The 72,089-nt window shown below is 36.0% G+C and overlaps 2 protein-coding genes across 3 annotated transcripts; both read right to left on the reverse strand.

Annotated features, from left to right (window-relative positions):
• Nucleotides 1-2,572: 2,572 nt before the first annotated feature.
• LOC131163097 (probable amino-acid acetyltransferase NAGS2, chloroplastic) lies at nucleotides 2,573-47,484 on the reverse strand. Of its 2 annotated transcripts, none has more exons than XM_058119823.1 (10): nucleotides 46,716-47,484; nucleotides 36,498-36,585; nucleotides 21,063-21,271; nucleotides 20,833-20,984; nucleotides 16,750-17,173; nucleotides 5,794-5,891; nucleotides 4,657-4,768; nucleotides 4,332-4,491; nucleotides 3,138-3,210; nucleotides 2,573-2,989 (listed from the first exon to the last, which is right to left on the reverse strand). In XM_058119823.1, the coding sequence occupies exons 1-10, from the start codon at nucleotides 47,130-47,132 to the stop codon at nucleotides 2,854-2,856; spliced, it is 1,869 nt and encodes a 622-aa protein (XP_057975806.1). In that variant the 5' UTR covers nucleotides 47,133-47,484; the 3' UTR covers nucleotides 2,573-2,853. The 2 variants fall into 2 exon arrangements, with proteins under 2 accessions (XP_057975806.1, XP_057975815.1); XM_058119832.1 differs by lacking the exon at nucleotides 46,716-47,484 and adding an exon at nucleotides 36,807-38,058.
• Nucleotides 47,485-54,325: 6,841 nt separating this feature from the next.
• On the reverse strand, nucleotides 54,326-62,421 carry LOC131164969 (uncharacterized). Its single transcript, XM_058122543.1, has 10 exons — nucleotides 62,226-62,421; nucleotides 58,482-58,698; nucleotides 57,933-58,090; nucleotides 57,675-57,820; nucleotides 57,203-57,265; nucleotides 57,014-57,106; nucleotides 55,892-56,053; nucleotides 55,629-55,735; nucleotides 55,090-55,262; nucleotides 54,326-54,987 (listed from the first exon to the last, which is right to left on the reverse strand). The coding sequence occupies exons 1-10, from the start codon at nucleotides 62,329-62,331 to the stop codon at nucleotides 54,722-54,724; spliced, it is 1,491 nt and encodes a 496-aa protein (XP_057978526.1). The 5' UTR covers nucleotides 62,332-62,421; the 3' UTR covers nucleotides 54,326-54,721.
• Nucleotides 62,422-72,089: the final 9,668 nt, after the last annotated feature.

Here is a 72,089-nt window from a genome sequence, read left to right on the forward strand (position 1 = left end):
GGACTAATGAGTTGGTGTTTTAGTTGTGTTCTATAGGAGCAAAACCATTAAAGTTGAAAAAAATTGAGAAAAGAAGTTGAAAATTTGAGACAAAAATTTGAAAATTTAATTTGATTTATTTGAAGAGTTTTTTTTTCTCTTTTGTATTGTACTTTGTAAAATCATAAGAAAATATAAAACGCAACACTATTGGATCAAAACTAGCAAAAGGAGAACAAAAGGAAGACCGAACTTCAATGTTGTGCTAGGTGTCGCAACTTCCAAGAGAAGGGTTCGGAATGCGAGGAATAATCATATTGAAAATTCGATGGAGTTGCCACTAACATGTTATTTACCTAAGTATGATTAGTTCACCTAATTACTACCCATTGATTGGTCTCTAGATTAATCCTAAGCCAAGGAACCAGTAATTTTTAGTCTGCTTTTACCAGAATTGGGATTGAGAGTTCAGTTATGCGAGGGGAAGGTATCAGCACCCCCTACACTCCCGTTTTACGAACGATACCTAATTAATCATAAATTATCCCTAAATTGTATCTAATGAACTCCTTTAAAATAAGAAAATAAATAAATAAATGAATAAACAAGTAAATGAAAATAAATAATTAGACAAATAAAAAGTTAAAAAGGAAAATGAGAATCAAAGTGCAAATTTAGGAATGTCCAACAAGAACTCCAAATGAGGGGATCTTGTTAGATAAACCCCCCCCCCCCCTTCAAAACTAATATAGATGAGGTTTTAAACATTTTTTTACCCTTTGCCAAATCGTTTGGACACGCACACACAAAAATTAAATGAAGTCATCAAATTTGAGCAAAAGAGTCTTTAAAGCATTCTTAATATTTTTTCCAAAATTTTATAGATTTTTTTTTTGAAAATTTTCTAACATTTCTCTAGAATTTTCTGAGATTTTAAAAGACTTTTCCTCATTTATTTGGTATTTTTATTTTTTTTTATTTTTAAAATTTTAATCAAAATAACTCAAATATTTTTTCACTATTTTTTTTTATTTTTAAAGTATTTTTCCTGATTTTTTTTTTTTTTTTGATTTTTTAAAATTATTTTTCTAATTTTTTCAAAAATTAAAATCAATTAAAAACCAAAGTAAAAAATAAAATAAATAAGACCAGTGGTTCAGAAATCAAACCGATTCAACCGGTCTGAAACATCTTTTTATTATTTTTTAAACTTTTCAATTCTTATTTTACATATGCAAGCATGAAATTCGAATCTTATAACTTAATCTCCTATAGGTTTGCTTAGATACATGCCACTAACCAAAAAACTAAAAGAACCTAAAATCTTGAAAACACACTCGGACTCAGTGGTGTTGAGTTTCATTTAATATTATATCCTTAAGTCTTGAACGTCTCCTTTAACGTCAACAAGATGGTTCGGTTCTCCGAGATGTTAGTCTGCTTCCAACCTAAAGGTCCCTATCTGAACTATCTTCTCCAAGAATGCATCGCTTAGTGGTACCTCTTCCAAGCTTTCTGCAATCTGAAAATTGGTATTTGGTAAGGGCGAGAGCTCCTCCGCAGCTAATGTTCCTTTGGGGCAGGCTTCCCCTTAAATACCATGAATAGCATCACAAGGCCATAATCAACGACTCCCCCAACTCTTATCAGCGGTCGGGAACTGCATGACCAGGTGGCGAATAAAGCTTATGGCTCTAACCTAGTTCAGGAACAATCTACACAAGATAATCGGACAGCACATTTCCACTGCATCTCCAACAAAGCCTACCAAAGATGCCCTCACTGATTTTAATCAATCGGGAGCTATTTTCATATCCTAATAAAGGACATCAACAAGCTCCAATTATCGAAGAGAATCCTCTTCACCTCAAAATTAGCACTGGTGACTGAGATTTCAAAGGCATCATCCTAGGGTCGTTATTGGTCTCCTTGCTCATCATTAAATTGCATGCTTTTCTTATACCCTCATATTGCATGCATACTTCCCTCCGAAAAGCATTAAAAAAATTCTCTACTATGTGAAGCGCATAAAAATACTTACCTCCTAAAATATTCAATATTCGTTGGCATCCAATGTGACAACATTACTTTTAATTAAAAATAAAGAAGTAAATAAAATAAATAAATCTAAAGTTAAATATCCAAACGTCCCCAAATGCAGTTAGAAGATCTGTTCAAGCTTATAAAATATACAAATCTACGCTTAACTAACATGAGGTTGGAAATCCAAGTACCATAAAAAGGATAGAAATGTAAGTTAGCACTACTGGTTTATCGGGGCTATGGCAACGTGCATGGAATGAGACATAAATGTTACCTACCGTTGTGTAGCCTAAAGGAGTAAACCCCAAACCCCAAAATATACATTAAAAAAATGAGTCAGCCACAGGGATGGAGCATCCAACCCACTGGCTTTTATTTTTTCTGTTTGGTTATTACCAGCCAAATTATGTCCATGAGGTGCTCAAGTCTGCTGTGATTTTCAGTTTTTTTTTTTTTGGGTAGATGAGCCACGATGAGAGCTTTTTATCATTCTAAATTATTTCAAACTATATTCTCCCAACCAAATCATTAAAATGAAAGCATTATAGGATTTACTAACCTTAAGCTGCATATAACAAAGATGAAATTCCGAACATCACTTTCTAATGCACTTTATTATTCATTGCCCCTCACACCACTTGGCAGTAAGCAAAATGGCACATTAATTTAGATACATATGGAAAATTCAGATTGTCATAATCACCTCACTGCACTGCAGAAGTAAAAAGACCTGCATTTCGTGGCGAGAAACTGCATAAATTAGATCTCTTGTGCCACTCGGATAATTAAAAAGAATCCTGGGGGAGAGCTGTTATGGAAGGTAAACAGCAATCAAAATTTTATGCCGCTCATGTCAGGTTGCAAGAACTTCATATAATACTTTGACCTACGAGATAGATTTATCCTTTTCCTCCTAGCCTCTGGAATGGATTCAATGGAACACTCTGAGAAGCCACGCCTCACAAACCTGAAGATTGTAAAGCGCACGTCACGTTTGCTGTGTTGGATGAACCTAAAATTCACCCAAAAAAGTTCTGGACTTCCACATGCAAGTCACAGATTGTTCAACATAACACACAGTAGCCCTTGCACATAATTCCAAGGTCAAAACATACCAGTCCGCTGTACGGGTTGTAAGCAGGAAAAGCATCTCCAAACCAAGGGATGAAGCCTTCTTCTCAATGTAATCTGCAGATTTTTTTAATTTGGGCAACCAAATGGTTAGCGATACAGGGTTTAGCCAGTAATATGACCAGCAAATATACGACCATAGCATGCAACAAGAGAAGCATATTAACAAGCTGCTGACTGAAACAAGGGAATAAGATAAGAAAACATCTCCGGGGAAAAAAGCTGCTTGACTTGTGCAGGATGAGCTTGATGGCATATAAGCAACCCCACAAATGCAGTAAAAAAATGTCTGCAATACCTTCCATGAACAGAAGTTTCAATAAAAATTGCAGATCAAAAAGATGTATATGTGGCGTCACAATATTAACGAATTCTTATGTATCAGAAATATTAGTCTCATGTTAAAGATAATTGAACCACAACGAATGTATCCACATCTATTGACTCTGAATCATGCCATAAAATTAATATGGAACTCCAAAACAGTCAACCTACTATGAGCAAGGGATTGTCTGCTTGATTCATTTGCTCATATAAGTCTAATTTTTCTTACAACACAGAAAAACAGGCAAAAAATACGATGCAACTTTTAACTGCAATCAAAATAACAATGTCATTTACATTTAATAGGAACCAACCTTCAAAAATAAATTCACGTCAATAATCAAGGAAAATGAAATTACCTCATTTTAATCCAAAACTAAGCAACATAGTAAAAGCCACAAACAGGAGAATCAGCTGGTCATTACCTTTCTGGCATTGACAAATGGCAACATGCGATCATGCATACACAGTTTATTACCATTGAATATTTGGAAATATTCAGTGTCATATACTCATGAATGTTGCTTGGCTATTGATTTTCTATAGAAGTGCAACTAGAACTACGGATTACAGAAAATTAAAACAGCATTTTAATCTAGGTTATGAAATTTTTTTATCTTAAATATAGCAGCACATGCTGTGTTGTAAATTACAAATGCAAATGCAACACCAGAGCAAAAAGCCCCTAAACCATATCTAGTGACCGAGCAATAATTGATGTACAAACCCTACCACGTATCTAGAAGTATGGGTTTAACACACTTACCATTGGATTAAGACTCACCCCCAATCTATAATGTAAATTACTCATTTTTATTCTTTTTCCAGAATCCTAAAATAACTTAACATCATACCAAGTAATTTATCCCCCTGTCCTTGTCCACGGCATTCAGGAGAAACAGCAATAGCAGCAACCTCTCCACATTTCTCCTCAAAGAAAGCAAAAAGCGCGGCACAGGCAATAATTTGACCTTCTCTCTCCACAACAATGAATGCATCCAATGCTCCAAGCATCTAAGAACATTTTCCAAAAAATAAAAAAAGTGAGACAAAAATATTTCATTATATTCAACTCAAAAAAATAAAAATATCCCATTCTCAAAGTCAAGAATGCAACAGCAATAATGGTTGTACATATTGATCATTGAACTCAGACAAAGATGACAGCAAAAAGCAAACCTCTTCATCCGTCCTACGAACTAATTTGCCAGACTCTTCTAAAGGTTGTATAATTTGTTTGATTCCAGGGAGATCTGTTGCTCTAGCCATCCGTGTGCCTTCATAAACATCACTACAAAGAGTAGAACAGGAATTTAGTGCACAAGGTACTTGTGCAAAGGGGAAAAAAATACCAAAGGACAGTTTTATGAAATTTGAGCCAGGACTGACAACACCAAAGTAGTACCCTAATACTCACAATAAGCTGCATATATACAGTTTTGCCATTCCAACCCAGGAAATGGCTACGATGACTCATGAATCACATCACCAATCAAGAAAGAACAGAAGGATCTCTGAAAGTCTTGCTCATTGATCCCACTATTTCGTGAAATTCAAAAAATTCTAAAACATTAACTGCAAAATATTATTTTTCAGATGAATATCTCTGGAGATTATACTACATAACTGAATTTCACCCAGTCCCAACCCCGTCCCATGTCCAGCTCCTCCACCCCCAAACCCAACTCCAAAAAAGGAGGAACAGAGAGAGAGAGAGAGAGAGAGAGAGAGAGAGAGAGAGAGAGAGAGAGGACAAGAAAAAAGATAGAAGGAAAACATAATAATAAACCTTTCCAATGCAAACCTAAAACCTAACTAAAGTGAAAAACAGGCATTACAGCACACGGTGGCTGTTTATTGTTTCCCTATTGTTAGAAACTTTTATTGATATAGAAAAATTATGTATTGGCATCCATTATAATGAGTTAATTCACGATTCAAATAAATAAAATAATAAGTAGTATTTTAAAATATAAAAAAAAAACTGGTGGGCAGTTTCAAGGGCAATAGTTCAACTTCCCCTAGACTTAGTCACGAAAATTTAAACTGCTTCCTACATTTTTGATAGTTTTCTGAACGTTAATACAAAATCGTAGACTGACATATAAAACAATGAAGTAGATGAGAACAAAGGTATTGAAAAATAAATGATGAAAATATTGAATTAAAAAAACAGTAAATATTTCCATGAAAAACATTGGCAAACTAAGCATGGAGAGGAATAGTGCCTGCCAAAACAGCTAGCAGATATTCTGCACCATTTCCTCAAAACTCTGAAGGCAAGTTTTATGAACAGAAATTTTAAAAATTGCATACCTAGCCACCATTGTTCCTGTCCCATCTCTTTGAAACAGTTCCAATAATAATACTCCACCAACAGTGCCATCTAATAAATGAACTCTCTGAACGCCTCCCTGAAAAGAAAGAAGAATATTATTGACAGGGTGCCATACATTCAATGTAAATGGAAATTGTGCAGATCCACTCCAAACACATCATTTGAGTTAATTTACTAAAAGCAAAATATTTAATTTGATTTGTGCCAGAGGTGGTGCCATTTCAGAACTCCCCATAATTATTGTAACAAACTTTTAACATAGGACAATTCAAATGTGCTAACCAAAAAACATGATTGAAACAATGCATTAAGAAAAGGTAAAAAAATCCCAAAAAGCCAAGGAAAAGAGAAATATAACCTGCTTATACTTTCATCAGCCCACATACGGGAAACTACTTGGCATTCCTAAACAATTTACTTAGGAAATGATAGCAAAGTCCCCTAATCATCTCACGAACACCACCAATACTGCTACAAAGGATTACAACACGCTGTCCCATTCAAAAGTACTCTTTTCTGCAGTCTCAAATTTTGATATCTACATGCACCTGTGATCTAGAACAGCAACAGACAGAAACAGAAATAGGGAATTGAGGGGAAGGAGAAGAAGGAGAAGAAGAAGAGGAAAGAGTGGAGAAGAAGAGGAGCTGCTGCAGGCAGAACAGGGGTTATTCGCAGCAGAGCAGAGAACAGAAATATCAGAAACAGAACGCAAAGAGAGAGAAGGGTAGAAGAAAAAGGAAGAAGAAAGGATGAAGATGTGAGGAGAGAGAGAGAGAAAAGATTTGAGTGAGGGGGGAGAGAGTGACAGCTGTGAGAGAAAAACACCTTGAGATTCAATTAATCATCAAAATCAACTCATCCTTACATCATAAGCCTATATTTGTAGGCTACAAAGGTTACATTTGGTAAGCCAGAATGTCTATTCCTAGGAATAGAGTACTTATAATGGAAAATTTTATATACATAGGCTATTACCATAAAACAAAGAAGAACAAACTTTATTTTTTGAATCCATAATATTTAATAGAGGAGTAGCTTCCTAAAGTTTACCTTGGGAATGTTTATTTCCATCCTATTCCATGTTGGAAGGAATAAAACAAACTTTTGCATGGGTGACTTCTTTTAAAATGATTTCATCCCTAAACAATTTTGATTACACTTCCATTGTATTTCATCATATTCCTAGGAATAGGCATTCTGCAAACCAAACGTACCAAAAACCTAAAGATAAAACTATTAAAATTACAAAATAACCCCAAAAAATCAAAAATTACAAAACCACAAAGTAATTAAAAATTACTAAAATAAACAAATACCCAAACTAATTTTAAAATCTTCAGATGAAATCTGGTCTCTCATAGTAACCAGTTGTCGCTCATTCATTGAGTTTGGAGTGGCCAATTGTAGTTCAGAAATTGAGTCAGTGACAAGCATTTACCACTTCTTTATGAAAAACTCATCTTGAATTTTGCTGCAAGTCTTAGCATCTCAGTCTACTGATAAGTCAAGGTGAATTTCTGGCCCAGTGGTAACATCAACTAAAACAAGTGTACAATCTTATATTGGAAAGAACCATTCCTGAAAGGAATCAATTAAAGGGTTTGGTAATTGTGCACTAATAATATGCAAATCGTTAACGTAATCATGATATTCAACTACTCAATAACTCATAAAGGATTTGAAATACTGGCATAATTATCTTTGACAAATTGGATCATCTCCTGAACATTTTGGACAAGTTTATGGTCATCTTCTAACCACTTAGAACTTGCTCCAGGTAGATGAAACTCACTAACATGAGTGTCAATAATCCTATGATTGGAAGCTTGGAGAAACCTCTCAAATTCCAAAGCTATGTGATAAACTTCAGACAGAGAGATAGGAGTCTTTGAGCTTAACCAAGAAATTTGACTTTTAATTTCTTGTATTAACCCTTTTTTTAACACAGCGACAGTCTATGTGATTTCATTTAGATCACACCTAAACATAAGATCCCTATATTTAGCAGCAATAGGCTCTCCAAAATGCTGTGTCCCTTTCAAGCTTTGACCCCTATTCTTTCTCCAATCCATTAAGTCTAGATTTAGCAAAGTGGATGCACTGGTGGTGCGAAAATCTTTCTTCAAATGGACGAGCATGTAATGGTAAGGGGAGAAAAGAGAAACAAAATATGGATTTGACTCCAAGGAGCAAGGTAATGATTTTTTCCTATGAAAGTGAAGGCAGGAAAGACATTGGACCTAGAGCAAATTCACAAATTTACCAATTGGATAAGAAACATTAAATTAATTTTCAAGGAAGCAAAAGGGCATACCAATGTCCATGTAACCTTACCAAGTTCCTACAGCAATGCTTTCAACTCTAGGTCTTCTTTTTCTGTAATTTCAAAAGAGGCACACCCAATTTCATGCAAAAAAACAGTCAATTTCTCACAGCAAACTCCAAAATATCACAGCGAAACCTGATGTGATGCCGGCAGGACCAATTTCTCTTCTCAGTTCTGCAATTATTTGCAGCAAACATACAATTCCCACTGAGCAGATGTTGGGTTATTGGTAATAAAATGGCCTGGGAGTTCGCAGTCTCTCTCACAAAAATACCTGAAATTGAAAATGGCTTAGGGCTGTGATGAGGATTATAAGATGAGATGCTCGAGCTAGGAGTGTGAGTTAAACTTACTCACGAGCCACTTGAACTCAACTCGCCTCCTAACTCGACTCGACTCGACTCGATTCTACTCGAGTTCGAGTTGAGTTTGAGTCACTCGAGTATTTTAACGAACCGAGTTCGAGCTCAATAATAGTACTTGAGTCAAGTTTCAAGCCTAATCGAGCTTATCAATTTTATTTTTTTATATTATATGTATCATATAATATATATTTTATTAATATATTTAACATTATATATACATTATATATATTTATATATGTATTTAATATTAATTTATAATCGAGTCGAACTTAATCGAGTCAGGCTTAAATTTTATGAACTTATAGTCGAGTCGAGTTCAAGTTTAACAATTATGAAATCGATTGAGTTTGATTCAAGTTTCAAGCTCAATATTTTCGAGTCAAGTCGAGTTTGAATATTTTACTGTGTTGACTCCACTCGACTTGAATACACCCCTAGCTAGAGCAATGGGAAAAAGCAACTAAGCGTCTGCAAACAATGAAGGGTTTCAGAGCTTCTGACAACAAAGTTTTCTGGAGGAGGCTCAGGCAATGAGAGAATCTGTATAGGTCCAAGAGATTTCTAGCAGAGGTCTGACAAAGTTCCTTTTCCTGCAACAAGCTGCAGCAGAACTCTCTTTGTTTTTTCTGCCTGAAACTCTCTGAATTATTAGAACTGACTGCAACAACCTTTTTCTTTCCTTTTTCCTGGAACTTTCAGCAGCCTTTTTCTGTATCCTGAGTTTCTGTGTTTCTCTGCAGCAACAAGGAGTTCTCTTTTTTTGAAAGTCAAGAGTGCCTCAGCTGTTCTGCAAGTGCTGCATAAAGGGGAAAGGGATTAGGTGTTTCTTTTCTAGGAGTTCTTCTAAAAGGCGACTGTGATGGCTGTGGATGGAAGCTAGGATATAATACCAATTGGTGTAGGATAGCAACAAACAGAAACAGAGAGAGAGAGAGAGAGAGAGAGAGAGCTGAGGGGAATAAACAGAGAAAAGAAGAAGAGAAACTACTGCAGGCAGAGAAGAGGGGTTATTGGCAGCGCAGAGAATGGAAAGATCAGAAAAAGAACAAGGAGGGAAAGAGAAGGGAAGAAGGAAAACGAATAAATAGAAAGGAGGAGGAAGACATGAGAAGGAGGGAGAGAGAGAATAGACATGAAGGAGAGGGAGAGAGAGATTGCTGTAACAGAAAACAATACAAGATTTTAATTATCAAAGGCTACTTATTCTTACATCATAAGCCTATATTTGTGGGCAATTAAGAAACCCTAAAGATAAAACTATTAAAAAATACAAAATAACTCCAAACAATCAAAAATTAACAAATAATCCCAAAGTAATTAAAAATAACTAACATAAATCCCGAATTTTTAGATCATCAAACAAAATCTGGTCTCCCAGAATTACACGCAACGATCCTCCATCAACCTGCCTTGCTTGCACCAGTCACATTGGAGGCTGTCAATGTTTTAAGTATTTTCACATAAGGACAAGAACACAAGCAAAGATCACATGGAAATAGATGGTATAATAATAAAATTGGCACAATAAATATATTAAAAAATAGAAGTCAAGAAGAACACACTCATTGCAGCACACGAAGTTAAGGGGAGGTAAGAAGCGAAGGAAAGGTGTTCCCCTCCCCCATCCCACATCAAAAAGAGACTTTTGAGGTGGGAGAGACTGCTCCATGAATAAACTTAATACCCCCACCCTTTTATCTCCATCCTCTGTTAATCAGCCCCAATATCTTTTGGGCTGCTTTAGAGGCCATTTTTGGGCCTTTGTCTCTCAACATTGGGCCAAATATTTTTTGAAAAGAGAAAAGAATTATACTAACAATGAACCAAATACAATCAAGGGAGAAAAAAATGTCCTCCCAAGAACAAAATGAAAAACCATAAGCGTGCTTACAAATCCCTAGCAAGATCGGGCAGCAGCAACCCCTTAAAAACACAAAAGAATGGGCCCATAGAGAGGCTAAGAAGACTACTCTACCCACAACAAAGCCGGGAAGGTTATGCGTCTACTGAAGGTTCTCACATTCCTTTCAATCCATAAGGTCCACAAAATAGCAAACACTGCACTACACCACAGCACTTCTCCCTTCCTAACCTTTCAAAACCCAATCTCCCATGGGCAAACAGTCGGTCACAACTCAAGGTGGAACCCAGACTTCAGCAAAACAAGAAAATAGGCCACTCTAAAGATGAGTAGCAACCCTGCAATGTAGGAGGAGATGAACACTCATTTCAACGGACTCGTAGCATATCATGCACATACTAGGATGGACAGTATTGAGCGGCTTTCTGATCTGTAGCAAATCGTGTGTGTTAATCCCATTCAAATCCACAGTCAAGATAAAGGTTCAAATGTTGGATGGAACTCTAGCCTTCCAAACAATGTGACTCCGAGGAAACAAACTATATGTGGGAGATTATGAAGATGTAGAAAGAAATCATGGAAAAAAGACAATGAACTGCCGTCCAACTTTATCTCATCTCCCATTCTTGACAAAACAAAATGATTCAACGTATTGAGTAGAATGGCACGCTCAACAACCTCTCTTTCATTAAGATCCCTAAAAAGGTGGAAATCTCAAAGACCAACCTCCTCAAAGATAATTTTAAAAAAAAAAGAGGAGTTGACGGGTGCACGGTGAAGGGAAGACAAGTGAAAGAGGGGAAGAAGAATTAGTCAATGATATTTGATTGTATCTTTAATTTTCTTCACTCCTTCCCATGTTAATAAGTAGAATAAAAAATAAAATATAAAAAAAGGGGGAATGTCAGCGCATAGGAGAAAAAGCAATTGACCTTGATCAATAAACCAATAAATACAACGATTCCTCTCCTGCCCATGGATCCTCCAAGAAATGAGCGCTATTGCCATTGCCAACTTTGAAATGGGTGAGGAAATAAAACATTAGCAACTTGAAACACATCTTCCAATGGCTAGCATAAGAAACAAAACCACTTCCTCTAGAGTCCCACAATCATTTAGTCACCATGTGCCATAAGAAATTTACCTTTAAGGGGAAACTCCACAACCATTTTCCAATTAAAGAGATTTTTAGAAGACCACATTCCCCTCCCAACTCTTGCCTCCACCCCTCTTCTTTGTGTCTACTGACAACCTCCAACTAATAACATGATCTCTCCTATTCTCCCCAAGACCCGACCAAAGAAATTCATGCATCATCCTCCCAAGAATCCGAGCCACTCTTCAGCTCATAAGAAATAGAAAGTAGAAAGGAGCATTAAAAATGAGGGTGGAATGGCCCCTTAAAGAAAAGTACACCCTTTTCCACCCCTCCAACCTCCACCCAACCTATTGATCACAGAATCCCAAAAAGCTGCAAAATTAGGATTTCCTCCAAGTCAGGTGCCTAGATAGGTTAGTGGCCATCCCACAATAGTGAAACCCTGGCCTTAAAACACTCCAAACCCTTGCTTCCCACATTGTTGCTGCTACCTCACTCTTCGACAACTTGACCTTCAACCCTAAAATCCTTACTAAAATTTTCAACAAAATAAGAGCCTTCCACAATTTCTCAGCATTGTCCCCAAGAAATATCACAGAGTCGTTGGCAAATTAGAGATGAGACACATCAACCTCCTCCCTGCCAACAGGTAGTCCCTTATCACCCCAGGTCCTACGCATGTGAGAATATACCACTCAGGACGTCCGCTGCAGGGGTGAACAAAAATAGAGACAACAGGTACCCTTGCCTAAGCCCTCAAAAAACCCTAAACCAATCTCTAGGCTGCCCATAGACAATAACAAAAATATGAGTCGAGCTCAGGCACCATGTAATCCACCATATGGATGAACAAAAAATGGTGACAGGGGGTCTCTTGCCTATGCCCTCAAGAAACTCTAAACCACTCTTTAGGCTGCCCATTGACAACAACAGAAATATTCGTTGAGCTCAAGCACCCTCTTACCTGTTCCTCCACAAGTCCCAAAATCCAAATCCTTTCCTACACATCATATAATCCAAAAAACCCCAGTTCACCCTATCATAAGCCTTCTAGAAATCCATCTTGAAGATAAGCCCCCCTACCCCTCCTCACATCCTCTACCACCTCATTGGCCACCAAAACCACATCCAAGATCTATTTATCTTTAATGAAGGCAAACTGAGCCATGGGCACCATCTCTCCCAAAACTCTATTAGCCTCTTAGATAAGACTTTAGACAAAATCTTATAAAGGTTAGTGACCAGGCTGATAGGCCTGAAATCCCTCACCCACAAAGATCTCTCTATCTTTGGGATGAGAGTTGAGAAAGTAAAGCTCACACTGTTACCCACCACCAGAGTCTACGGAATTCTTCAAAAAGGTAAAATAAAAATAAAATAATCCTATTGCAACATCTCCTAATTCCTGGAAGGACAATTATGAACCCATCAAGGCCACACGCTTTCTCCATACACACGTCAAACATTTTTTTTAGAACTTTAACTTCAAAAGGCCTCTTGAGCCAGTTAAGGTAGTACCAATGGGACTCTAATCCAAGACATTCAACCCATAGTAGTCAGAGGCGCGAGGCGATCCAAGGCGCAAAGGGTATTTGAAGCCGAGACGCAAGGCGAAGGCGCGCCTCACGAAGGTGAGGCGCACAATTATTAAAATAGTGTAAAATACCTATTTGGGGTTATTGATATATGAACATATGAATATCTAGTAATATTAGAATTTAAAATGCCAAAACATTCAATAACAAAATTGAAAATTTAATAAAATTGCCAAGACGATTCAACATAGTTCAACATCAAAAGAAAAGGGTACAATAAAATATAGTTTGCACAGGAGAGACACTGGATTAAAAGATATCCCTAATTAAAGCATTGAAGCAATTCTCCAAAGTACAACTTGCATCCCTCAAGTCATTTCTCTTTTAATTTTTGCATGCGATCAATATTATAATTGATCCAAATTCTCCTAGATAACTTTTAGCAGCAATAATTATAATTGAAGATTTGACTATACAATAATCACAACTTGAATTTGTATTAAAGTGATTCTAATGATTTAAAAAAATACTCATAAAATTTAATATCAAAATTAAGTTTAAATTGTCACATTTGATATATCAAAACTTTCTTGAAAATACTATGGCAGAGTGAATATATATTATTTTAATGAGTGGTACAGAAATTTTGATCATATAAGAATTATTTAAACATTAACCTCTTGAAAATCCCCTTTTTTTTGTGGGGGGGGGGGGTGGTCATTCTTCAGAGCAAGCTGTATCCGAAATCCAATCTTAACATAACGGTAGAAGCTTGAAACCCATTGTGATCCGTTGATTTGAGGGGTTACGTGTCCAAAATCCACCATCACCCTCACGTGACATAAGCAAAATGCAAACAGGCAGCAGTACGCAGGCAGCAGAAAGAAGAAGAAGAAGAAGAAGAAGACGAGCTCGCTGCTAGTTGGATATGTTGAAGGCGACGTGACGAACTCACGGCTGGCTCGAAGGCTCGCAGACGAACTCCCCAAGGCTCCTGCTGGTTCGAAATGTGGAAAAGGAAGTCGCGAAGGGTCGTGACTCGTGCTGGTTTGAAATGTCGAAGAAGAACTCACGGTGATTGTTTGAAGGCTCGAAGACGAGCTTGCGAAGGCTTCTGGCTGGTTCGAAGGCTCGCAGACGAACTCACGCTGCTGGTTCAAAGGCTCGTGTAGGCTCCTGCTGGTTCGAATGTGCAAGACGAAGTCGCGAAAGGGTCGTGGGGCTTCGAAGGGTCGAAGCGGGCTAGGGCTCCTATATGTTCGAGTCAAATAAGGGGTACGGCTCTAGCTATTTCTTTCATTTAACAGACTCAAATTTTTCAAGGCACGCCTTACTGCGCCTGTTGCCCCTCTGCACCTCTTGCAGGTCACCTCGCCTCACATGGTATGAGGTGCTAGCCTCCTCGCCTTTCTGCGCCTCGTGCCTAGGCGCACCTCAGGCACGCTTTTAACTACTATGATTCAGCCTCAGTCTAATCAAGAATTATTCACAAGTAGATGTATCTAAAAATTTGTGATCTCCACCTCAATCTGCATATGGCCCCTAACCCTAGCACCAGAATCTAATTCCAGATCCTCAATAAGATTCTTCCTCCTCCTCCTCCCATTAGCCAGTCTATGGAAGAACCCCATGTTGCAGTCCCCGTCAGTGGCCCACTTCACCCTCAATTTCTAGTGCAGCTCATATCATCCCTTCATACAACACCTCTAGACTGTTGCAAAGCCAAGACCTTCTCGCCCTGCCCTCTTCATCTAACAAACCGTACTCCTCCAGCCTATTAAAATCAGAAATTTCCCCAAAGACATTATTTTTAGCCTCTTTTAGCATTCACAAAACATATTTATTCCACTGATTCAACTTCATCTTATCAATTTTCTCATCAGTTTAAAGCCCTCCCATCCCTGCACCAGATATTCCCTCCAACAAACCCTCTACTCCCTTAGTGGTGTGCATCAACCACATGTTCTTGTATCTAAACAGTGTGGGGCCCCACTGCATCGGATTGGAATCAAGGAGCACTAGGCATTGATCTAAGACAGGTATTGCCATGGTATCCTACATAACATATGGATAGAAATATTAGCTGGGAGCCATTAGGCAATCAGGACAATGAAGACCCATAATTCAATATCAATCAACAATAAACAATCCTTGTTTTGAAGAGAAAGGGAGTACGTGGAGGAGGATGAAGAAAACCAAGAGACACCTCTTCTCCATTACGTTCACAGACAAGGAATTCACTGGCTGTCGAAGTGATGTTTCCTCTTCTTGAAAACCTCTAACGCTTGGGTGAGTATTAGGGCACCTAAGTACCTAAACACGTTATCTTGGTTTGCCTGAGACTCAATGCCCCTGGGAGGTTTAAGCTGATGCAAATAATACCTATCAAAGGGGACTCTGGATGGCCTCTTAAGTAGGCCTGGTCTTCCAGGTTTCAGGCCCAACATAAGAACGGCTCAGTTTAATAAGTTTTCGCAGCCCAAGGCTAAGTTGGGCTCTAAGGAGGTCTTCAAGCCAGTCCAACCCAAACAAAGGGGCGCAGTCAACAGCCCATTTGAGTAACAAAGAAGCGCTGATGTTGAGCACCCCCAAGCTCAATCAAGACACCTCTTCCAAGGCCCAGACAAGCAGGGCAAAGTTAACAAAAGACAAGCAGGACAGAACCACAGGCATTTCGAACACTCCCACAGCCGACAATCAAGATAAGTAAAGCAAAGTCCTAGGAACTCAGGGGATCACACAGGATGAAGATTTGCACTGCCTGATCAGACCCTGAACCGATTGTCAGAAATTTAGAGGGAAAAGTTGAAGATGAAGGCAGACAATCAAATTGTTAGGGCGCAAAGGTAACAGATTGCAGAGTCTGAAGGAGAAATATACTCTTCAGATTTCAATGGGAACAATTCCAAGTTTCTATCCACATATCAACCTGATAATGAGGGCTACTGATTGAGAACTTGCCAAAGAACAGAGGGACGTATGACAAAGATGAACCAATACAAACTGTAGGTGATTTGGAGGCTGTCTTAGAAACTGAATTTGGGACGTCAGTAGGGGCAGCTGAGTCTGACAAAGATAGTAATTCTGTTCAGGGAGACACAAGTCTAGATAGTGTTTTGAATTGATATTTGAGAAGAAAAAGGCCATTTTCCATCAGGAACCCAGCTAGCCATCAAACCACTTTCTGATTTGTCCCTGGTCCCCAGCTCCAACCCAGTTTGAAAGTCAATGCACCTCGACAATGATCTTTCTGGGGCTTACGAGATAAACAAAATTCCTTGATAGTGTTCTCCCTGATTCTAAATATCAAATAATTATTTTCTTTTTGGTAGATCCAACATTTATGTTACTTAAATATTAAAAATAATATAGCTAAGAAATATTTGAAAATGATTAATTAGGTCATAAAACTGATCTAGTTTTGCTAATTATGTGTTTAGACTGAAGTATAGCCCTAGTATTAGGCTTTTTATCAAGGACTACAGCAAAGACAAGACATACAGGTTTTAACTTCTAATTGAAGAAATTTTAAGAAGCCTTCTTCCAATCAAATCTTTCAACAAAAACCAAGCATCGAAAAAAATTGAATAAACCATAAGCTGGAAGAGCCAAAAAGCTTTAGACATTTTTGTTCAGGTCCCATGCCCAGGATTTAAAAAAATAATAATAAATAAACAAAGAGAAAATTGAAAAAAAAAAATGTTAAGGTTGCACAAAGGAAGAATCCATTAAATAATGAACTTACTCTGCAAACAAAAGCTGCAGCAGCCAATTCAGAAAGGTAACCATATGACCGACTCAGCCGCTCTTGACCTCCAATGGCAAACCCCTGTTCGCTAGACCACATTCCATTCCCATCTTCAAAACCAACACCATTATGAAATGTAACACTATGCCTCTCACTAAAACCCTTCCCATTCTGTAAAGAAGGGACAGATCCATTTGTGGTATTCAGTCCAGAAAAAGTGATGTCTTCTTCACTAACAGCCTTCACATAGCTAGCAGCTATGTAACTTTGCTTAGCTCTTTTACGAACCAACAGGTCTGCGTCTGGAAGGGTCAAGAAACGAATAAGGTGTCCATGCTCATCCAAAATTGGGCCATCTATAATGCAAATAAGTTTTTCTGCTCCAATGGCTAATGCACAAGCTGTAGCAACTTCATATGTGCTGCAAAGTTTAAAATCACACTTAATTAGTTATAAGACCTCCAAAAAATTTTGAAAAATACAACAAAGCCTCACATTTATTTATTTGAGCAAGGAACTGCAGGTCCAACTACACATGAAGAGGAATTTGCAAAAAAAATTTAAACAGTGATCTTCTTCCTTGCCAAAGGTAAGAGAAGTACGGGGCACCAACTCCAGAGGAGAAAAGAAAGAATTAATGGGACAGATAATAACTCTAAAGTGAATTCCACAAATCTACTGCCTACCCACAGAACTAAATTTGCATACACCTGTCTGTGATACTAAGGTACCTTCTTTGTTTTCCACCAAAAAAAAAACTGCACCGTTGCAAAAACACACTTCACATGACCTCTTCCCATATGCATCTGGCTTATTGTGTTCTCATCCATATTTAACAGAGAGATGGACCTCAACAGCGACCATTAATGTAAATTCCTTGTGAATGAAAATTTGCTTGTTCCACCTCAACTTGCCACTATTGTAGCCATAGCTCCATCATGCATTGATCGAGTTAATAAGCCTCATCAATACCTCAGCTATCTTTGATTTTATCAATGTTCTAGAAGTATATGAGACCATATGGAATTTGATGCCCGAAATCTTTTTTTTTTTCAAAACAAAAAGTCTCTATAGACTTTTCAAATCATCTCTCTCTCTCACACACACACACACGCACATCCATGCACGCACAATTTAATTTGACATCTCAATTCCTATTATCTTTATTTTTAAAATTTTTTGATAATTTTCATGACTAAAATTTTAAATTCAAATTCAAATACATAAGTTTTAAAGGTATCCAAAGAATAGATTTCTAAAAGCATGCAGTTCAAATTCATAGCTTTTAAATATTACTCAAACAACTTGTAAATGCATGCATTTCAAATTTAAGAATTTGAAACTCATGTAATTCATTGAAGTGACAAAATTAAGCGCTCAAAAGAACTTCTATTAAACACATTACAATTTTTTTATTTGCTAACTTACTTCTTCTTTCATTCCTATTTCTCAATGATGTTGGGTACAAGTGTACAACTGAGGTCAAAGCTTCTGTTTTTTTTTTTTTTTAAGATAAACATTATTACATACTCTTTATTCAGCTTTGACGTTTAGAGTTGGTTGCTGTGTTTTTCATCCTTCCTACTTGTTATATTCTTCCTGCTTTTTGGTCATTTACTACTTTGAGCTATTTTTAAAGAAGTTTTTTTTTTTTTGTCATATTTTTAGATTTTTAAGTTCATGGCAATGCCTTCCTGATGCTTCTACATGTTCAACATGTTTTTTGCAACCTCGCTTCAATTTACAGAACCACGTCTGGGAAGATGAAATTTGGGGATGAACCAGCCAATGAGCCCTCTTCCAGGAATCATGTTGGCTCCAGGAAGCATGTACAAATTCATAGCAACAAAAAAAAAAATAACTATCAAGATATCGATGGGCACCAAAACAACAAATCCTCATCGTAGACCAGCTTCGCTGCAGCTTTTTGCGATCACAGGAGCAAGTGGTACTTTGATGGGATGGGACAAGGATGCTCTGCTCTTGTAGCAGAAGCATAGGTTTTTGCAAAAGGTTGGGGTCTGCTCAACAACTCCAGGCCCTTGGATGAGGATTAATTGAGTGAAAGGGTTTCTGATTTGAAATTAATAAGTTCAAGCCTTCAAGGGTAATTTCAAACACATGTATTTGATTTGTTGAAATACATGATTTTTACAAATCCAATTTCACTCTTTAAAAAATAAATTCAAACAGTGTTTTTTGCACTTATACTCCCCAAATTCAAGAAGTACACAACTCCAAATTCACGTTCCAAACAAAATACAAACAAATATAATAAAACAGAGCAAGTGGAAAATCCAATTCCAGTTTAACTACTTCAAACAAGAAGATGGAGCATCAAAAACTACAAGCTTTGTAGGAATGATGAAGAAGCACAAGAAAATGCAAATGGCATGAAATAACCAAGTCAACACTTATAAAATTAAAACTAATAGATGACTCTCCAAACAAGGGAAAGAACAGCTGAACACCCTACCCCTGTTGCTAAACCCTATAAACAGCCTAGCAATCAATATATTTTTCCTATGATGGTAAATAAACTCATTTATCACATCAAGTATCCATTACTGTATGTTCTGTGATATATCATATTGTGCTGTGTAAGATAGACTTAAAACTTGTCAAACTAACTGAAAAATAAGTAACAAAATATATGCAAAAAATATTTAATACTTGTAAACTTAAACGAATGCCAAGTTATGTTGCCCATAACAAACAAAGGGCGAATTTGAGTAACTAATTTTCATTGAAAATTGAATGTCTACGTTACTCTCTGTTATATACATATTCCTTCATCCTACAAACACTAAAAATTAGGGTAGATTACATTACACAATTTCAAAGCATCAACTCACATAGACACACACACAATACATATATACATCATTGTATATTACAGATAAGATAATAATTCTACCTATGACCTATAAATTTTCAACATGTTTTGCTTGTAACAATCTCTATGTGCCTCTAAATATGGAAGAAAAAGTCGATAACTAGGATTCTTATACCATAATGAGCACTAAGATGACTAGTTGTAATGAGGAAAAAACGCAAAACACAATTTTAGATACTGTGTTTCAATTTTCATCATAAAAGTGCCTATATATAATGTTGCAACTTTTTAAACAAAAACAACATTCAAAATCAATCTAAAATAGAAGTTGCCTAAAGAATCAAAAATATAGATACAGTGCATTTCATACAACATATCATCTATGCATTGTAGAATATAGATAAGATCTAATTTGTGTCATTAATACATATACTTTTGTATGCATATTCTCTTATAAAACAGGGCAGTACTATAACATGTTCGTATTATATTTGTATATCGTAAGATACTGACATTGATATATTTTGGTATTCATTAACATTTTTTTTAAAAAAATAATAAAAACTAAAATTGAATTCTCATCCCGCAACATAGATCCAACTTTTTATTTGGCACCATGTGCTTAGAAAAAAATATAGCGCCTTTAACAGGGAAAGAATTATTTGATTCTAAAAATGTTGAGTGGCACACTTTTAGTTTCAATTTGAGTTTCTGAAGTTCAAAAGAAAATATGTGGTATATGATGTTACCTACAAACACTAAATGCGAAGTAGATTCCAGGATTCAAATGTCTTCCAAACTTTTGTACCATAATGGTTTTTCACAGTAAAGTCTTAGCACTATCCTACATAACAACATCCTCTTGTATGTATATTTTCAAGTTTCAACTTACTTGTCCATTTCATTTTTAGTAATTTTCTTTTTTAGCAATTTTATTATTCTTGTCTATAAACTAGGTTAAAAGCAGTATCAACCTATATTAGCATTAGCTAAAAGCTACAACTCATTACATTTTCTTGTATAAAATGTCAATAAATTTAATGAAGGTGACCAACAAGTTTACTAATATGTAATTGTATTACCCATAAATTTAGCTAGAAAAGTGTCAAAATTGAGGAGAGCAACAATTTATGACAGAGGCTTCACTTCCTATATATTAGTATGAAAGAAAATCAAATATTAACCGTACCATGAGACAACACCAAGTCGTAATTAAAGATGCCTATCAAAAGGTATTAGCATACTTGCAGTTTAAAACTTCTCCAGAGCTTGAATAACCCAGATTGCTTAATATTACTATACAACCCCCATCAAGCCTCTCACGTATGCGAGAAACATCAATTTTCTTTACTTCACCCGTAGCTCCATAATCAACGCCTCCAACAACTCCTCTTCTCTGCCAAACAAAGTCACATGACAAATCAAACTGCTGCAGTGATAAATTGGAAACTTTTTCTTTGTAACACTATCCTACCTTTGCTGCTAGAAAGTTACCACTAGCAACGCTAACGCCAACATCATGCCAGCGACTATTGTCACCATGTCGACGAATACTACATATAGAGGGTCCAGGAGAAAGTTTTGCCTCGATCATTATACGAATTCTCCCAGCCACTTCCATGGCTGCCTCAAGAGAATCAGAGTCGGTAATTCTGTATTGACCAAAGTACTGAGGCTCGCTTCCTATTGGAAAAAAAAAAAAAGTCTCTGGTTAAGCAATATTTGAGCATATTACATCAAAAACAAACAGTATTCATTTTTTTACTTTTTTTTTTTTATCAGCAAGAAGAAACAATTCATCGAAAATTTTAAAGATCATTAATGTACCAATTCCCAAAAGATACATAAGCCTTTCACAGGAATATATAGAAATTATAAAGAATTCATTGAAGCATCTTTTGGAGCATCTGAAAACCAGAAATGAGCAATCATTAGTCCTGGCATTGGCACCGAAAGGTAACACTTGCCTAAGCACTTGATTAATAAACGTCAAATGAAAGATATTTTCATATTGCTAGAGTTGATCAAGGGGGGTCAGCATTAGAGGTAGACATATTACTCGAGGAACAGATTGCCAATGATTGAGTTTGTTACTACAGCATCCCTCACAAGTAAATTACTTGATTACTGAATGGAGGCCTCAGTCCGACAGAATGGACTTTAATATGAATAGGATGAAGAACGAATGCGATTAGCGAGACCATCTTCTGAAGAAGTTGTAGAAGCCCTTAGAACTTGCAAAAGGTTCCAAGGCACCAGGTCCTGATCGGATGATCATGGAATTCCTTATGCAGAGCACAGTATGAAATGATGTCCTAGCACCTTTCCATGAATTTTTTGGGCATAGCAGTTTTGGGAGGAGTCTCAATGCTGTCATTGTTCTATCCCTAAGAAAGGAGAGGCCATGGCATTAACGACTTCTGCCTGATAAGCCTAATTGGAAGTGTTTATTAGTTTATTCAGAAGGTACCTGGCTACTTGCTATTAAGCTAAAGGAGGTGGGGCAAATAGTGGAATCTGAAGCTCAAAATGCCTCCATTCCTAGAAGGCAAAATCTTGGATGCAGCTCTTGATGCAAATGAACACATTTACACTAGGTTGAAAAAAGCCATGACCAAGAAAAAATGGATGTTCTGCAACATGCAGGGAGGAGTTTTGGGGACAAATGGATTAGGTGGATTAAGTTTTGCACCTCCTCTGCCAGGTTCTCAGTTTTTATCAAAGGATCCCCAGAGCGCTTCTTTGCCAGCTCAATGGTTTTCAATCTGGGATCCACTGTCACCTACTTGTTTATTATTGTCATGAAAGCCCTCTTCAATCTTCTGAAAAGGACCATGGAGGGTGGTTTCATCGTAAGTTCTGAAGTGAGAGCCAGTGGAAGGACAGACATGAAGGTACAAATAGTATTAAATTTCCATGAAAATGTCAAAAAAATTTCCATCAAAACTTTCTCTTTCCATCACCCTCAAAATTAAAATTTCAGTACTTTTGGAGCTTCAACAATTTAGTCGAAATCAAAATTTAAAACCTCCATACACCTGCACTTCAATCATGATACAGTGGTTTTCTATGATGCAAAATGAGGAGCAATTAAGAATCCTTAGATTTGCCTCTCTTTGATTTGAAACAATTACAAGATCGAGAGTAAATGGGGGGAAATACGATTACCCTATGGGGAACAACAAGAAGTGAATGGGCTTGCTGTCAATGTAGGTTGTAAGATTGGTAATCTTCCAAATACTAACCTTGAATGCCTCTAGGATTGGAGCTCTCACAAAGTCCAAGGCAGTGCGGAATATTGTTGGTGAGAGATAGGGAAAGACGACTTGTGGGTGGAAAAAGCAATGTGTTAGGGGCTGACAATGTAATGTGGGTTAAACGGGGAGGAGAGATGGCTTTACATGTATTCTCTAGGGATTTATACTAGATATCTGAATTACTTGTGATGATGCTTGTATGTTCATTTGAATGAAATAAAACAAGTAGTCCTTTCATTGTCATGTCTTGTCGTCTGAGACTGAGATGTATCCTATTGTGTTATGAATATTCTTTATACATGAAGGTCATGCCTATATGCTCTATTTTCGTTTATCTTGACGCAATTCTCATTTCCAATGGTTGTTGATACTTATTTGGCGCTCATGTCTGTAGGGTTGAACTTGTGATTATCAGCCGACTCGATTGGAGGAGAGCTCTCGATGAGTGCAGCACAGCCCTTCATTGAGCCTAATTTGGGTCTGTGACAGTTGGTATCAGAGCACAGTGTGTTTGAGCACCATGAGTGGCAAAATGAGAACTTTGAAGTCTGTAAAGACAAAAGCGCATTGAGGCGCTTGAGGCAAGAGTGACAAAACTCGAAACCTTGGAGACGAAGTTCTTCAAACTCTAAGCGCTTGTTGTGGAATTGTCAAAAGAGAGAGGCGTGTCAATAGAGCTTGAGGCCGCTAGAGAAAACACTAGAGGAAACCTCTAGTGTATCTGAGCTTGAGAAGAGAATTGTGGAACTTGAGAAAATCATTCCACGTATAAAATCCTTGAAGAAAAGACCAATAAAGCTTGAGGTCTTCAAGAGGAACATTGAACAGTTGGAAGCCTTTGAGAATAGGCTGAAACAAATTGCGGGCGTAATTCCATCCCTTACATCCCAAGGGGGATGGTCAATAAAGCTTGAGGCCTCCCTACGGGAGTTAACTGACAATTTTTATTTTCTTGCAGAAAATGTTAAAGAATCCATTAGCACCCTGAAGGAGGATTGGAAGGAGTGGGCAAGCTCCAGAACCTAACAAACCAATTTTAGAACAACTTACAAGAGATGTGTGCTAGGTTAAATGCGGTGGCACAGATTTCTTGAAGGTCAATAACCGATACTATTGGGGGAAATCAAATTAAGGTACCAAAACCTAAATGCTATGAGAATGCTCAGGATGCAAAAAAGTTGGACAACTTCGTTTTGACCTAGAACACTACTTCTAGTGCTCAAGGATCAAACTAGAGGAGGATCGAGTTAACACTGCAACAGTATATCTTTCTGGGGATGCTAAGTTGTGGTGGAGAAGCAAATGTGAAAACATGCAAAATAATCGGAATAGCATCAATACTTAGGAGAGACTGAAACAAGCTTTAAAGGAATAGTTTTATCCTGGAAATGCGGAGTGCATGGCGCGGTGCAAGGTATATGACTTACAACAGACAGGCTTGACAAGGAATTATGTACAAGAGTTCCAGACCATAATGCTCGACATCAAAGATATGGCGGACTCTAATAGTGTATTCTATTTCCTCGATGGACTCAAAACATGGCCAAAGAATGAGCTATGAAGGCAAGGGGTTTGTGACCTCCCCTCGACACTCGTAGCAATTGAACGACTAGATGATTTCTCATACTCGACCCTTGCAACAGTCAGACGATTAGATGATTATTCAAATAATTCTCAAAAGAGGAAATACCCAATGTCCGACAATAATAAAAAGAGACCCAATCGGGGGAAGAGACCTACAAGCAAGGGAACTGACAAGGGATCTAATAGCTTTTGGAGAGATAAGGGACACTTAACAACTAGAGAGTCGAAAGGCGAAAACATAAGAAATAGGGAATATCGACCACCAATTGCTTGTTTTCTATGTATGGGGCCCCATCATGTAGCAGAATGTCTAGAGCAAAAGGCCTTGAACGCCTTGAGCATTCCAGGAGGGAACAAAAGCCTCGAAAACAGACTTGGGAGAAAATAGGAGTATGGTGGGAGCTTTAAGGTTTTTGGGGAGTCCCCGAGAGCCTAAGCAGCGAGAGGGATAAAGGAATAATAATTGCAACTTTTGTGAAAAAAAAATGTGTATATATATATATATATATATATATATATATATATATTGTGTTTCCCTATTAGATATATTAATTTTGCATTAATTTGGTGAAATATGTTGCAACTAATTATGTCTTGTTGAGATGGTGACAGATTAACAACCAATTCTCCTGCACACTTTTGACAGCTCATGTGAGGAGCATTACCGAAAAGCCTAAAAATTCACAAAGAACCTTGCGGAAAAAGGGCAACAACGAAGACAATTTGAAGTTGGAGACCTGGTGCTTGGAGAAGTACAGCCCAGAAGACTTCTAAGATAATATGAAAGACCAATCCATCCACTACTACTTCCCAACAGCAACTTAAAACAGCTCCACGTTAACAAAGAAGATCAGTACAGATGGAACTCCATGAGATCATCCATTCCCAAAATGAAAACGATAGCCAGAGACGTAGAGAAGATCCTTGCAGACAAAGTCATCGATGATGAAAGTCGTCATTCGTCAACAACAACAGTATCTAGTTAGGCGAAGAAGGGTGGGAGAAGAAGAGAATCATTGGGAAAGGATAGAAAACCTCGAGCATGCTACACAGAAGATTCAAGATTTCATGAACCTCAAGACAACAACACCAAAATCTAAAGATTGAAGACTTCTTACAGCAAATCAACGAGGACGTCAATAAAATGAGTGGGGGAGTATGTTAGGGGGTGACAATGTAATGTGGGTTAAATGGGGAGGAGAGAGGACTTTACATGCATTCTCTAGGGATGCATACTGGATATCTGAATTACTTATGACGATGCTTGTACGGTTGTTCATTTGAATGAAATAAAACAAGTAGTCCTTTTCATTGTCATGTCTTGTCATCTGAGACTAAGATGTATCCTATTGTGTTATGAATATTCTTTATACATGAATGTCTTGCCTATATGCTCTATTGTCGTTTATCTTGACGCAATTCTCATTTCCAATGGTTGTTGATACTCATTTGTTGCTCATGTCTGCAAGGTTGAGCTTGTGATAATCGGCTGACTCGGTTGGGGGAGAGCTCTCAAGGAGTGCCGCGCAGCCCTTCATTAAACCTAATTTTGGGGTCTGTGACTCAATGCCTATCAACAGTGGGGAGACAAACTTTGATTGAAAAAAAAACACTTCATCCAGCCTACCTCTCCTTCATCTCTCCTCAACATCCAGCCTGCCTACCTACTTTTATGCTTCTCCAAGAAGGTGAGGGGTAGGGCACCCTAGGGTTAGCAATTGGCAAGGCACCATGAAAGGCAAAAAGTGTTACTAAGTTCGTTGGCTTCGAAATATGGAATGCCAATGGAATCCGATTATGGCTGGATGTATGGTGAGGCAATAAAGTTTTGAAGGATGATTAGTGGTTTACCAGCCCTATTTGAGTTGTTAAATATTAAAGAAGGGATGGTGATGGATGTTATTTCCTTTAGCAGTCATTCAATTTTGTGCCACATTCTCACAAGGGATGTAAAACTGGGAGATCCATATGGAAGCGGTTTGGAATTCAATGAGTCATGCAAAACAGTGTTAAATCCCTGCAGCAATGCTGGAGCACATAGGATGAACCAGGAATATAGAAAAAAAACGTGGGCCAGGCCCCTCCTTGCCTTTTTTGGTGCATTTTGAGAGAGAGAAAAAACAGAGCATTCAATGGAATTGGATAGCCAGCTCAAAAACTGAAAAATTTGCTAATCCAGATACTATATTTTTTGGGGCACCAGAACCTGTATCCAGACCTTTTATCCTGAACAGCATTTTTTGTACATTTTTTACTTTGTATAGGTGCCCTTTAATGCATGCTATCTTATTGATCTCCAAATAAAAACATCAAATGAAAGATAATTAATGGCTTATTCACACAGTTGTTTCCTAACAATTATGCGAGCTCAGGTTTCCAAGTTTGGAACCCATTGTTTGTATATTGAATCAATTTTTAACATTTGATTTTTTTCTATTCACATTATCTTAACTTCCATACAAAACTTCTGCCTTGGGCCTGCTAAGATTTTTCCACAAAAGGAAAGGTAATTTCAAAACAAATTTCTAATGGCTAATGGAGCATAGACATCCCCTAAAAAGAAGGGAGGAAAAACGCACGCGCAGGAGCTTAATCTCTCTCCCTCTCTCTCATATGTATATGTGTTGTGTTCAATAATTAAACTTGAACGCCAATGATGCTCCAGGCCCTCTCTGCAAACTTTCTCTTGCTGTAGTTGAGAATTAGTGACTTTTCTGTCTTTTAAGTTTCAATCAACCTCTTGATGAAAATGATGGCCCTCTCCGCCATGATACTACCAAAACTAAAAAAACCTCCCCAATCTTATTCAAGACAAGTGCTGTAATTTTCTAGATACTAAAAAATCCAATGAAGACAAAAGAAAAATACAAGATGTGGAGGACAAGACATCTTCCAAAAATCAGCTAAAAGTAATTACAATTATACTGCCCTCAAATCCCTTTGGAGATTGGGCAGTGAAATCCCCCAAAAACACCAAAAGAATATCCCCAAAAATAAGTGGGCAAAAAAACTCTATCCCAAAAGAAGTGGAAAGAATTTGTCTGAGCATTAAAAATAATTGCGTTTTGCTTAAGCCACAGAGTCCAAAGAACAGCATGCACCAACACATGTCCATAAAGCCTTCCTGATGGAAGCCAGGCCATAGGCAGGTCTAGCTAAGGACTAATTCAAAAGAATTGGATCAAGGAATTGTTGTGTTTTGTTAATTAGTTTATTATGTGTGTTTAATTTAATTGGTAGTAGTATTAGTTTGTCATGTATGTGTGCTTTAGGGGTTTATTTGTAATTTCACGTATCTTTATGGGTCTATTTGTAATTCATGCAATTTACGCTTTCTTATAAATAGTGTGAAAGCCATGGAAGAATTTGCTTTTTATGAACTTGAATTGAAAGTGAACCAAAGTTCTCCCTAATTGTATCTCTTTCCTCCCTTCTCCTCTTCCTATACTCCCCTGGGCAGTACTTTACAGCTGTTCTGTTCATCTCTCTTCTCTGCTCTATTTCTCTTCTAATTTCTCCCTTGGCATCACTTCCTTATATCCTGCATCGCTTCCCTCTTTTAATTTTCCCAAAACCCTAAAATTGCACCTAGAAGAAATCATCCACATTTTGAGCAGCCATCCACACTTCACCAAAACAAGAGAAAAGCACATCCCAGATTTGTCTCAAGACCCATGAACCCAGAAACGTAGAAAGATGTGTTCATTAGTCTCATTAGACTCTAGGCGCATCATGTGAATATCTAAGCCGATGACCTTAAAAGGGTCTCCATACCTATAACAAGTTATTTGTATTAATCCTATCAAGAGTCAAAGTCCAAACAAACACCTCAATCTTAAAAGGAATCTTAGCCTTCCAAATGACATGATACAAAAGAAGATAACAAAAAAGTTGAAAGTCTCAATAGATGAATGAAGAAAGACCTGGAAGGAAAAAGAACCAGATGAATACCCTATCTAAACCCTCAAATCACCCCTCGTTTAGGGAACAAAAGAATCCAAAACATCTTGAGCTCATGAACATCTCCTTCACTGCGACTCCCACTGGAAACAACAACAAAACCAAGCCTTAAGTCCCACTAGGTGGGGTCGGCTATATGAATCCTTTTCCGCCAATTGTTGCGATCATGGACCATTTCTTTTTACAGATTCAAGGATATTAAATCCTTACTAGTGTATCTCCTTCCAAATTATTTTAGGTCTACCCCTACCCCTTCTACTACCCCCCACAGTAACTAACTCACTCTTCCTCATTGGTACACTATGTGGCCTACGTTGCAAGTATCCATACCATCTGAGTCGTCCCTCCCTTATCTTATCTTCTATACAAGCTACACCTAACTTACCGCGAATATGTTTATTCCTTAATTTATCTTTCAATGTTATACCACTTGTCCATCTAAGCATTCTCATCTCGACAACTTTTACTTTTTGGATATTCTATTTCTTCATCACTCAACATTCTTATCCATATAGCATAGCTGGTCTTGTAGCTGTCATATAAAACTTCCCTTTTAATTTTAAGGGTATTATACAATCACAAAGTACACTTGAAGCACTTCTTCATTTTACCCATCCTGCTTTAACTCTGTGCATTACATCGTCTTCAATTTATCCTTCAGCTTGCATAATAGATCCAAGGTATCGAAATCTACAAGTGCTACTTATTTCTTCATCATCAAGTTTAACTTGGTCTCCAATATTCCTCCTACCATTACTAAAATTACATTTCATATATTATGTCTTATTTCTCCTTATCCTAAAGCCTCTAGATTCCAAAGTTTCTTTCCATAATTCTAACTCAACATTTACTCTATTCCTAGTTTCATCAATTAATACAATATCATTTGCAAACAATATACGTCATGGAACCTCCTTTTGAATACTCTTAGTCAGTTGGTCCATCACTAAAGCAAAAAGATAAGGGCTCAAAGCAAATCCTTGATGTACACCTATGGTGATTGGAAATTCTCTAGTTTCTCCATCTATAGTCTTTACACTCGTCATTACTCTATCATAAATATCCTTAATGATATCAGTATACCTGCTACATACACTCTTTTTTTCTAAAACCTACCATAGAACTTCCCTAAGTATCCTATCATATGTTTTCTCTAGGTCAACAAATACCATATGCAAGTCCCTCTTCTTTTCCCTAAATTTTTCCATAAATATTCTTAAAAGATATATAGCTTCTATAGTAGATCTCTCATACATAAAACCAAATTGATTTTTTGAGACCTTCATTTCTAACCTTAATCTTTGTTCAACTACCCTTTCCTATAGTTTCATCGTATGACTCATAAGTTTAATTCCATGATAGTTATTACAATTTTGAATAACTCCTTTATTTTTGTATATAGGTACTAAAGTGTTTTTCCTCCAATCATCTGTCATTTTCTTAATTTTTATAATTGTATTAAATAAATTAGTTAACCATATAATTCCGTTATCACCTAAGCATTTCCAAACTTCAATTGGGATGTAATCTGGTGTTATAGCTTTCCCATTTTTCATCTTTTTTAGTGCAAACTTTATTAACTCTAATTTTGCAAAGAAATCTCATATTTTTAATCTTTTCCTTATTTGAATTCTAAATTTAAGCCTTTAATTTGGTTTTCATTAAACAATTTACTAAAGTAACTTTGCCATCTTTCTTTAATGTCTTCGTCCTTAACCAAAACGATATCATTCTCCCTTTTTATACATTTTACATTTCCTAAGTCCTTACTCTTCTTTTCTCTAGTTTTATCAAGTTTAAATATATCTCTTTCCCCTTCTTTTGTATTTAATCTATCAAACAAACTATTAAATGGTCTGTATGTAGCTTCACTAACGGCATTTTTTGCATCTCTTCTCACCTCCTTATATTTTTCAAAGTTATCCCTATTTCTACATTTTTGCCACATTTTATACCAAATTCTTTTTGTCTTTACGGCATTTTTTTACATCTTTATCCCACCACCAACTTTCATTGCTATTCGAGAATCTTTCCCTTGATTCACCTAAAATATCTTTTTCTATTTTTTTAATAGAGCTAGCTAATCTACTCCAAAGAGTATTTGTATCTATCCCATCTTCTATAGTCCAATCCCCATCTTTGATCATTTTATATTTAAATTTTATTATATTTTCTCCTTTTAGATTCCACCAACTAGCTCTCTTACACTGATTTATTTTATCATTTTTCTTCCATTTTTTAAAACATATATCTAACACTAAGACCCTATGTTGTGTGGTTAGGCTTTCACCTGGAATAGCTTTACAATCCTTGCATGATAAACGATCTACCCTCATAGTTAAAAAAAAAAATCTATTTGACTTCTATTTTATCCACTTTTAAAGGTTATTAAGTGTTCTTCTCTCTTCTTAAAGCAAGTATTCATTATACTAAAATCATATGACATAGCGAAGTCTACAATCATCTCTCCATGCTCATTTTTGTCTCCATATCCATATCCTTTATGTATCTTCTCATAATTTTTATTATCCCTTCCAACGTGCCCATTCAGATCTCCTCCTATAAATATTTTCTCAATCCCTCATATGCTTTGTATAATACTATCCATATATTCCCAAAATTGTCTCTTAAGATTTTCTACTAAGCCAACTTGAGGAGCATAAGCACCAATAATATTTATTATCTCGTCCTAATACCATCTTGATTTTTATAATTCTATCCCCTACTCTATTTACATCAACAACGCTATCTTTTAAGTTTTTGTCTATAATAATTCCTACTTCATTCTTATGTTTTTCTTTTCCAGTGTACCAAAGTTTAAATCTTGATTTATCAAATTCTCTAACTTTCTCCCCCACCCACTTAGTTTCTTAAAGACAAATTATATTAATTCTTCTTCTAATCATTGTGTCCATAATTTCCATGTTTTTACCCATAAGTGTCCCTATATTCCAAGTTACTAATCTAATCCTAGTTTCCTGAACTAACTTCTTTACCTGCCCATGTCCAGAATAATGCAAGAACCCTCGCATATTTGACACCGTACCCGGGCGCTAGTACGGAACGTCACCTTGGGGCGACGACCTAGCCCACCCTCGCCCACTTTTCACTACACTCGGGTGGTACAAGTGCAACGCAACATTCGTAGGGGACAATCTAAAATATGAAGCATCAAAACCTCTAATGAAAGCTCTCCGACTCATAGATCCTCCCAAAATCAAGTCATATTACCATTACCCTTTTTGAACCAAGAAAAAGGGAAAAACAAATAAGCAACCTAGAAAACAAACTTCTTGGAGCTCGCATGAGAAACATTGCAACTGTTCATTCACAAGCGCTGCAAATGAACAAACCCATTAATTGATCAAGATTGCACAATAAAAAATCTTGTTATCTTGATCAATATGTAAATAAATAAATAATTGGGAAAAAAAAGCTCTTAATTCTTGAGCATGTGTGCTTAGCAATACCAATACTACATTTAGTTGGCTCGGCATGCATACAAATATACCTCACTAATATAGATTTTAACAAAAAAAAATTGGTAAGGTTCCAAAATAATAATAATGATGGCATGCAACCTTAGATGTTAATTCCCTATGGCACAAGGTGACAAAAGTAAACATGAGGTTTATCGAAATAGATGGGATACTAGAGGAAGTGGCATTATTTGTCATGCAAGTCCCTAGAAGTTCATGTCCCATGTTGCATGTCTATTCTTTCCTCTAGCTTGTTTCAAAGTGGGTAATGGCACAAAATTCAATTTTGGAGGAAGTTTGGGAGGGTGAGAGTTCTTGGGATATGATAGTGCCTCTCTTTTTAAGCTGTCTATTCTTCACAATGCACCTAGCCACCTATTAACTCTTTCTTTTCCTCTAAGGGGGTTCTCTTTCTTGGGAGTTCCTTTTTTTTCCCCTGAAGGAATCTCAACAAAAATGAGGTTGACAAGCTCACCACATTGCTCAATGTGCTGGATAATTTTGTTCCTTTCAATAAGGGATGTTGACACCCAATTTTGTCTGGAGTCAATTTAATCAAAATCTAGAAATTTCTCAATTAATTGGGTAAATAATGGACAAAATAAGAGTTAGGAGCAATTAATTGAGGGTCCTCTACCTTTTCATAAACTCTTGCCAACATATTTCAGGTTCAGACTAATTTCGAGATTCAATTTCACATTTTTAAGGCTTGGTCCATTTTTTAATGGAATGAGGGTATCCCCAACTTAATTAGACTTTCCATGTATGGGATGAGGCAATTCTTGTGTCCAAATACCCCTTTTGGACAAGGAAGGAAACAATTTTTTATTTTAAGGGGTACCCTTGGAAAGGGAGTATTAGGGTAAAACCCTAGCTCCTTAAACTCTATAAATAGGAAGCATTGGGGCTCTCTCAAGGTGGACGACATCTTGACAAAAAAAGAGGAGTCATTGAAAGGAGAAAATCAAGGTATGACTTCTCATCTTTCTTTGTTTTTTGAATAAGTTGGGTCTTTGAATGATTATTTTCGTAGGATTCTTGAATTGCTGTGAGTTTATATGAACAATACTCTCACATGTGATTTCCCTAGTTCCATGATACTACCCTATTGTTCTTTTCCTAACCTTCCTTTTCATTCTTTTCTTCCCTAAATATGCTATAGATGATGTATTCTTATTGAACAATACCTGCATTAGAGTTGAAGATGGCAATACTAGGGATTTACGAAGATGTATGCATGGTTGAACACACATTAGCATACACAAATGTATGTGTCTCATACTTATACACATACATGCATATACACGTGTATATGTGAATGTATACATACAGGTAGGAATACAGGGTCTGTAGTATTCAAAGATGATTCATGGCAGTTCCGGTAAGCTTTTTATTGCATAATGAGAGAGAGAAAGCGAGAGAAAGAGAGAGAGAAGATGCTTGAGAGACAAGGGTCATCAGTGGCTGCTCCGAAACCCACAGTCTTCCAGCTAAGGCAAGGAGTCCGGCCACACAAAAGAAGATTGACCAAGAGATCTAGAATCCATGGCAGACACTAGCAGGAGAGAGAGAGGGAGTGGCAGCATGCTTTGCTCCCAGCCTTGCTCCAGGCTTCCACCAGCCAGGATCACCTTGCGACAGCACCAAGACAATGGCGATGGAGGACGGCAGCAACTAGCGAGGTCAATGGTGGTGGCATGGGCTGCTCTGCAAGCTGTCTGCAGCTAGGGTTTGTAGGAACCACAGCGCTGAAGGAAGACACAGGTGAGGGGATCTTGTGACCCCCCAAGCATGGGATTGAAGTGGTTCAGCCTGGTTCACCCAGCTGATCTAGGTTGACACAGAATGTTTATCTTTTTCTTTATCTATTTTTTAATTTGTTTCATAGTTTTAAAATCATTAAAAATTAAGGGACAATCTAAACAAAAATAAGGAAAATTTTGGTCTCTATTTTGGCTATTTATTTAGTAATTCTGGTGAAATTATTATTGTTGTTGCTGTTATTGTGGTTGTTATTGGATTTATCTAAACATTTCATAAAAAATAATAAATAATAAAAAACAGGAATAATTTTTTTGAATTGCACATTATTTATTACATAAGAGTTGTCTTTAGTTAATTTTAGTAATCATAGCATCATTTTTTTTTCTTTTATTAAAAAGAAACCTTTAAAAATCCAAAAAAAAAAAAAAAAAAAAAATTGTAGAACTTTTTCTAAAATTTATAGGGTGACTTTATGGGATTTTCTGGGGTTCTTTTGTGTGTCTTCATAGATTGGTATTTTTGAATTTTTCAAAAACCATAAGTGGAAAATAAAAGCCGAGAGAGAGAGAAAGTGTGTGGATCTCCCATATATATGTAAAGTTTTGACCCCACTTTTGCCTCTTATTTTTAAGAAATTTATAATCTTTTGAAGTAGAACTTAGGATTGGTTATATGAGTTTGAATGCATGGTCATATAGGACATTGATTTGATTATATACACTTGATTTGATCTCCCTTGATGTTGCGGGTTGTCATTTTTATCTTATTGGTGAATCTTGATATATCTTATGGCTTCCTTGAATTCATATTTGTGTGGATAAATATTGTGGACTCTTAAAAGATTTAATTCAATCAATCCAACGGTGGATTGGGTGCCCTATTTGGGTTCCTTGATGTGAGAGAATCCATATAGTTCTATACCAGACTACCGTGAAGGATGCAAGGTAACTCATTATGTAATGGATGAGTAATAATCTTTAATTAAAGGACAATTTGTTTTTTTTTTGGTAATTATACATGGCTAAATAGATACCGTTCATGGAACAACCATGTAAGTGTAGTAGTACCTTCCCACATATAACCATATTCCCAAACCCGACACTGGTTCTAACGTGATTTAATCGCACCTAGGATAAGATAAGTTAGTGACAATTCCATGGATATTTATGTATCCATATCTCATCCATGTATCATATTTCTCATCCTGAGTTTGCCATTCAGGTTGAGGCAGTTCAAATATTCACCCCCGGAAAACGATGGCCTTCCAACACATTGTGTTAGCGAAGATCTAGTTTCGGCAAGTGACTTTTCATGTCTTTATCTACTAAATCCTTTTCCCTTCACCCTTTGAAAACTCCTTCCCCAATTTCTCCCTTGGAGCCACTTTTTTTATAAGAGAAAAGAATTATATTAACAACGAGCCAAATAGTACAATAAGGGGAGAACAAGATGTCCTCCCAAGAACAAATTGATAAAAAACCAGAAAAATTACATAAATTCTGCCTGCCAAACCCTAGAAAGAGCATGCAGCGGCAATTGGCAAACTCCTTCGAAACCCGAAACGATGTGACACAGAGAGGCTAAAAGACTGTTCTATCCCACAAATGAAACCGGGGAGGTAATGTGATCATTGAAGGTTCTAGCATTCCTTTCTACCTATAAGGTCCAAAAAATAGCAAACAACACACTACGCCACAGCACTTCTCCCTTCATACTCTTCCCAAAAACCCAATATTTCACAAGCAAAAAGTCGCCCACAGCAAAAGTGGCACCCAGACTTCACCATAACAAGAAAAGAGGGCCCTCCATAGATGAGTAGTGACCCTGTGAGGTAAGACAAGGTCAGCACTCATTTCATTGAACTCACGGCACATCATGCACATGTCAGGATAAAGAGTCTTGTAAGGCCCTCTAACTGTAGCAAATCGTGTGTGCTAATCAAGTTCAAAGTCACTATTAAAATAAAGGTTTGAATCTTGAATGGAACTATAGCCTTCCAAACAATATGGCTCCATGGGCAAAAAACTAGGAGTGAGAGATTTTGGACGATGTGGAGAAAAAGATTGTGGAAGGCAAAAGTTCCTTTAAAGATTCAAGCCTTCATTTGGGTTGCGACTCTAAATAGGATTAACACGCATGAATTTGCTTTGGATTAGACAGTCCTCACATGTGCTTGATGTGAAGTGAGTCCAAAAGACATGAACGCACACCTCTTCCTTCATTGTCGTGCGACAACCCATACTTGGAGTGCTCTCATTTCTTATTTTAGTGAAGCTTGGGTGGCACCTCAGGCTGTGGGCGAATTATTGTTTATGAGATGTTGGGGCTTTGTTAAGAGTAGGAAGGGAAGGGCTTCATGGCATAGTGCATTTTTTTTGCTATCTTGTGGACCATTTGGAATAAGAGGAATGCAAGAACTCCCAAGGATTACACAACCTCTCCTAGCTCAATTTGGGATTTAAAAAAAAAAAAAAATGGGGTACCCAGTGCACAAGGGACCCAATTTGGGATAGAGTAGTGTTATTGGCTTCTTTATGGACCCATTTTTTGCAGGTTTTTTCGGCGTTTACTGCTTTCCAACTTTCAAAGGGATTGGAGAGCAGCAGCTTTCAAAGGGATTGGAGAGCAGCAGCTGTATATATAGTTTCTTTTTGCTACTTGGAGGATGTCTTGTTCTTCCCTCTTTGTAACCTCCTGTTCTCCCTTAATATATTTTTCTTATCAAAAAACAAAAACAAAAACAGCAATGATGACATGCATTTTATGAACCACTCTACTAAAATGTTCATAACAAGAAGTTTAATAATAAGAAGAGTGAGATACAAAGATGCCAAAAGACAACTGCAAGCCAGAGATTTTAGTTACCTCTCTCAGCCAAAAGCTCATCAATTTGCACATGGGTCCCAGGAACAAGAACAATTCTGATACCAAGGCCATGGAGGAAAGCAATATCCTGCACAAACACATATTTTTTTGAGCAACTATTTTCATTTCCTGATTTTGTTAATGAGAATTAAAATTTCACAAAATAGGTCAATCATGCTAACATTAAACCAACAATATGCATCATCCTCATCAGTAAGATGAAAACTCAGCGTTGATGAGTTTGATACCAAAACAATTTCAAAAACCAAATGAAATTCACAAAATCAAAGGAATTAGAACGAAACTTGCCTTCAATATGGGCTCCAGACATTGACTAGCTACAATTTCACCAGATATTATCACCACAAAAGTGCCACCTCTATGCGCACGAAAATATGGCCAGGCTTCCCTAAAGAACCGCACAAACTGCTCGTCCTTAAAAGAATTCACCTCACCTTCAACAACACCCATCTCACTTTCGCTGAAAACATTACATCCCAAAGGAAATCTCCCCTCCCGCTTACCCTTTGCATCAACCACCAAAGATAACGGTTTTCCAGAAAGTAGTGCCCCATTTCTCTCTCGGAAACCATGGAGGGAACACCAGAACCTGTTCCGAAGCAACATAGAACGTCCTCGGTGGGTTTGCAGAGGAATGCAAGAGCTCGAAGAAAGCGATGCCATGGGAGTACACAGCAACTCAAGGCAAAAGCCCTAATTTTGAAAGATTGTGCTCAGAGGAGAAAGGATTCAGGGCATGCGGCTGCGGAAGAGAAAGAAGCAACGAAGAAAGCCAGCATTGCCAGAAGCGCCAATATGGTGGGACCATGAACTCCCTTTTGTGACCAAACTCTTTCCTCCGGTCTTTGTTCAAACCGGGACCCGGATTAATGGGTTGTCAAAAACCCTAATTTGTTTATATCTTGAATACAATAGTCAATTGATGGTAAAACTATATTTTACAAATAACTAAATACTTTAATTAAGCTGCATTTTATAATAAAGTAATAATTCAACCCTGCAACTATTACAAGCACTGCTTGTAGCCTTTGGAGCTTACGGAATGGGACCGATCGGCAAAGAAATGAATGGAAGAGGAAGAATTGATCCACTATTCATAGATGTACCAAGATTAAACAAGATCAAATATAATTAATGAAAAAAAGTTTCAGACTCGAGGTACAGAGCTTCGTCGAATTTGTGGATTTGAGAGAAAACTCAAACGAGGAAGAGCTTAGGGATGCCGGAGACCATACCCGGCGAACGAAAACAAGGTCACCGACTCACCGACCGCGACGGTGAAGCTGACTGCCGACAAAGGCTTCGTCCCGCGGCTCCCGCCACCTGTTGATTCGCCGGCGCGGTGAATGGTATAGATATAAAAGCGTAGATGTTAATACATATGGGATTTTCGTCGCTCATTGCACGTGTGCGTTAATGCTCTTGTCGTTGAAGCCATGCGCAGCCGTCGCCGCCGCAGCTTCCTTCACCGCAGAGGTGTCGTGCACGTAGACAATGTGCGGCTGTGGAGGCTGTACGTGGGAATGCGTGGCTGTGTGTCACGGTTGGACTATTCTTACATCCTTGTAAAGATCACGCGGCACTAGTTAAAACACTCTTATTTAACTAGTTAGTCGTTTATCAGTATTTATCAACGAAACACTTTCATTAACATTCAATCAAATGGTAACAGAAATAGTAAGCATTCATGAAAATCATGGCACGCAAGTAATAAACATTGAAACTACGCAATTCATTAACAACACCTTCGTTGACATCGTGTGTTTAGCAAGGGAGGCAAGTAGGCTAAACACGTTGATAATAGTTAGTGAGTTTTATAATGACTGATAAACACTCACCCTCCCTTAAAGAGGTTTTTATGTAACTATCATCATGACACTAGAAAACATTAAAATGACCGAGAAGTCATACTGCCTTATTTGACATATAAAGACACTACTAGTAAAAAATAACCCTGCACTAGTATTTATATGATGGAAACCTATCCCAAACATACAAGATAATTGGTCACAGGCAAGCATAATGTCCTGAACAAGCTTAACTCGTGACATTCTCCCCCACTTATGCAGTCGACGTCCTCGTAGACTTTGGTGCTAGGTACACTTTAACTTTGTCCATAAACAACTTCCAATCTTCCACAGAAATCCAGCTGATTTCTTTGTCATCAAGGCATTTCCACTTCACTAGGAACTTCTGCCACTTCTTCCTTGAAAATATGAACTTTCTATCTTCAAGGATCTCTTCAATTTCACGCCTCTCAAGTTGCATTGTCTTCAACTTTGCTCTGTTGGACTAACTTCTGCTCAGGTCATTGGTGTCGGCGTTGAACGGTTTGAGGTAGCTGACATGAAACTGCCGTCTTCTCCCTTGATTTGCCCACTTCTTCATCTGCTTAGAAGCTTTCTCCAAATAGGCTCGGGCAAACTCTGCATTCTGTCTTCATTCTCTGGTGAAGATGTACACCCTAGGACTCTTTCGTTTGTACAGCTCACCCACTGTGTGAGGTAACAGCGGCAACTGGCCTGTAACAAGCTCAACAGGGCTCTTGTTGGTTGTTGAGCTCCTTTGGGCATTGCCACATAACAGAGCCACATCAAGTAGTTACACACCATTCTTCTGCTTATCGTTGGCAAAATGGCGCAAGTACACATCTAGCAGCTCTCTGAATCTCTTCATCTGTCTGTTAGTCTGTCAATGATAACTCAAAGAGATGTCAAGATGCGACCTAAATATCCTGAAAAATTCTGTCAAGAAGTTGTCAGTGAACATTAAGTCTTGGTCACAAACAATAACTTGGGGAAAACCTCAATATCTCACAATAGTCACAAGGAACAATTGTGTCGTCTCCTCTATCGAACAATACTTTGGTGCGGCCATTAAAGTACCATATTTCTTCCGCTCCCCCTTGTTTTGTTGGCAAGTGAGACAAGTTTTGGTATAATCGACCGCATCATCCCGCGTGTGCGCCTAATAATACCTCTTCAATAGTCCTGTCATTGGAGTCATTCTCCGCGAATATCCCTCAATGAACTTCCTGCAATATATAGTAAGGCCAAGAAAGGAACGCAACTCCTTCACTGTCGTGGGGATCTTCTGTTCTTGAATCATCCTTACCTTCTCCATACCCCTCAAGATACAACCTTGTTCAACCTAATGACCAAGGAATTTGTTACTCTGCTGAGTGAAATAGCACTTCTCTTTCTTCACATCCAAACTGTTTCCCCTCAGCCTATCGAATACCTTTTGTAGATGTTTTTCATGTTTCTTCTGAAACAACACTGATGCTCGCAACGGTGTTTTGGAATGGTGAACACATCCCTCTTCCAATTTATCAAGTTGTTTCCCCAACTCTACTATCTCAAGAGGCGCAATCTGACATGGCCTTTTAGTAGGTGGTTTCACTCCTGATAACAACTCGATCTCATGCTCCACAATCCATCATGAAGGCAAACTGTGAGGCAACTTATTCAGCAACACCTCCTTGTACTCATCCAACATCACTTGGATGCCCATAGGCTCCAGCTCTTGGCCTACTTATTTGTCTACCACCACCGTGGCTAGACGTGTCTGCTCATCCTAACCTAATCCCTTATTGAGTTGTATGGCTGAAAGGGACTTCCTGTCATCTCCTTTCATTGCAACGACTTGCTTCATGTACGAGTGATCTCCCATCAGACACAGGGAACTAACTGAAGGCATCAGCACTGCCCTTGTCCCCCTTAAGAGCTCCATTCGTAGAATGTCTAGAAAGTCATCCAATGACACTGCTGTGAAATTTGCATGACCTTCCCACTGTCCAAGCTTTACAGTCACTTGCTTGGCTACTCCCAGAGTAGGCTGGGCTATAGAGTTAACTACTTTCATGCATCTTGTATCCTCAAGTCCACAAACATTAACCTTTTTGCTTGTGTAAGTTTCGGTGCTTTGCCTACTTTTCCAAGGCGCTCACCAACCACACTGAACCTACCCTCAAGGCATGATCCTCTTCCTCCTCGCTTTCCACCACTTTTCCTGAAGTGGAAGCTTGTAAGCATTGAGTAATCCCTTGTGTTGACACTCACTCACTCTATGAGGTCCTCCACACAAGTAGCACGCAATTTTACTCTTCCCCTTTCCATTGGGTGTGTTGAACCCTTGAGACGACGAAACTTCCTTTGAGGTTGATGATTTAGAGTCGGCTCCCCCACTCTTGAATTTGCCTTTCTTGAAAGACTTTCCATTGTTTCCCTCTCCGCCAAACCGTTTGGACGAAGCTGTATCATCACCAGCGTAGTCAGTCAAGCGTTTTGCAGCAACTTGTGTAGTCGACAAGTCTTGAACTCTTTGCCTACGAAGCTCAGTTCTTGCCAATGGTTTCATCTCCTCTAGAAAATAGAACAACTTATCCTTCTCCGACATATCTTGAATATCCAACATCAAAACAAAAATTTTTTTCACTAATTCCATGATCGACCTCGTATGCTTGAGATCTCTTAGTTTTCTCCTTGCATTATACTCAACATTCTCAGGAAAGAATTGGGCCTTGAGCTCTCTCTTCAAGTATGCCCAACTATCGATAACACAACTTCAATTTTCAATTTCTCTGTACTTAGTACGCCACCACATTTTGGCATCACTAACCAAGTACATGGTCACAGTATCCACCTTTGCTTGTTTTGAGGCCATATTCACAGCGCGAAAGTACTGCTCCACATCAAACAAGAAGTTCTCTAACTCCTTGGCATCGCAGGCACCCTCATACATCCTGGGTTCTGGTACCTTGGTCTTATCAACTCCTAGAGTGTTGGAGTTCCCACTAGCAAGAACCATCAAATTCTCCTTTGCATTCAGATCAGCCATCCGCGACTGCAAAGTATCAACTGTGTGGCGAAAGTCCTCTAACATGTCGCTTATCAAACTTGCTTGATGTTTTTGTGATCCCATCACGTCACCAACAAGTTCTCTTATCTGGGCCACCTCCGCGGCCATAGTATTGGTTATTGCCTCAACTTGTGCTTCTAGCACGCTGATCCTCTCAGCATTGTTTGGCACCATGGTCACTTACCAAAATTTTCCAAATCCCACAACAAAGGCAATCAAATTCACGTAGCAACTCAACCTTGAGCTCTAATACCAAGTGTCACGGTCCGACTATTTTCTTACCTCTGTGAAGGGTCGTGCGGCGCTAGTTAAAGCACTTTTGTTTAACTAGTCAGCCTATCATTTACCAACATTCATTCACAAAACACTTTCATTAGCATTCAATCAAATGGCAGTGGAAACAGTAAGCATTCATGAAAGTCGTGGCACACAAGCAGTAACCATTGAAACTACGTAATTCATTAACAACACCTTCGTTGACATCGTGTATTTAGCGAGGGAGGCAAGTAGGTTAAACACGTTGACAATAGTTAGTGGGTTTTACAATGACCAATGAACACTCACCCTCTCCTAAAAAAGTTTTTATGTAAGTATCATCCCAGCACTAAGAAACATCAAAGTGACCGAGAAGTCATACTGCCTTATTTGGCATACACTACTAGCAAAAAATAACCCTACACTAGTATTTACACGATGGAAACCCATCCCAAACACACGAGATAAGTGGTCACAGGCAAGCATAATGTCCTGAACAAGCTTAACTTGTGACACTGTGAGTGGAGAAGAGAGGAGAAGAGTATTTAGGGTTTGAATTTTGTGACTAATCAAATTCAAAATACTTTTAAAAATATATCAATCAATTTTCCTTTTTCTTCTTTTATTGAATTGGCCAAGTAATATATAGAGTACATTAATACATGTTATTAAGGTTTGACATATTATGTATGTTCTAAAAAAGAAAATTATTTAAATTGTAGTTGTTCTGCTATTACTCTACTATTCTGCAAGTTATATAAGTTATATTCATGTAAATTATTAAACCAAATGTATTTGTACCAATGAGTTACTATAATTATGTATATGCAACTTAATTAGTATTATGTACAAATCTGCATAAATAAGTAATAAAACTTCTTTTGCAAAATAATGTAGATAAATATTATGCACAAGCTTATGTACCGACCTAATAAAATTCACCTTCATACAAAAGTTTGTATTCATATAAATTGTAATATTACTATAATTAATACTTAAATTAAGATGCGCACATAACTTAATTAAATAATAAAATAAAATGAAATAATAAAAATATATAATAAATTAAATATATTTAATTTAACTATTTCTAAAAGGTATAAATTATTTCTATGGTAACTCTCTAAAGTGCTAGATTTGGTAATGATAATTTGATTACCATATGTGTCCCCCGGATTTGAAGAGTCACTTTCTCTTATTGGAGGGATGTTTATTGTAGCATTGTGGTTCACCCTAATTTGTTAAAAAGAATCATATATTTAAAAAAAAAAAAGTTTCATAGCCAATAACTTTAATAATTAGATTTTGAAGTTTGTCAATGATAAATATAATAATGCTAACATTTGCGAAAGCATTGGTTTCAAGCTCAAAATTTGGATCAATGTAGATTTAAACAAAATTCAATATACTTTTAAATTATATTTTATCCAAATTTATATAAATCTAAATCCAAATCTTTCCCACACACTATAAATGCATTTAACCCAATTTTTGATAAAATTTTTAATATTTTAAGTTGATTCTGCTTAAACTTCAATGTTTGTGTTGTAGTCAATCAAGTTAATAATCGAATCAAATATGTCGAATCATTACATTCCAAATCATCGTCCATCAAATTTAATATAGTAATTGTTTGCATTAATATTTATAATTATATACATATATTAATGCATATTTCAAAAGTCTTTTTTTTTTTTTTAGTTTATAACAAGAAAAATCATTTAAATATATTACTAATAATACATTTTGAACTAAAGTGTACAACAACAATAACAACAAAATCAAGTCTTAAGTCCCACTAGGTGGGGTCGGTTATATGAATCATTTTCTGTCAATTTATGCGATCGTGAACCATTTCTTTTGACAGATTCAAGATTATTAAATCCTTACTCACTATCTCATTCAAAGTTATTTTAAGTCTACCTATACTCCTTCTACTACTCTCAACAGTAACTAACTCACTCTTCTTCATTGTTGCACTATGTGACCTACGTTGCAAGTGTCCTTATCATCTGAGTCGTCTCTCCTTATCTTATCTTCTATAGGAGCTACACCTAACATACCATAAATATATTAATTCTTTAATTTTATCTTTCTGTGTTATACCATTCATCCATTTAAGCATCCTCATTTTGGCAACTTTTACTTTTTTGATATTCTGTTCTTTCGTCGCCCAACATTCTGATCCATATAACATAGCTGGTCTTATAGCCATTCTATAAAACTTCCCTTTTAATTTTAATGTATTCTACAATTACAAAACACACTTGAAACACTTCTCCATTTTACCCAAACTGCTTTAACTCTATGCATTACATAATTTTCAATTTCTTATTCAACTTGCATAATAGATCTAAAGTATCAAAATCTACAAGTGCTATTTATTTTTTCATCATCAAGTTTAACTTTGTCTCTAATAATCCTCCTACCATTACTGAAATTACATTTCATATGTATTCTATCGTATTTCTACTTATCTTAAAGTCTCTACATTCCAAAACTTTTCTCCATAATTCTAACTCAGTCTCTACTTTGTCCCTAATTTCATCAATCAATACAATATCATCTGCGAACAACATACACCATGAAACCTTATTTTGATTACTTATAGTTAGTTGGTCCATCATTAAAGCAAAAAGATAAGGGCTCAAAGTAGATCCTTGATTATCACACCTATAGTGATTGGAAATTCTCTAGTTTCTCCATCTATATATAGTCCTTATACTAGTCATTACTTCATCATACATATCTTTAATGATATCAGTACCTATTACATACACCTTTTTTTTTTTCTTCTAAAATTCACCATAAAACTTCCTTAGAAACCCTATCATTTACTTTTTCTAGGTTAATAAATAGCATATGCAAGTCTTTCTTTTCCTTTTTTTTTCCCTAAACTTTTCCATTAATATTCTTAAAAGATATAGCCTCTGTGGAAGGTCTCCTAGACATAAAACCAAATTGATTTTTTGAGACCTTCGTTTATAGTTTAATCTTTGTTCAACTACCATTTCCCATAGTTTTATTGTATGACTCATAAGTTTAATTAATTCCACGATGGTTATTGCAATTTGAATATCTCCTTTATTTTTATATATAGGTATTAATAAAGTGTTTTTCTTCCATTCATTTGACATTTTCTTAGTTTTTATAATTGTATTAAATAAATTAGTTAACCATATAATTCCATTATCACCTAAGCATTTCCAAACTTCAATTGAGATGTTATCTCTTCCTATAGCTTTCTAATTTTTCATCTTTTTTAGTGCAAAATTAACTTCGATAACTTTAATTTTGCGAATAAATTTCATATTTTTAGTCTTTTATGCATTTGTCAAATCTAAGTTTAAGTCTTCTATTTGATTTTCATTAAACAACTTACTAAAATAACTTTGTCATCTTTTTTTTATGTCTTCATCCTTAACCAAGATAATATCATCATCACTTTTTATATATTTTACGTTTTTTTTAAGTCCTTTCTCTTCCTTTTTCTAACTTTAACAAATTTAAATATATCTACTTCCCCTCTTTTTGTATATAATCTATCATACAATTATTAAATGATCTGTATTTAGTGTTACTAACGACATTTTTTTGCATCTTTTTTAGTCTCTTTATACTTTTAAAAAGAGGTTTAAAATGGTTTGTATAGTTAGGAAAAATAATTCTTGTTTTTCATTTATAAACTTTCAAATAATTACAAAAAACATGCCTTATTTTTATTTTTTTTAAAACTATTTAAGAACTTAGAAATCTGAAAAACAATTAAAAATATTTTTTGAATTGTCCTATACATATTCAAAAAATAAAAAATTAGGTTGGCATTTTTGTAATTATTTAAAATTTTCTAAAACATAACATAAAAATATTTTGCACAAGTGAATAATGTCAAAATTTTGTATTATTCTTAGTTTTTTATACAAATATTGTTGCAAACTAAAAAATAAGCTAGATATTTATTGCTTCTTGAAAATTTTAAAATTTAAAAAACTATTTTCCAGACAAGTGATTGGTTTTTTCATGTTAAATTAAAAAAAAAAATTCATTATCACATTCTATGATAGCTCAAAATGTCAATTTTATCGTTATTTTAGACTAGTCAAGGGCTACAATTTTTTTGTGTCAAAGAGAAGCCTTAATTAGTATTATAGAAATGAAAATGTAATTGTGCTTGAAAAATGAGAGTGCAAGGATCATGACTTTTAGCATATTAGACAAACTATGTTTGGAACTCGAAAATGACTAATCAATATCCTTTTTCAAATTCATCTTGGAATTCTATATTTTTATATTTGGTTATTAAGAAAAATGAGAAAGAAAATAAAAAATATACTAAATCTATAAACAAAAACTTGATTTTACACAGATTTAATATTTAGTATTTTTTTAAAAAAAATTTAAAATCATATTAAAATAAACTTTCATTTTGGATAGTATTCTGTATAAAAGGAAAATATAAGAAAAAATAAGTTTCTCCCTTATTTTCTTTTCCTTTCATTTTCCTAAATAAAATCTTTGATTCAAACGAACCATATTTATCTTTTTATTACTTTAATTGCTAAACATTCTAACCGAAAGTTGAAATATTTCATATACAAAAATACAAACATTATAACTCATATTTTTACCTTTTGCTATTTTTGATTTTTAAAATATAAAAAAGTTTAGTGTTAGAATTCCACTCCCACACTTTCATTTCTTTGAGTGGATAACACAGACATAGTGTGGTGTATATTAATCATATATTTAGAAAAATCTCGAATTTAAATCTAAATTTGTATTAAATTTATATAAATGTAATATAAAAATATATTAAACTTTATTTAAATTCATTTAAATTTAAATCTATGTCCAAAACAGTGAAAAAAACCTTAATCGCAATATATGACCATTTAAATTTTCATACCTGTACCTCATAAAATTCTCACAGAAAATTACCATCGTTAAATACAGCAGACATATCAATTTGTGCAAAATCTTTTCAGGGTGAAATGATTGGTGCTAGCTGCAGTGTCATCTTTTCAGGCCAAGCTAGAGAGAGACCAAAAATCGAGAGAGAGAGAGAGAGAGAGAGAGAGAGACCTGGAGAGTGGAATCCAAGTGGGGGCTGTCGACGACTTCCCCAGAAATGATCAAAACGAAAGTGCTGCCTCTGTGTGCTTGAATGTACGGCTGAGCTTCCCGCAGTCTCTTCACCAGTTGCTCCTCTTCCAGCTGCTGATAAAAATTCACTCCAATTTTACTCATCATCGCTTCTTCCCGACCTTCCACCGTCCTGCGGTACCCTCTTTCATCAAAGCTCTTCTCCCATAAACAAGGATCAGCTGTTCTCGCCAAACCCACGACCCTGTTGTAGTTCTGATCATCACTCCTCACTCTCCTTCGCCGGCTACTTTGCCGATGATGATGATGACTACCAGTAAATTTTTTATAATCCAAAGGCAACCAAGCCAGCTGCCAGCTGCTACTCCACTGTCGCAATGACATGGAAATAGCCATGAATGCCCGTACACGTTGAGCTCAGAGCAGTTCAATTTTCTGGGAAACGCAGCGCACCGTTGGCGTTAGAGATGAGATTGGTGGGCACTATTAATATATAGAGATGATGACATGTGAGTTTGTCCGTAACCAATGAGGACAAGAGCCAGGCAGCCAGCTAGCCGAGGTGGGGAAGGTCACGAGGGAACGTGTGCCCTTGCGGAGGGCAGGTGCGCGCGCATGGCCCTACTCTTGGAGTGAAAATGTGGACACCGTGGCTTAATGGCTTACCACTGTGTATAGAGCCATCTTTCTGGGACTGTTCTTTGGGAATGGGATGATACGCAGAGGGTAACTAGGTGAGTGATCTTCCAGTGGTCATCAGACCATGGGAGGGATTTATTACCTCCCCATGATGGACGACTAGGGATCATGCTGTTTGCTAGGCAACAGCTAAAAAATGCGAGAAATTAATTATAGTAAGGGTGTGCCCTTTAATAGTACTCATGGTGTTTATGTACTATGTGTTTGCGTTTATTTTTCACATATAAAAAGCAGGTAAAAAAATTAGATTCCTCGTCCTTTTATGAGACCTTCTCATCGATGAAAATACTTTCAAGCTATAGGTCTTACAAGATATGATCACGTATAATCTCATAACACCCACTATTTGGAATATTTTCATTGGAGGGTCCGATGAAAGGATACCGAGAACCTAATTTGTTGTAAATGTGAAAATTGAAGTTACATTTTTAGATTCAAAAAGCAAGACATGAACATGTGAAGGGAGAAACTTCTAGTATAATTTCTTTTAAAATTAAAAATAGTGCAGTGCTAGTATATAAAATACAAATTTGAATCATGTCTCGTATGTTTTAACCTCAAATGTGTCTAGCTAAAGTAAGAACTAAACACAATGTGACCCATGACATGTCTAGTCAAAATAACAATCGAAACACATGAGTCGAAACAGCGATCATTGGCGAAACGGGGTCTAGTCCACGTGAGGATATGGAATGAATGGCAAGATTAATTGCCCCTTGTTGCCAAACAGAGGGGAGAATTGGAATGGTTGAATTATTGGGATTTGTTCTCTGTAATAATAGTGAAGTGAATGGATGAGAAACATTAGATGAAGGGGAATTATGCTCTGCAAGAACATAAGATTCCAACAGCATAAGATGAGAATGTGCTTTCAATCCACAGTGGAATCTATGCGAGCTGCTGGTACGTGTGAACAAGGCTAAAAGCTAAAAAAGAACTCTATTATTTTGATGATTGTGGCATAAAGAACTGAATTATTTTGATGGTTGTCCATGAGCAGCATTTCCACATCTTCTTTCTTCCTTTTCTGTATTTTTTTTAACGCAAAGGCTTTTTAAAATTTCGTTTGTGTATATTCTATTTGATAGGGGAAAGATATAGGAAAGTAAGAAGAATGAATTAAAAAAAATGCTCAATCACTAATTAAATTAATAATAGCAAAAATCCCACGCTGTGAACCGAATATGATTTCAAAAAATCACTATGAGATAGGATTACAAAAAAATATGAAATATCAATTTTACATTTCTTTTTTTAATAACCTAGGGACTCCAACCACCATCGCGCCACTTTAGACACTATGGCGCGGTACCAAATCCAAGGGGTGAAAGCCGTTCGCCAATTGACGCACCCCTAGTAATTCACGAGAGTAAACATGTAATTAGATATGAGTCTTAAAATTTTGATTTCATTTTTATATATTTCAAACAGATTCCTTTGGTAAAACTTGTAAGTGTTGAGATGTTTTTTATTTTTATTTTTTAATGTTTTTAATTATTTAAATATATCTAATAAATTTATAGTTTAATAAGTTTATTAAAGTTTGAAACTCGTCCATAAATAAAATTATCTATAGATCTTTTGAAGATCACCAATTTAACTTTTACGACAACGATTAATAATTGGATTGAGGTTTCCTATAATTGTTAAGCATATTTGAATTAGAATTTAATATTATTGGTAGTTATAAAATCTATTAATTTGATTTTCAGTAGTGATTACAAAAAAAATGTTACTCTAAATATTCTTAGCAATTAAAAATATAACATTCCAAAATTATAAGGGGACTCTAAATTGTATTAACTTTATTTATGGGGTGGTTTTAACATATTGATTATTTTAGTTATTATTTTTATAAACAAATTCAGTCGCAGTTTTAAAAATTATTCATTCAATAATTATTAATGATTAGAGAAGTTATTAATTTAATTAATGACAACAAAGAAATTGAGTCAATTATCATTGGTGTTTACAATAATTAAATTATAAATTTATGAGGAAGTTTCAAACTACTACTTAGACCTGGCAAAATGGATAAAAATCCGTCAATCCGAATCGAATCCAACCCGCTTAAATTAACTCATAACCGATATGCGCATTAAATGAGTCAAATATGGTTTGAATTTTTTTTATCTGCCTCTAAATGAGTCGGTTGGCGGATTTAGGGTTTTGTTCGATGGATGTCAACCTATTCGCTAACAACTAATGTTTAAATTCATTGATAATCTTTTATGCTCATGCTTATTAAACATCAAATCAATTAACATAAGTTCTATTGGTCAAGGCTTAACCCCGCACTCTCAACTCTTGCACTACTAAATGTGTCCCACATTCAAACTCAAACCAAAGTATTCAGTTTTTTTTTTTTTTTTGTGATAAAAACAAGTCTCTAAATTCATGCACTGAAAAGTAAAAAGAAAATAAAATTTATAAGCTTGTGATTAGTTATTAAATGTTTAACATATTACCAAATTATAATTTTAAAAATAACTCTAGTTATTGTGTTACAAAAAAAATTATTCATTGGATGGAAAAAAGAATTATATTAGGGATAAGAGTGACGGATTATCTGCCATCCGCCATAGATTATTTGACCCGAACCGCCATGCATAAATCCGCAACTTATTTGAGTCGGATATGGATTGTAATATCCCTCACCCAATAATCTGCCTAAATCACCACGGATTATCCAAACCAATCTACTTTACCAAGTCTACTACTAATGATTTTGTTTATGTGGATTTCCAAAATATTAATTGTTTTATTTATTACTTTATAAATTAATTCATTAATAGCAATTAGAAAAAGTATTGATAAACACATCATGCACACACGAATACACATAATGAAGGATTCTTTTTTTTTTTTCTCTCTCTCTTTGTTGTAGTATGTGGTTCATATCTAATGAAACACATGTACAGAAAAAAGCATGCTTAAAAAAACAAGGAAGCTGGTCTGAAGAAAAACCGTTGACGGTTTTTATAAGTACATCAACAATTACATCTATGGTTTCTTTTAGAAGCCAATTAGAAAGAAAATCATCGACAATTTGACATAGGTATATCGACGATTTCTTCTAGTGAAGAAAAACCGTCGATGGTTTTGTTCGGCATCAATTTTGAAATTTAAATTGGGACAATTAATAGGTTGGGGTGTGTGGGGGAAACACCCCCATGGTTCGATATAGGAGTTTTTTAGAAATTTTCTAATACCTCTGTACGTCTAGGGTTAGTATAAATTCAATGATGTAACCCTATTTTTGACAAAAGTGAATTTCAAGCACTGCTTGCTCTTGTGGACGTAGGCATTTTGCCGAACCACGTTAAATTTGTGTGTGTGTTTCTTATTTTCCTTATCTCTGTGTGTTACCGTATTATTCATAGTAATTTTTGCACCGCACGATCTCATTTTACACAACAATTGGTATCAAAGCCATAGGTTATGATGACTGGGATTTCTTTTGTGAAGTTCGACATGGACAAGTTCGATTGATCTGGAAATTCTGAATTATAGCAGAGGAGGGTCAAAGATTTGTTAGTGCAACAGGGCATGGTGAAGGCGTTATACAGAAAGCAGCTAGAAGACGTGGACAAAATTAGTTGGAAGGAACTAGAAGCGAAGGCTGTGGCAACTATCAGACTTTGTCTGGGTGATGATGTGATGTATCATGTCATGGATGAGGAATCACTGATGGCAGTTTGATTGAAACTAGAAAGTCGATATATGTCCAAGTTGTTGATGAACAAGTTTTATCTTAAGCAGCATCTGTATGGTCATAAGATGTTAGAGGGTTCGGATATGAACCAGCATATCAACGCGTTCAACCAGATCATTAGGGCAAGGTGAACTCTTTGATTGAGGGCTTGCTGAGTAAGGCGAGCGCCCTGATAGGCATTAGTTGTAGTCACGCCCAAGTTAAATGGGCAAGGTCATATAAGGTATCAAAGCACAGGGGCACTACATGTTATGAGCTTGTAATCTCCCCAATTCTCAGGAACTCTCACTTATAAATAATGATGTATGTGTGAGTATAGTCTATAAATGTATTAATAGTTGTTGTTGTTGATTAACAAATGGTTATATTTTGTACACACTAAACTCATCGGCCACAAACTGATGATAATTTATTTCGTCTTACTAAGAAGTGTCTCATCCCATCATGATCAATTATTTTTCTGATGCCTTATGGAGTATGATAGGAATCAGAGTAACGTAGTGGAAGCGTGGGTGAGACTAGATAGAGAGGTTTAAATAAATTGTTAAATTTGTTATTTGTGGTTTATCTTAGAATTTCCAAGGATGTATTAAATTTGTTATTGTAGATATTCTTGTAATAAAAGGTTTTTAGTACTCTGGTATATGAATATTGAGGTCTTCCGCTGTGTAATTATTTAGTATCAGAAATTTATTTTTAAATAATACTCCGGACCCCAGTTTTGGGTTTGGGGCATTACATGCATTGCTGCAGCGGCACGCCGATAGGTGGCAATGGCACTCCTTGTCCCAGTTCCCTTCGACTTCCACTTGGACCACCTTCCCTTCCCAGTTCCTTCCCACCTCGTAGTGCGCACATAGTTGGCGACTCGGCGGCACTCCCAATTCCTCGGTGTTGGTGTTGGTCTGATGTTCCCCAGTTCCCCGGCAACACTCCCCCTTCTCAGTTCGGTTAACTTTAATTTTAATTTTAATTCGGCTAACCGAATTACCCGACAATTCAGTTCGGTTGAGTACGATTCGGTTAAAGATACAAATTCGGTCGGTTTAGTTATGGGGTGGGGTTAACCAAATTTTTTCAGTTAATTCGATTAACTGACCAAATTGACCGAACCGACCGATTACACACCCCTAATGGTAGCAATAGATTTTAAGGACTATTGTTAGAAAATCTATTACAATTTTTGGAAGAAAAAATTAACAAATTTTGTTATTTAGGGCAAGTTGATGAAGTTTTTATTAAGGGGAAGTTTGATAAAATCACATACCTCAATTGAAAAGAGACAAATTGAGGGACTATGTGCCTTGAGCTTCAAGGAAATTGAGTGAGGAAGGAAGATTTAATAGGTGATTTAAAATAGGAAAATTAGGAAAAGGGAAAGTGAGAGGGCGAGTGAGTGGAAATGAGACTACGCATGGAGGGATTCTAGGAAGAAGCACAGATATAGCAAGCACGACTTATGCAATTTTCTTTTGTTTTAATCTGATCATAGAGAAAGGGAGGGAGAGAGGGGGTAGGATGTAAGCAATAGTAATTTAGCTCCTCACCCAAACGGGTCAGCTCAAGTGGTAAGGGGCGACTTGTGAATTTGGTTACCCTAAGATCATTGGTTCGATTCCCCCTTGAGGCATTATGTCGGTGAATTACTAGGAATGTATCAATGGACGGGCTTCTTTCACCTCCCAGATTTAGCGTCGCACCATAGTGTCCAAAGTGGCGTGATGACGATAGGAGTCCTTGAATTATAAAAAAGAAGTAATTTAGCTCCTCAACAACCAACCAATCATAAAATAGCTATATATTTTTAAAAATTAAAAAAAATTGAATTTAATATTTGTAGGCCTCTCAAGGGCATCTCTTTTAATATTATAGAATAGATTAATTATCAATTCCTTCCACGAGTCAACAATTACTTTCATAGGCATAAGCATCATTTACATGTATACCTTCTCTTTAACCATAGGATCCACCAAATCTTACTCCAAAGCAGAAGGAACAATAATAATTGAAGTTTTTAAGTGTCTTATATCCTTCAATCTAAAAAAAGAATTTTATGCTTTTAGTGGTGCTCTTAAGTTAATGATAATTTTAATAAATCTAAATTTTGAATGTTAAAAAACTTTTCTAATCACTATTTTAGAACTCAAATGATGATGTGTTGTGTGGCACTGCATTACAAGTGCTCGAGACGAGATGTTTATGTGAAAAATTTTACAATGTTTGCATATTTTACTTACTCTTTCAATTTGAAATTAATACTGATTAAAAGAGTGCATGATACACTAATACATCTCTTTTTATTAATCAACCTAACTTTAAAAATATATATATATATATATATATATATATATATATATATTAATAAAGAGCATATTTTTTTCAAAGATGCTTTTTACAAGAGAAACAAAGTTGATATGTAATGAGTAAATAATTCATCTTCTATTTCATATCTCGTTCCATCATTTTTAGGATTTAAATCCAAGATCTCTAACATAAAAGTCCCAAATTTTAACTGAAAATTTTATCACAAAAGAAATAGTAAAGTGATTCTACATAAAAATGCGTTTGAATATATATATATATATATATATATATATATATATATATATATATATATATATATATGGGTGTGTACAAGCATGTCTATTTGATTATATTTTATAAAGGATCATGTTCTCCAAAAACGTGGATTACCTTTTCCAGCCTATATGTTTCAAATCCCTTACCCTATTTTTGAAGAGATAATATATAATTATGTTAAAATTTAATCAAATCCATTCACATCCAAGTTTCGAAACCTTATTCCCAAATATTGCCTTGCTGATGTTGCTCGACATTGACATAACAATTATTCTTGTAACTTAATTGAGAAGTTCATTGGATGTTAGATTTCACAATCATATCTCGTCAACTAGCCATTCCAATAAGGTAATTACATCTCCCAAAGACTCACCTAATAAAAATAACAAGTTCAAGATTTTCAATGCAAAACTCATGATCTAATTAAGACAAAAAATTTATAAAATAATTTAAAACTTGATTACATGCATGCATATTCCTTGTAGTTAAATCTAAAACTTACCATGCACATCAATTTAATCCACCTCCCTTAATGAAGCAAAATCTGGAAATCAAATTTAAATTGGCAATCCCCTACCAAATAGAGCCAAACACATTTTCAAATGAAAAAATCATTAACAAATGCATACCCTAGTACATGGGGCCAGAACCATCACCTTCTGAAACATAGAAACGAAAATGGTGTAAATGAAATCCAAACCAGAGTACCTTTCAATTTCCCAAATCCAGGGATCAGCCTGCTCTGTAAAGTTACAGCATCCACAGTTGGAGAATTCCTCAATCCTATAGATACTGAGTGCCAACATGTGGACAATCAACGCCTAGAAACTTAGAAATGTCTTACGTGTAATCTTACAACAACATTGCTGCCATATTCATTTCAGCGAAACCGTGGAATTGGGTCAACAAAGATTTCAAAATCTTTGGCCGTTTCTTCCAAAATTTTCACCTGGCAGATGCGCTTTCAGCTTTGGAAATGAAAATGAGCTGTCTAAAACCATAGGAGCCATCTCCCGCGCTGGTGAGTCCTATCTGTGGAATCTCTGCTGGGACTTAAGGTGATTCTTTCTGCTTTGGAAACAGCCCATTTGGTGAAGTCGGGAGAAGAAACAAGACCTTCCAAGGCCTTTTTTGTCGACTCGCTCGTGAACTTCTCCCACTCATCCTTTGAGAATTTCCTTGTCTCAGGTGTACTGTGGAACGTAGAATAGTATGTCCCTGAATCTGACTGAGAAGCTGGCGGTGTCCTGGCCAAACCTGCAAAATAAATAGACAGCATATGACAGAAGCATGCTTACTAATGACACGATTTCCATTCTGTCTCATACCAATATACCAGATACAAAGATATTAACAGACCTTGAACAGAACTGCATGAAGCCAGGACAGAAGGTCTGTATCGAGGCCTAGGGAAATTGATGTCTGCGGACCTTTGAACCTTGTACATATATTCATCATGAGGATCTTCTAATAAGGATGAATCTGGAATATGAGACCTTCTGCGGCTGCTCTTGGCTCCTTTGAATAAACTCCTGCCAATAAGAAATCACAAATGTCTTGCATCTCAAAACTGAAAACACAAACTGAAACCAGAGAAATATCATGTAAAACAGTATATATTTTCCAGAAGCTACAGCCAAAAGTTATGAAATTGAAACCAGACACAAACTCATAAAGCTAGGTCAGTTGTCACACATTTTCCAGATTGGCTCCAAAATTTATGTTTGTGAAAAGCAGGAAAGGAGATTCTAAATGACTGGATCTGTGTCATGTTTTTCTGCTTGAAGATGGTACTAAATTAATGCATTGTGGTTGAGGGCTTAAAGAGAGAGATTGGAGCATATATAGGTGTAATTAAAGAGAGTGATTATGCCCTGAAATTATAAAAGCAAAGTCACCTATACAATCTGCGGAGGAATCTCAATCTGGTAAGTCTCCTCAACATTGTTGAAACCAGTATTCCACACAGCAAAGCTTCAGCTGCCAACAGGGGATCCAGAGTACTCTGGAAACCACATCAACTTTATCAAACTGGTCATCATATGTACAAAAATGAAACTCAAGACTCAAAAACCACACGACGGGCTATGGATAACTGAAAATTGCTATTGGGACGACTAAAAATGCTTCCAGGATTAATTATGAAAAATATATAAATAACCTGAAGAATCATAATTGCACCCAGTATTCGTATGGACCAAGCAACAAAAAGGGCTGTGCTTATATCAATTGATCCATCTTCTGCAAGTACAAATTTGCGGACAAACCAGAAGCCCAACCAAGCTCCAATCAGAAAAAAAAAAGCCAGCATGAATATTGCCAACTGCAGGTTACAAGATAATAGGCACCGCCATCAGTTACCACCCAAAACCAACAGCATATGATTCACAAATCACAACTAAATGACATCCAACTGCCAAAACCTAACACCACAAATTAAAAGTAAAAATGCCAGTAACATGCAGCACACACAACAAAATAATCAATTAAGAGGAAAATTAGAAGCAAAATCCATAATATAGTGACTTCTATTCAACTAAAACAGATCCTTTGCAGATGAATGGGAAGATTCTACAACAGAAAAGAAGGCATTCCATTTGTTCCATAATTTTTTGCAATGGCAGCCTTTAGCAATTTTTGACATAAAGCCTGCCTGACACTATACCAATGCTTCAAAAATAATGAATAATGTATCTAATGTAGGCAACTAAAAGAGCAACCTTCACTGATTTAAAACATATTATCCCCCCCCCCCCCCCCCCCAAAAAAAAAAAAAAAAGGAACTTGTCAATTGTCATAAAAAGATTTTAAACAAAACCAAAATGCTTTTAGCCAGATTACAACATACCGTTTCCATGTTAATTGCAACTAAAAAAGCTTGATGCACACACCATTTATGCCAATGTATGAGTTATAGTATAGATAAGTCATTGCTCAATGATAGCTTTGCCATGCTTTAATTTCCAATGAAGACAGAACCATCAGTATTTAATTTTAAACTAAAAGCAGTCAATAGTTTAAGAAAATAGGGCCAAAATAAGGGGTAAAAGGCAAGGAAATAAAGTACTAATTTCCAATATATTGATAGAAGAAGAGAGAACCTGGAAGTTCAATGCTCACATTTGCACTCTCACAATAATAACTTAAGCATGGTTTCCCAGCCAACATGACCAGATGGAAAGAACACATAATGGAAGGAATCTAGAATATTGACCGAAGAGTGTACCCCAATAACAAAAATAGAAGGGTAATTTTTGAAATAAATTATACAGAACTTACATACAGGATAGTACATGTCTTCGCCAATTCCTATCTCCACAAGTACTGAACGCAAAAATCTAGGCAAGTACTGGAGGAGAAAAGATCCCAAACCAACCTGAACAAAATGTTAAATAAGATTTACATCAAATTCCTTTCACATAAAAAAAAAGATACACAGAACAGAGGAAACTGGCACAAGGTCGATACTTACAAAAGATGAATACAAAAAAATAGCGAGTGAATTTTTTCGACCAGTTGGTAGTAGCCTCATCCCCTGTCAATAACCCATACCACTCAAAATAAAAAAAATAATTCAGGTTTAACCAAATATAAAAATGCGGCATTCTCCTAAGCATGCGCACAACAACTACAATCACAAGTTTAAGTACCAGAGCTGCCTGCTAAGAATATACAAGTTCCACAGTTACGATAAAAATAAGTTCCGTACCACTATGGCAGCTGTAGTCTTCAAGTTACTTGTACTATTACAACTAATGATAGTGAAAATAATTGTGATAAGGATGTAAAGAAAGGCAAGAAGAAGAAGCCCAAGTCACTTCAAAAGCTGTATCAGTTAGATCTAATTTTTTATCAACTACAAACCAGAGTTTCTTTTCCTATTCAACAAATCTAAAATTTCTAGATAGAAGTTTATTCAAACTATCAGCAATGTAGTGTACAACCTGAAAAAGGACCATCAATGTAACCAGGATGACCCCAACTGCCATTGCACTGCTATAGTAGAAAGCGAGGGACTTGCTCAAAGAGGATGCCAACATGATCATAAGTATTCCCACGACCAAAAATATTATGCGATATGAGTAAAATTCTGCAAAACAAATGTGTAAAACAAATGAATTAAGTTACTAATGTGTCTGTCATACAAAAGGACTGGAATTGGCAAATCGGGGAATCATCCACAGTTCAGACATGAATCTCACCTTCTTCAACGGACACCTTGACAGTTCCTAAGGATGAGCCAGTCATCCGTATATCTAAAAGCTTGTGGTCAAAAGGTGACATGGGCCGAACCCACAAACCCTTGGTAAGTTTCTCCCACTGGCCTTCAGGACACATCCCTATCCCGAGAGACATGTTCCTATGCAGCAAAAATGATACTAAGTAAATGATGCCTAACTTTGAAATTTTACTAAATGCTTCAATAGTTGGTGTCAAAAAGTTCTATTATTTCATGCTATATTCCTGAGTGGAAAATCCTCACTACAAAAACCTACTCATTTCTTCTTTGAGATCAGAACAGGACAGTATCATATGGAATTATGGATTTGTATGTAATTTAAACAGAACTACCATTTGTATTGTAGAAGCATACAACTACGAGAAATTGGCATGTATAATCACCAAAATATTTTACTAGTCATATAAAAGAATTCTTCATTTCGTAAACCAAAAAATTCTTCTAACTTTTTCTCTTTAACGGCATCTAACATCCTTCCTTGTCGGAGGTGGAAAAAATAGTATGGGCTCACCTATGGAAACAAATCTCAACATTTGATGCACAAATGGTTGAATTAGTTGGCAAAACCTTTACCCTCACTGAATGAGCAAACTTCTTCAGACCTTTGAGCCTCGGCAATCCATGAATTTGAACCCTTTCACAGACCATTGAAGTGCCAAACTTAGTACCTGGAGAATTTTCAACCATCAAGCTAGGAGATAGCTGCAGTGCAGTGGACTCAGCAATAGCTGCAAAACCCCAAAAATAAAGTTTAAATGAGAGCAGAAATATCGCTCATGAAAAAGGAATTAGCATCATCCACAAGACTATACACCTCTTCTCAACAATGTGATGGGGTGATCGCATACTGTCATTAGTCAATATTCAGCCAAGATTCGAAATTCATCAAGAATAAGAATATACACAAAGAAGATGAGAATTCCTCACATAACAAAAGAAAACCAAAAACAAAAGCTACTACAAATTAAATCAAAAAATGCAGAGTTTGTTTGGTATCATTTCTCTTTGCTTTTGTGTTATCGTTTTTGTATAGTGACAAAACAGATTATTTATGTTGCCAATATTCTATTTCTATTGTTGGTTTTCAATTGCTCTACTAAAAAACTGAAAACTAAAATTTATTGTTTTTTATTTGCTATGACAACCTATTACCAAAATACTTTAATATGCAAAATTAACTTTTGTGAATTGAATCATTCATTTTATAAATAATTTTAAATTAAAACTAACTGACATATAATTAAAATAAAGATCCATAAATTTTCTAAAAAAAATTTAAAAATAGATAGCAAGTCATTTAAATAAATAGGGCAAAAGACATTAACCTCCCCCGAGGTTTGACAAAAAGACACTGATCTCTCCTAAAGTTTCAAGAATTCCAGATACCACCCATGAGGTTTTCCAAAAAGACAAAAACCTCCTCACGTATTTTGTAAAAAGATAAATCTTTTGAGGGAAGGTTTGTGTCCTTTTGGCAAACCTTAGGAGAGGTTTATGTTATTTTTGAAATTTCAAGGGAGGTCAATGAAATTTTTGAAACCTCAAGAGAGGTCCCTGTCTTTCTGTCAAATCTCAAGGGAGGTAAGTGTCTTTTGCCCAAATAAATATTATCACAAGTTTTCAATTTCCATTAACAATATATTGTTCTTGTAGCACTAAAATGTGAGTTTTGAAAAATAATAGTTAATTAAAATAATTATAACAATTTCTATTATTATTATTATAAAATTTTTAATATATATTTTTTTGTATTTTTATTATCTAAATCAGTGTTTTGAAAGGCGTTTTCAGGGGGCGTTTTGGAAGAAAAACGCACCAAGGCGTATGTGCAAAGGCGAAACTCCACGAATGCATACACCTCAGCCAAAAAACGACGCCTTTTTACGCCTCATATGAAATGTGTATGTCTTTTGGTATCCTGGGTTAAAACACAATTCTATAAGTCCAAACCCAAAACACACTAAAAACCTATCCTCCCTCTCTTTCCCGCGAAGCTTTTTCTCCTCTGCTCTGTCGGCAAAGCCCGACAAAGCCTTTGCCCTCTCTTCGAAGCCTCGACGAAGCTTGGCGAAGCCACTGCTCTCTCTTGAAGCCTCGACGAAGCTCAACGAAGCCTCTGCTCTCTCTTACGCTTCGAAGAAGCCTTTGCTCGAAGCTCGAAGCCTTTGCTCTCTCTTACGCCTCGACGAAGCCTCTGCTCTCTCTCTCTCTCTCTCTCTCTCTCTCTCAGTCTCTGTCCGGCAGGATATTATTTTTACAATCAACCAGAGTTGACTAAATGAATATTAAAAATTATTCCCATTTTCTCATAATAGTTGGGTTCAAGGCTGGAGTTCAGCCATCTCCCAAACAGCCCCTTAACAGCTGGAGAAATTTGCAATTTGGCTTTTTTTCATCTGTTTGAAAACTTATGTTATGGTTTATTTTTAATACTTAAGAATCATATTTTTATTTTTTTCTCCATTATTCTAACATTTTTCTCATTTTTATACTATATATATATATATATATATATATTATTTATTAATTATTTTAAAAAATACAATCCCAAAATGCTTACGCCTCAACGCCTTGAGGCTTACGCCTCACCTCGCAGAAGGTAAAACGTGTCGTCTTACGCCTTCGCCTTTTAAAACATTGATCTAAATCATACTTTTTAATTGTTATTTTGATTCAAGGACAAAAATGATCATTAGTTTCAATTAAGTTTTTAACTTGTATTAGTTTTATAGATATTAACAAAACAAATTGCTAGTTTTTATTTTTATTTTTAGTGATTGTTTTTGGTTTTTAGTTTTCGTTTACATAATTTTTCACAATAATACCAAACGGCCTCTAAGCTAAAAGGACCAACCGATTATGCTAAATATCAGAGAAGGTGATACTACCAAAACTCCCAATACAGAACACCCACAATGATGCTAAAAAAACAATCCCATCCTAAATAAGATCTCTAGGTGAAATCAGGGAAAATCCAACTATTCCCCTCCAACCAGATTACTCAAATAGCCGCAAAGGCAACCCACTACCACAAAATCTTTTGCCTTCTCCTATATCCCAAAAGCCAACAAAAACAACCACCAATAAATCCTCCAAAACTAAGGCTGGAGACAACACTCTCTCGACAAACAAAAGATATGTATTCCATAAAAACCAAGCCACATAGCAATAAAGAAGTAAATGCGCAGGATCCTCACTAATTGCATAACATATAACATAGGCAAGGGAAAAGGGCCATGTGAAGAGTAGTACATAATCATAATTTCATTTCATCAAGGTTAAGTAAATTTTCCTCAAACTAATCAGATACATCCTCCAGGGTGTATTTTCAAGCAATTTTGTGCCATACTAGCCCTACTGCATTCTATTAAGTAAAATAGCTTCCTACAACGCTGAAGCAAACAAATATCTGCCTTATTCAATAAGCCTGACACTAATTAGCAGGCACAGTAAGCACCTAGTTAAGTGATGCAGTTTGTTGTTTGACAGAAATCACTGCTCATATTGCTGCTAAAATTCAAAGCCAGCGACTCCAACATTAACTAATCAGCACACATAACCTAATATGCATACATCCCGTGCTACCAATTGCAATGGGCTCATCCAAGATACCCAGTTGCACAACGTAGTATGCTGACGTTAAACATGAACACAAAATCTATTCTTTTTTTTTTTTTTTTTGAAATAGCACCAAAGAATGACTTTCTTTCTGCTAAGAAACCAGTAGACAAGAAAAGCAAACGACCAAAAATCTAGCACTAAAACTTCAAATTGCGTTTCACTTTCTTTTCCTTAGTTTTCTCCGTGGCCGAACAGCACCAAAGAGAAAACAAGAACAACGAAACTCATCACAACGGTAAAAGCATCAAAATAATAATCGACAATCACCACATCATTTATTTCGTTTCTTTTTTCTTTCATTGAGGAGCCCAGATATCTAAAATTCTTATTAGGGAAAACAAGAATAACAGAACTCATTACAACAGTAAAAGCGTCAAAGTAATAATCGAAACTTCCCACATCATTTCACTCCAATTCTTTTCTTTCTTTTCTTTTTTATTCCATTCCGGAGCCGAGATACCTAAAACGCTTAAGAGGAATTTCAATTACATGAAAAATCATTACCGTAAGAAACAAAATCTAAAACCCTAGATTCAGAAGTTAATCATTTGGACGGCTCCAATCAAAACCCCACGGTAGATTTAACCTCAGGTAAGCAAAATTCAGATCATTGAGCTGTAAGAACAGAAAATACCTAGAGAAAGTTCTCCGGCTGAGACGACGGAAAATGGAATCAAAAGTTGAAAGAGAAGAGACCACAAAATGTAAGCAGAGACTCGTACGAAGTTCGCAGTAGCCATTGCAGCGCGACTCGAGTCGGACGGGAAAGGCGCGAGTTGAAAATACAGGAAACCGAGGGGGCATTTCTGCTATTTTCTCTTACTAAGGAAACTATTGGGCCGGGCCGGGCCGGGCCGGGCTGGGGGGCGCTGCCGAGCCCAGCTTATTCGGAAGGTTTCCTCATTCGGCCTGCAATAAGCTTAGACAGAATAACTAATCCCGTCGGACCCGGCTTTACGGGTTTTCACATTTCTAGTGAAAATCCTTCTTAAAGAGGGAAAAATGGATAGTGACAAAAATTAAAATGTGTTATGAAATATAGATGTATGTCCACATGTCAATTATGAACCTCATCCATACATCTATACTAATTCGTGTCTCATGTAAACTTGTCTCATATGTTTATACTAATAAAGTGTGTGTCACCTCATCTTCCATTTCTTAGATTTTCTTCTTAATAAATCTTTAGTTATTCATATTGTCCTATAAAAAAGGACCCTCCCCTTCTCATTTGGGACATACATTTGATGCTTTCATGTAAGTAGACATATAGTGAGGATAAAAGAAAAAGAGAGATAAAATGAAGAAGTGATAAAAAGAAGATAAAGATATCAATTATAAAGTGAGGAAATGATAAAGAAAAGATAGAGATATCACTGAAAAAGTGAAGAAGAGATAAGAAGAAGATAGAGATATCTTGTATAAGACCGGTTCCATATCGTATTGTAATTTCTTCTGTGATAGTGAAGTTTTGATCCCATCCGCCCGTGAAGTAGGCATAGCCGAACCACGTAAAATTCCTGTCTTGTCTCTATTTATTTTTTATTTATTTTCTACATCTTTTATAACACGTTATCAGCACAAGATTCTAACCAACTAGCATATTTATTTAATTTTCATTTAACTTACGAGACTCTAACTGACTGATATATTTCTATATATTTATACCGCCTTAATGGACAATTTTATTTCTGTACCGCTTATATACAAATATATTTAAACTACCAATAAAGACATGGTAAAATAGTTCTCTTGAAGAGGCTATATATATATACTTAAATCTTCCGTATATATATCTCTCGAAGAGATAGTTCTCTTGAAGAGGCAATATATTTAAATTTCTTATCTACATATTTAATCTTTTGAAGAGATAGACCTCTTGAAAAAGCTATATATCTAATGTCCAGAAGAGATGGTAACTATTTACCTCCTAAAGAGGTGAAACATTTATTCTCGAGATGAGGTAGTATATTTAACTTCCGAAAGATGAGGTAAATTATTACCCAATTTAATATTGAAAAACTGAAATCATACTCCTGAAAAGTACGAATTGAGAAAAATAAAATAATGCTTTTGAAGAAACATATTTAAGTACCCCGGAAGAGTGGAAATAATATTATATTATTGTCTTAGCTTTATTTTATTTTTTATATTTTTTTTCTAAATTACCTTATTATTATTAATTTATTTAAATATCGAACCTAAGCAAAGTTGAATTTGTTCCCCTTGATATTAAAGGCAACAATTTTTTATCATGAATTCTTGATGTTGATATCCATCTAAATGCAATAAACTTGGAAAACATTATTTTAGATAGAAATACCACATCCCTACAGGATCACACAAAAGTTATGATCTTCCTCCGTTATCATTTAGATGAAGAATTAAAAACTGAATACCTCACTGTTAACGACTCATTTATCGTATGAAAAAATTTAAATGATAGATTTGACCACCATAAAACTGTGATTTTACCAAAAGTTTGATATGAATAGTTGCACATGAGGTTGTAAGATTTTAAAACAGTCGATGAATATAACTCAGTCCTGCATAAGATTAGCTCGAAACTAGAATTATGTGGTGAAAATATTACTCATGAAGACATGTTAGAAAAAAACTTTAATTACTTTCTATCCCACTAATGTACTCCTGCATCAGCAATATAAGGAAAAGAAATTTACTAAATTTTCTGAACTTATATCATGTCTTCTTTTCGCTTAGTAAAATAACAAACTTTTGATGAAAAATCATCAAACGTGTCCAACTGGTTCGACCCCATTTCCTAAATTAAATATGAATACATCCCGTGGTCGAGGACGAAGTCATAGGCATGGTCGTTGGCATGGTCGTGGCCTTGGGTGAAATAATCACTAGCATCAATGTGAGATTATAATCCCCCACAAGAGGGATGACCCCCATGTAATGACCCAAAAAATGTATAAATGATTAAAGCAGAATAATAATAAAATAATAAAAATGGTCATTTGATACAAATGTGCTTTCTGTTAGAATTCTTGATTCCATGTTTGATGCCTAAGAAAGACTTTGTCAGAGCGAGTACTCAAAGACCATTGCGGCTCAATCGTTCCCTGGAGGTCGGCCTGGTCAAAATAGAATTTCATAGGATAAATATGGTAGACACTATCTGTACACGTAAATAAATACATATACATAAAATAATGTTTTAACTGATATAATTTGTAGAAATATATAATAATAATAATAATAATAATAATAATAATAATAATAATAATAATAATAATATAGATATCTTAGGCGGGGCCCATAAGATCTTGTGGAGCCCACATGAGTCTCAAAGTTATGTAGGATTCACAAAATCGTGTGAAAACTATTGGAATTATGTAGGAATCATTTGAGTCTTGAAGTTATGTGGGGCTCACATGAGTTTTTGAAATTTGAACTTAATTCTTTTTTTATATAAAAAAAAAACTAAAATAGAGCATAAAAATAATAAAAATGATAGCAATAATAAATAATAATAATGATTTCAAAAAATTAATAAATTAATGAATTAATTAAAAATTAATTAAATATGAGTGTCGGCAAGCACTCCCATTTTCCTCACATGTACCCCCATCCCTATCCTATACCTTCCATCCCAAGCTCATCTCATGCCCATTCATTTATTTAAAAAAAATTATAATTTTATCTCTCTCCCCACACTTTTACAAATTTCATTTTCTTCTTCAAAATTTTCCTATAAATAGGAAGCTCTCAACATTCATTTTTCACAAAAAATTTCCAAAGGAAGAGAAAAATTAGTGAGTGAATAATTAGTGGTGGAGGGAGAATTTTTGTTATAATTAAAATTCTCACTCATCCATTGTTTTCGATACCATTTTTAGAGATATTCGTTGTAACTGTATCACAAGGTTAAGTAAGAGGTAAATAAATTTGATTATGTTATATTTTTATTAAAATTTATATCCAAATTTATTCGTAAGTAAATTTTAATTATGTTAGTTATTTTTCATAAAATTTACCCGAGTTTATTTTTATGTATATTTAATTATACCATATTTATCTTTAATATATTTGCGTTTATTTTTGAGTTAAGTATGTTCTAAACCCCTCGAGCATTTTACAGCATTACTTTCTATTCAAGAAAATATTTTTAATAAGAAAATCGTGTGGCATGAGTTTAACTTTTACGCTACATATTTCACGAAAATATGAGTAAAGATCACATGAGTTTATTCCTACGTTACATATTTCATGAAAATATGACAAAAAAAAGAAGAAGAGATTTTTATGATATTATTTTAATTGTATAAATTATATAATAAGATGTTTTCAAAACCCCCTATGTGTAGAGACCCGAAAAAATAAAATAATAAAAGAAAATAGGAAAAAGTGTTTTTTGGCTGGGAAAGGAGAAAATCAGCGACGATTTTTTGGAGGAGACAGAAAACCGGTGACGGTTTTGGAAAGTTACCGCGAAATGGTAAAAGGTAAATGGTAAAATCAGACTGGTTAAATAGAAAACTGACAACAGTTTTCTGAGGGTCAGAGAAAACCGGCGGCGATTTTCTCTACAGTGGGCGTATTAAGGAGATCCCGCGAGGCATTTTCTAAAATCAAAACAAACACACAAACACACACACACACACACACACACACACTCTCTCTCTCTCTCTCTCTCTCTCTCTCTCTCTCTCATGCAAACCCATGACCCCTCTTCTTTCTCTTTCCGATTCCGGCCTCATTTAAGCCCGGATTGACAATCAGGAACCACCATGGGATTTTTGCAAAGATTCTCTGTAACCTACGTGGAACAGATTTTCAGTTTGGGGTTTTGGGGCACCATCCCAAAACTACGGTAAGTGGTATATTTTAGAATTTTTAAGTTAATTAGGAGTATACGAAACTTAGGAAGTGTTAAATGGAAGTTATTCCTGGGAGTTGAGTTGAATAGTTTAGTATTAATGTAAATTTCAGGTTTTTGGGCTACGAATGCCGAAGGACGTAGAAATTGGGTGTTTTAGTGAAATCTCAATAGCTAGATAAGGGAAATAAATTATAGCAGTCTTTTTTCTGAAAATTATGGGTTGAGAAATATGAGAAATGGAATTATGAGATTTTACATAAAATTTATTATGATATGAATATTAGATGAAATTTGTGTGACATATGATTTATATTGAGATATGTTTAAAATTGAGTTAAATGATTTACCCAGAGAATTATAAGATTATGAAATGCGTATTGAAATATGGAGTTGAAATGTGGGAAATGATGAAAGTAATTTGTACTAAAAATATATCTTTTGAAAAATGATGAAATGTGAAATATGAAAATGTTTTTTTGAGAAATATTGAATAATGTGAAATGAGATATGTATATGTTAATATGAGATGAAATGAGTTGTGAATACTGAATTGCGAAAATTAAGTTGAGAATATTGATTATGTGAATATTTCAATGTTAATACTGCAATGCAGACTTTGAAATGTGAAAAAGAGAAATGAAAATATTGCAACGTAAATACTGCAATACGAATGTGATATGAGTATACTGAAAATGTGAACATTACAATGATAATATTGTAATGAGAATAATGACATGTGAATACTGATATGAGAATATAAAATTGAGAATATGGGAATGTGAGTATTGTAATGTGGATACTACAATACAGATATTGAAATATGAAAATGAGAAATGTGAATACTGCAACGCTAATTCTACAATAAGAATATTGAATTGTGAGAATTAGAATGTGAAATTCTGAAATATGAATACAGAAGTGTGATTGATGAAATACCAATACCGCATAATGATTGCGGGTATGTGATAGTGATAATTCTGATGGATGGATATGGAAATCCTAATGATGGGTTGTGCTATAGAGCATGATACCATTGCTAGTGGAGACAGTGTTTTGGCTATTCTAATTTACGGATATAAATTAGACCACCCTACGACGTTAGGATTGGAGAGAGGTCCAGTACAATTGCACTTACAATCTGAAACCCACCCATTGCGATTCCAATAGCTCTGGATCGATCTATTCAAGGAAACCATCTAAAAAAATCATTTTAAAAAAATTTATTCAACATATTAGTTTTGCGGAAATCTTTAACAAGAATATTTCTTAGTGGAGAAGCTCACCGTGTAAATCAGCGATAAAATATTATCAATGCACAAGAAGTTTGTAGAGCTTCCATAGCTTGCTACCATGTTGTTTATGCAAGTATGTGCAACCCCTTCTGGAATACCAAGCAAAATCCACATGGCGAGCGGAGCCCGCCACAAAAGGAGTGAGAAATGTAGCTCATGACCACAACCCCACACCCCATGCTATGACTCTCTTACCACCATAATAGTCCAAAAGAGCCTCTCCAACTATCGGAGATGATAAGTATCCTTAGAGGAAAGATCACTGCCATTAGTGGCTATTATACAATATTTACACTGTTTAGCATAAAAAATTGAAAGAAAAATGCTAAAATTTTGTCACTGCTCCATGAATAAAACTATATACAAACTGAAAATTGGAATGACGTTGAGATGATATTGTTTTCTTAATAACATCACACAAACTTTCTATATCACACAAATGCTCAATTCAATTAGATAATATTGTGATGGAAGGCTTAGAGCCCATACATTGGTTACAGCCTAGATCATTTTGCATCCTTATCCTGGAGTTCTTCTGGGCTGTGATAACAAGGTCCTGAACAATACTGTTAAATTGGGAGAAAAGTTTATTTTTCTCTATTGATTCACACTAATTACAAGGATTAGAAGGGTATATATATACATGAGATAATTGAAAAAATGGAAAGTGTATATTTGTCTAACACGGAAAGTATATATTTCTCTAATACTCCTCCTCAATTTGGAGCATGAAGATCCGTAATGCCCAACTTGCGTCATAAGGTTTGGAAATGTTTACGACCCAAAGCTTTGGTGAAGATATCGGCAAGTTAACTGTGGGTAGGAATATGCTTAGTGAAGAAGAGGCTAGCCTGTAACTTTTCACGAACAATGTGACAATCAATTTCTATATGTTTTGTACGTTCATGGAAAACTGGATTTTAGGCAATGTGAAGAGCCGCTTACTTGTCACAATATAAGAGCATAGGCCGGGAATGCGGTACTGCAAGATTATTTAAAAGAGTTTTGAGTCATGTAAGTTCACAAGTAGTGGAAGCAAATGCTTGGTACTCAGCTTCGGCGGAAGAGTGAGACACTGTAGTTTGTTTCTTAGTGCGCCAGGAAATTGGACTAGTGCCCAACTGAATGAAAAAACCAGTGGTGGAACGGGGAGCGAGGGGACAACTAGCCCAATTCGAGTCAGAATAGGCTGAGACTTGAAGAGTGTTGGCAGTAAGAAAAAATAAGCCCAGTCCTGGAGAAGTCTTAATGTATCGAAGAACACGTATAGCGACATCATAATGTGGTCGTCTATGCTGGTGCATAAATTGACTGAGAATGTTGACCGAAAATACAATGTCGGGACGAGTGATGGTGAGATATATCAAAGATCCAACGAGTCACCGAAACGAGCTTGGATCAGAAAGAAGATCACCATCAGTATTATTAAGCTTGAGATTTTGTTCTATGGGAAAGTGGGTAGGACGAGTACCAAGATGACTGCTATCAGTGAGGATGTCAAGAGCATATTTGCGTTGATTAAGAAATATGCCAATGGGAGAGCGAGCAACTTCGAGGCTAAGGAAATATTTCAATTTGCCAAGATCCTTTAGTTTGAATTTCTAAGCAAGCATGACTTTGAAAGTACTAATATCGGAGAGATCATTACCTGCCATAAGAATGTCATTAACATAAACAAGTATGAGAGTAAAAGACTGACTTTGAGAATGGGTGAAAAGAAAATGATCGGCCTGAGATTGGGTGAAACTCGCAGCAAGTAAAATAGAAGATAATTTAGAGAACCAATTGTGAGAGGCTTGATTAAGACCATAAAGGGATTTCTAAAGACGACAAACACGAGTCTCCCTCTATTTGCAATAACCCAGTGGAGGGAGCATACATACCTTCTCATCGAGGTCACCATGGAGAAAAGGGATGTTGAAGTCCAATTGACGGAGATGCCAATTGCGAGTGGCAGTCACTGCAAGAACACACCTAACAGTAATGAGTTTAGCAACAAGAGAAAAAGTGGCATTATAATCCAAACCTTCTACCTAAGTGTAGCCCTTGGCCACCAAGCGAGCTTTGTGTTGCTCTATGGATCCATCGGCCCGAAGTTTTGTTTTGAATACCCATTTATAGCCAATTGGTTTTTTTTTCAGGTGGAAGGTGTTGAATAATCCATGTATAGGTTTCTAAGGCTTGGATTTCAGAAGTCATGGTATCACGCCAATGTGGGTGCAGCATAGCCTGAGAATATGAGGTGGGTTCGAGATGTTAGGACATGATAGAAAGAAAAGCCAAATGTTGATTAGAGAAACGATAATAAGATAAAAAAGAGGAGAGACAATGAACCGTTCTTGAGGAACATCTTGAAACTTGTGAAGTCATAGAGGACTTTAGTAGAGTAGGGCAGATATAATCAGCCAAGTAAGAGGGATGTGTGACAGTTCGTTTGGGCCGTGAAAAGGTGGGTGGAGGGGGTGAGGGTGGGGGTGTCAGGAAGGAGACTAAGGGAGAAGGAGGGAGAGATGAGGGGCTAGGGTTAGGTGTGCTTGATGGAGGAGGTAAAGTGTAGGAAAGATGTATATCAGGAATAGGAAGAGGAAGGACTAAAGAAGATGTAAGAGTTGGAGAGATGAGATGATAGGGAAAAACATTTTCTTCAAAAGTGACATCATAGGAGATGAAAATTTTTTGTTTTCAAGATCGTAGACACGATAAGCCTTATGATGAGCATGATAACCTAAGAAAACACATCGAAAAGCATGGAGAGAGAATTTATCGCGGTGTTGACGAGCAGTGTGGGCATGACACAAGCACCCAAACACTCACAAGTGTGTATATGACGGTGGTTTCTGAAAAAGAAGTTCATAAGGGGACTTATGATTGAGGTTGGGTGAAGGAGTTCGGTTAATTAAATAAGTGGCTGTAAGAATGCATTCACCCCAAAAAGATATGGGAAGATTAGCTTGAAAATGTAAAAATCGAGCCACATTAAGAAGATGACGATGTTTACGCTCAGCAACACCATTCTGTTGAGGTGTATCCACACACGTGCGTTCATGAAAAATGCCTTGATCATGGAAAAAGGTTTGAAGTGGAGTGAATAGAAATTCTCGACCATTATCAATGCACATGTGCTTAACAGTGCAATTGAACTGACTTTTAACCATGGCGCAAAAATTCTTAAGGCAAGTGAAAGTATCAGATTTTATGCGCATAAGATAGACCCATGTAACATGCGAGTAATCATCTATGATTGTTAAAAAATAATGTGCACTAGAAAGTCAAGTTGTAGAATAATCACCCCATATATCACAATAAATCTGATTAAAACAAAATATGCTCTTATTTGTGTTAAAAGAAAAAGTTAAACGAGTGTGCTTTACTCTAGCACAAACATCATAAGGAAAATGAGAAGAAGAAATATTCAAGGTTTTTGGAATACATGGAGGAGAAGGGTGACCAAGATGTTGGTGCCAAAGAGTAGAGTCAGAAACACGCTGAGAGTGGAAAACTGAGGCGGAGGGAGGTTTATAGTGGTAAAGCCCATCCCGTACTTTACACGTTCCAATCAGCCTCCTCGTTGATAAGTCCTGAAAGACACAAAAAGTAAGAAAAAATACAGCAACACAATTGAGATCAGTGGTAAGTTTGTTGATGGACAATAAATTAAATTTAAATGAAGGCACATAAAGAATATTAGAAAGAGAGAAATTAGGAGAAAACCGCATAGTGCCAGTATGAGTTACAAGAACAATGTCACGATTTGGAAGCTCAATGGGGCATGATTGGTAGAGAAGTTTAATGTTAGCAAGAGAAGACAGATTGGAAGTCATATGTGTTGGGCTTTTGTGGAGTCTAGTTGTGTTTTAATTTGGATGACGACCCGACCTCTATTTAATTAAAGATTTCTATCCTAAAGCTTAGTCCATGCCGCAGCGCTCATGGACTAAGCGACACAAGCCGTACTCGTGGGGGTCCAAGGGCAACGGCCCTGGGAAAATTTGGAGCTCATTCGGAACGGAACCCTAGGCGCAACATAAAAAAGGGATTTCTTTCGGGTGATTAGAGTTAGCGTTGTTGTACCTGCGAGAGTGCGAGAGCGAGAGCGAGAGCATTGTATTGCCGCACTCTCTGTGTTTTCTTCCTGATAATATTGAAGTCCCTACAACTCCGTGGACATAGGCATAATTGCCGAACCACGTAAATATTGTCTTGTGCGTGTGATTGATTTTTCTTTAGCGCTACTTTTTCTCTATTTTGTTTCTCACAGGTTTTGGGAATTTGTTCGTTATTCCCAACAATATGATCAGAGACACTTGAATCAATAATCCATTCAGTATTAGAAAAAGAAGTAGAATGACAAGAGGTA

This window comes from Malania oleifera, chromosome 1, assembly GCF_029873635.1.
Source record: "Malania oleifera isolate guangnan ecotype guangnan chromosome 1, ASM2987363v1, whole genome shotgun sequence".
Lineage (NCBI taxonomy): Eukaryota > Viridiplantae > Streptophyta > Magnoliopsida > Santalales > Ximeniaceae > Malania > Malania oleifera.

Bases quoted from the DNA above. Each gene is read 5' to 3' on its own strand.
- LOC131163097 (XM_058119823.1), bottom strand. From the start codon at position 47,132: ATGGCTATTTCCATGTCATTGCGACAGTGGAGTAGCAGCTGGCAGCTG. The intron at 20,985-21,062 runs GTAGGATAGTGT...TTTGTTTGGCAG, and splicing joins GTAACTTTCTAGCAGCAAAG to AGAAGAGGAGTTGTTGGAGG. The intron at 2,990-3,137 runs GTATGTTTTGAC...TACAATCTTCAG, and splicing joins ACAACCCGTACAGCGGACTG to GTTTGTGAGGCGTGGCTTCT.
- LOC131164969 (XM_058122543.1), bottom strand. From the start codon at position 62,331: ATGGCTACTGCGAACTTCGTACGAGTCTCTGCTTACATTTTGTGGTCT. The intron at 57,266-57,674 runs GTTGTACACTAC...GGTTATTGACAG, and splicing joins CATTGATGGTCCTTTTTCAG to GGGATGAGGCTACTACCAAC. The intron at 56,054-57,013 runs GTATGTAAGTTC...TGTAACCTGCAG, and splicing joins GCGAAGACATGTACTATCCT to TTGGCAATATTCATGCTGGC.